The sequence below is a fragment of the Nannobrachium achirus genome (assembly GCF_963921795.1).
Source record: "Nannobrachium achirus genome assembly, chromosome: 1".
NCBI classification, from domain to species: Eukaryota; Metazoa; Chordata; class Actinopteri; order Myctophiformes; family Myctophidae; genus Nannobrachium; species Nannobrachium achirus.
The window spans coordinates 60,911,595-60,983,683 of record NC_137810.1 but is presented as its reverse complement, the minus strand read 5'-3'; the positions used below and the strand labels follow the sequence as shown (position 1 = coordinate 60,983,683).

The window sequence follows — 72,089 nt, the reverse complement described above, 5'->3', positions numbered from 1 at the left end:
CTGACCACAGCCTAGGGTCCACAATCACCATCAGAACTCCAGCTTATACATCTGCTCACCTGATTAAAGTTAGGAGACATTGCATGAGAGTAGTTAACGCTGCATTCCTTTAAATCCTGGCATGCCCTTTATCATGAACTAATCACTGGTCATGTACGTCACGTACAGTACATGACATTTCTATTTCCATTGTTCCACATATCTTGCATCAACTGTGTAAGGTCTAAGACATTCTCATCATGATAGAAGATTTCTCATCAAAGGGATTCAGAATCATTACTTTCCCTTTACCTTACCCTGCAAAAGAAAATAGATGTAGGGGAGAGTGGGATAAACTGAGACACTTTAAATTTGCTCGCCTCTAGGAGAACTAAAAGATATATCAGTAAAAAATTACAAATTTCCCATTTCCACCCATGTGTCAAATAATATGACGCATGAGCAGAAAAATATTATAAAAGGGTTTACCAAACTTTTCTCAGTTCTTTTTGTAATTTTTCCTGTAGAATCCATTTCTGCAAAGTATATTGCCTGCCTGCCTGTCTGTCTGCCTGTCTGTCTGTCTGCCTGCCTGCGTGCGTTTGTGTGTGCGTGTGTGTGTTGTGCTGGGAAGTCTCAAAAGCCATTAAGTGTCCAGAATGCTACCAGCCTCCACCTGAGGGGTTCTACTGCTCACAGTAAAACCCACTCACCTGACAAAGCCCTAGATGAAGAGGTGAACGTCTCCCACACTTACCCAGGACCCCAGAGGCTCTGATTTACCGTAGTCAAATGCCGGTATGCTAATTATCTCATTAATTATGCAATACAACAAAATACTTTGCAGAAATGGATTCTACTGGACTCTTCTGTGTTTGTCTGAGTAAAAAAAAAAAAAAAAAAAAAAGATTCTACAGGGAAGAATACATAGGAATCAATTGAGAAAAGTTTGGTACACCCTTTAATCAGGTTTTTACAGCTTTCTCCCTGTCTATAATGTTGGGGTAATGCGTTATATTTCTTTATTCTTTTCTTTTTTGAATGATTTTCTTTGTAGCACGGTACTGTTGTGTTGCATCAGGATAAACATGAAAGTAGTTGTGACATTGCATTCCATGCCATGACAGTCATTTTAACCAGTGTTCAAGTTTCTTCCTCCGATGTTCCATTACTTAACTAGAATGGAATCACAATAATGTTCCAAGCCTTTCTCATCAACAGAATACTTGTCCTTAATGAAAACCACAACTATTAGTTTCCTTGCCAAAAAGAAAACTAGTTTAGCTGGTAGAATCTGATCTCATCCTATCCTCAAGTAACGCTCTCTTCAAAGCCAGCAGTCTCTAGTCTATACTGTGTGGTGTCTCGCTGGGAGGACCACCGCCAGGTAGGCATGTCTCCACAGAGAGAGAGTGGCATGAGGGGAGAGTGAGCCCAGGAGGACCGCACCTCCCGCTAGGCAGCGTCATCGAGGGACGGTACGTGCCCACATTCCTGCTTCATCAACTTGATGGCTACACACCTGCGCGCTCTGGCTAGAATGGAACCACACCTAAAAGGCAGCTCTCTCTCCCTCAGTCACTCTCTGGTGCTCAGCGCAGACAGACGTGCATACTGGCGGTGAGGCGAGCACACCACATTTCCTTTCCATTGTTTCCACTGTAAGCCATGTATTGACACTGCTATCTCTCTCTCATAGGCAACCATGGAGCACCTCTAAATTCCCACAAACGTGGAGGAGAAAATAGGCTGCAGGAGCGCCTTTTGTGAAAAGGAGAGAAACCCTAACAGACCCACCCGAGCTGGGCTGTCCGCTTGTGAAACCAAGCGCTCCCCCCCCCCCCCCCCCCCCTGCTTGACTTACCTGGCACGGCCAAGGAAGATGATTCCCCCTGACCAGAACAGACAAATCCGTTTAAGTGAACATTGAACTTTATTTCCCCCTATTGACAAACATGTTTGGACTTACCTGACAGCCTCCTGCAAGTCTCTAACATTTGTTTTGCCTGAATATAAATAAACGCGCCACTTGGCTTGCATCATTTGCCTGTGTTGTATTTTGGTTTGGATCTAGACACCACAATTGGTGGAGAATACGGGTACGGGTTCTCAGATCCCCTCCAAAACGCACCATGGAGCTAGCCCTGACAGCGCTGCTCCGCAGCCAAAATGAATTACAGAGCGCAGTGAAAGAGCTTGTAAAAAGAATAGAAAAAGAAAATAATGACGGTCGACCTCCTAGCGCAGTACTCACTAAGTTAACCCCCGAAGATGACATTGAATCTTATTTAGAGCTCTTTGAACGTACCGCGGCCCGTGAGAGATGGCCGGTGGCCGAATGGGGGAATATTATTGCTCCATTTCTCAGCGGCGAGGCCCAGCGGGTGTGCCGGGACCTCCCGCTCGCCGAGGCCCGCGATTTCCGACGCCTCAGAGAGGCCATACTAGCCAGCCTAGGATACAGCCTGCCCGCCCGGGCACAACGGTACCATAACTGGAGTTTCCACCCATCCCTGCCACCCAGACAACAGGTCGCCGCTCTACTACGCTTGGCCCACAGCTGGCTTGCTACGGGAGGAGATCCTCCATGTATTGATAGAATCGTTATTGACCGATGCATACGGTCGTTGCCGCCAGATGCACGCAAATACGCCGCCCAAGTAAGTCCTACCACGGTGGACGCGCTGGTAGCGTTGCTTGAGAACCACCAGGTTAGTACCGAAATGATGCGGGGCTCTAGGAGTGAGCCGCTGAGAGGAATCACCGAGAATCGGTCGGGGAGAGACCGTACCCGCCTCCAGGCGCCACCGCACTCCCCGCCCCGCTCCCGCTCCACCGTTCCAGAGAGGAGCAGCCGGCCCGCAAGGAAATGCTACGTCTGCGGGAAGTTAGATCACATCTCGTGGTCTTGTCCGGACCGGGACCGAGATGTGCACATGGCCAGCGCCGCCACCTCCGAGGGTGCCCGTGCCTGCCTTCTCACTGGCCCCGGCCCCCGTCAACACACAAGAGTGCCGGTTAAGATTGGAGCAATCGACACCCATGCACTACTGGATTCGGGCAGCGCCGTTTCCCTCATCCACGCTGAGCTGGCGGGCCCACTCTCTACTGACACCGTCCCGGTCACCTGCGTCCACGGGGACCTCCGCCACTATCCAGTGACCAGACTGAGGGTCCGGACCCCTAGGGGAGAAGCCGTGCTGCCAATGGGTGTCGTACCAAATCTACCGGTGCCCATGATCATTGGTGCCGACAACACATTATTCACCAAGTATTGGAACCCCGGTTTGACGGCCGGTCCGCGGGCCCGAAGACGCCGCCCCAGGACCCGTACCCGGCCCTCGACAGCATTCGAGGCGTGCCCGGTATTTGGCCCCCCCAGCGAGGCCAGCCCTAGCGAGAGCTCCCCCGGAGAAGAGCGCCGCCGAGGTGGGAACCGGAGTGAGGATGAAGTCTCCCCCGTTCCCGGTGCCAGCCCCTCTGAGACGAGAACAGCCGAGGACACCTTCGCTGAATTACACATCAACGACAATAGCCCCAGTCCACGGCGTGGAGAGTTCGCAAGCCAGCAGTGGACTGATCCAAACCTCGAGATGGCTCGCCGACAAGTGACGACGGTGAATGGAAAGCTCTGTGACGGGGTGAGTCAACTTTTGTCCCCTCATTTCGCTGTTAAAAATGGCCTGTTGTACAGGGGTGTCGTTGATAGAGGAGGGGAGATACTTGAGCAGCTCCTGGTTCCAAAATCATATGTTTCACGGGTGTTGCACTTAGCTCATACTCACCGGTTGGGGGCCCACCTAGGCGTGCAGAAGACTTACGAGCGCATCCTTGCACGTTTCTATTGGCCGGGGATTAAAAGAGCCGTGGAGGATTTTTGCCGTGCCTGCGACGCCTGTCAAAAATGCGCTCCGCGGCCCATTCAGAGGAATCCGCTTATCCCCCTTCCAATAATTGAAACACCATTTTCACGCATAGCCATGGATATCGCAGGCCCGCTCCCCAAGTCTGCCCGGGGCCACCGGTACATTTTGGTGATAATAGATTATGCCACACGGTTTCCCGAAGCTATCCCCCTCCGCGCTGCCACCGCCAAGGCAGTTGCCCACGAACTCTTTATGCTGTTCTCCCGTGTGGGCATAGTGGACGAAATCATTTCGGATCAGGGCACTTGTTTCATGTCACGGGTTCTCGTGCAACTCTACAAATGGCTAAAAATAAAAAGGATACGTACCTCCGTCTTTCACCCGCAGACTGACGGTCTCGCGGAGAGGGCGATAAAGACCATCAAGAGCGTGACAAAGAAATTAATTGACACCGATGGCCGCGATTGGGACCAAATTCTCCCTTATATCCTCTTTGCCATACGTGAAGTCCCGCAAGCCTCCACCGGCTTCTCACCATTCGAACTCCTCTATGGGAGAAGGCCGCGCGGCCTCCTCGACATAGCCAAGGAGGCCTGGGAAGAGCAGCCCTCGGTCCACCGTAGTGTCATTGAACACATTGAACAGCTACAGGCCCGGGCGAAGAAAATCTGGCCGCTGGTTCGGGAGCATTTGGAGAAGGCCCAAAAAGAACAGGCACGCCTATACAATCGCAACGCCGTAATACGGGAATTTAAGCTGGGGGAAAAAGTGCTCGTTTTAGTTCCAAGTAATGAATGCAAATTTCTGGCAAAGTGGCAAGGACCCTTTGAAATTATCGAGCGCACGGGCCCAGTGAATTACCGGGTGCGAAGGCCGGGGAGGAGGAAGGGAGAGCAAATTTACCATGTAAACCTACTGAAGAAATGGCACACTGCTGACGCTCCTCCGCTACCCGCGCTGTTCACTGGCCCTCCCTCACATGTTTTGCCACCTGTGCCCCTAGGAGAAATGCTTTCCCCCGCACAGAGACAGGACCTGAAGGAACTCCTGGGAAGGAACTTGGACCGCTTCTCCGACACGCCCGGACGCACCACTGCAGTGACGCATGAGATCCATACGACGCCCGGTAAAGTGATCCGCCAGCGGCCGTACCGCATCCCGGAGGCTCGCAGACAGGCAATCAAAATAGAGGTACAAGAAATGCTGCAGTTGGGGGTTATTGAGGAGTCTTATAGCCCCTGGTCCAGTCCGATAGTAATAGTGCCCAAGCCCGATGGCAGTCTTCGCTTTTGCAATGATTTCAGAAAGCTAAATGAAATATCGGAGTTTGACGCATATCCCATGCCACGCGTGGATGAATTAATAGAGAGACTGGGGCCTGCGCGCTTTGTAAGCACGTTTGACCTAACTAAAGGATATTGGCAGGTGCCCCTCTCAGACCAAGCAAAGCCGAAGACAGCTTTCTCCACGCCTGAGGGCTTATTCCAGTACACTGTGTTGCCGTTTGGGGTACACGGCGCACCGGCTACGTTTCAGCGCATGATGGACAAAGTGTTAAGGCCCCATAGAGAATACGCAGCGGCCTACCTGGACGATATTGTCGTACATAGCGCCTCCTGGTCCACACATTTACTGCATCTCGATGCTGTGCTTGGGGCGCTGAGGAGTGCAGGCTTAACCGCTAAGGCTAAAAAGTGCCGACTAGGTTTGGATGAAACGGACTACCTGGGCTTTACCATTGGTCGGGGCTGCGTAAAGCCGCAAGCACGAAAGGTGGAAAGGATAAAAGATTGGCCTCAGCCAGTTACGAAGAAACAATTAAAATCGTTCCTAGGGCTCATATCCTATTATCAAAAGTTCATAAATAACTTTTCCACTGTGGCAGCCCCTCTCTATGACCTCACCAGGCAGAAGCTTCCCCATCATCTACAGTGGACACCCCAAGCGGAGCAGGCGTTCCGCGCGCTGAAACTGGCGCTCTGTGAGGAACCGGTGTTGAAGGCGCCCGACTTCTCCAAGCCATTCATTCTCCAGACTGACGCGTCGGGGACAGGTTTGGGCGCAGTTTTAGCGCAGCTTTGGGATAATGACGAACACCCCGTGTTGTACACTAGTAGGAAATTACTAAAGCATGAACGGAATTATTCAGTTATAGAAAGAGAAGCGCTTGCCGTTAAATGGGCGATTCATCATCTTCGTTATTATTTGTGGGGCCGTCAATTCACCCTGGTGACAGATCACGCCCCACTAAAATGGATGTCGAAGAACAAAGATAAGAATGACCGCATAACCCGTTGGTTTCTTGAATTGCAGAACTACCGTTACACAGTGGAACACAGGCCGGGAAAGGAAATCCCGCACGCCGATGCGCTCTCCCGGCTGTATGAGGACCAACAGGAGGATCGCGAAGCTTGCGCCCCGACCCCGAGCCGCAATCTTTGGAGGGAGGTATGTGGTGTCTCGCTGGGAGGACCACCGCCAGGTAGGCATGTCTCCACAGAGAGAGAGTGGCATGAGGGGAGAGTGAGCCCAGGAGGACCGCACCTCCCGCTAGGCAGCGTCATCGAGGGACGGTACGTGCCCACATTCCTGCTTCATCAACTTGATGGCTACACACCTGCGCGCTCTGGCTAGAATGGAACCACACCTAAAAGGCAGCTCTCTCTCCCTCAGTCACTCTCTGGTGCTCAGCGCAGACAGACGTGCATACTGGCGGTGAGGCGAGCACACCACATTTCCTTTCCATTGTTTCCACTGTAAGCCATGTATTGACACTGCTATCTCTCTCTCATAGGCAACCATGGAGCACCTCTAAATTCCCACAAACGTGGAGGAGAAAATAGGCTGCAGGAGCGCCTTTTGTGAAAAGGAGAGAAACCCTAACAGACCCACCCGAGCTGGGCTGTCCGCTTGTGAAACCAAGCGCTCCCCCCCCCCCCCCCCTGCTTGACTTACCTGGCACGGCCAAGGAAGATGATTCCCCCTGACCAGAACAGACAAATCCGTTTAAGTGAACATTGAACTTTATTTCCCCCTATTGACAAACATGTTTGGACTTACCTGACAGCCTCCTGCAAGTCTCTAACATTTGTTTTGCCTGAATATAAATAAACGCGCCACTTGGCTTGCATCATTTGCCTGTGTTGTATTTTGGTTTGGATCTAGACACCACAACTGTCACCCTGAAAATAATTGTGCTAAATGTCACTAACGCTAAAGGTTGTGTTTTATTCATCTTATTTCAAATAACACAACACAACGCTAGAAAAAATTGATTGTGTGTGGTGGGTCTTTGAAGGGAGAATAAGCAGCTTCCTTCTTTATTTGATAGATTTTATTTTTCATTTCCAAAGTTACAGCAGTCAGCAGTATGGAGACAGAAATGGTGTACTTGTCATTAAAATATAAATAAATAAATAAATACAATAATAAAAAAGCAATACTGTGGGTTTCTGGTAACCTTTAGGTTTCTTGGGTCACCCAGGCAAAGACCTCCCCTATCGGTACTCCCAGGTCCATTTCTGGAACAGGTGTGTGTGTGTGTGTGTGTGTGTGTGTGTGTGTGTGTGTGTGTGTGTGTGTGTGTGTGTGTGTGTGTGTGTGTGCGTGCGTGCGTGCGTGTGTGTGCGCGCGCGTACGTGTGTGCGTGCCTGCCTGCCTGCTTGTCTGTCTGTCTGCCTGCCTGCCTGCCTGTGTGCATTTGTGTGTGCGTGCGTGTGTGTTGTGCTGGGAAGTCTCAGAAGCCACTAAGTGTCCAGAATCTACCAGCCTCCACCTGAGGGGTTCTACTGCTCACAGTAAAACCCACTCACCTGACACAAAGTCCTGGATGAAGAGGTGAACAGAGGCTCTGATTTAGTCAATATGCTAGTTATCTCATTAATTATGCACAACAATATACTTTGCAGATTCTGCAGGGAAAAATACATAGGAATCAATTGAGAGAAGTTTGGTAAACCTTTTAATCAGGTTTGTACAACTTTCTCCTGGTCTATCATGTTGGGGTAATGTGAGATAGTGTCTCACTTTACCCCGAAGCAATTGTCTCACTTTACCCCATAGCCACATTTTGGGGAAAAGGACATCTCTTATCAATTCAGGGTAATGTTTAGCCAACATCTATCACATGGATTTATAAGTTGGTAGTTCATCAACATGTATGATATAAAATGTTCTCCCCGATTCAATTTGCTGACACAACAGCTGATTATGTTGACAGCAAGAAAGTTTGCTTTTACATGCAAAAAAACATATTTTTGTGAAAAAAGCATGTTTTCAACAGCACTATACGGTCCTCTCCTTCATGGCAAGGGGAAAATTCAAGGGTCTTGTAAATATAATGGTCACATGACCACAAATGTGTTTCAATGCCTAGATCCAGGGGGTGTCTCAGTTTACCCGTTGTCTCAGTTTACCCCGCTCTCCCCTACAACAACACAATCTGTTTAGCCAGCTCCTTTTAGAACAGTATCCAATTAATTGGAAAAAGGTCTCCAATCATCCAAACGTGTCTCCGTCCATACAGACCATCCCCCATCCCAAATACAACCCTAACCTTGAACCAAGTGACCCTTGCTGGAGTAACTATGACGTGGCTCTGCTCAAGCTGTCCTTTCCTGCCCGCTACACAGTCAGGGTGTCCCCTGTGTGTCTGTCCCCCTCCAACCTGACCCTCCCCTCCAGGACACGCTATGTCACCACGGGATGGGGACTAACCAAATCGGACGGACGGACGGACGGACGGACGGACGGACGGACGGACGGACGGACGGACGGACGGACTTTATTTGAGTCCACATTTATAAAATACATTACAAGGGACACAAATATTTTTTCAGTTGCTTCTGATGTCCCACATACTTGAAACAACATGTCAGTGCCCAAATCCAAGCAAGTCCAGACTGTACAGAATCAACACATGAGCTCATTCACAGTCAATACTGGTCATACATTTCAGTCTGCTATATTAACACCACACATGAATAATTATGGGTACAAATAGGATACTGAATCTGCTCCTCAACGAAGGCGGTCGTTTGACGGCCCTGAATTGTTGCGCAGGTTCTCCAAGATAGCGCCGCCCATGGCTGCTGTGGTGACTACGTGTTGCGTCGGAAAAAATGATTTGAATGCAAAAATGTAGTATGCCAAAGCAAATTCCTATGTGTATTACACAATGGTTAATAAAGTAATCTGAATCTGAATCTAGCACCTTCTCCTCCAAATGGATCGACTGCCTGTAATGGAGGAGATAACCTCAAAATCCTCAGGCCCCTGACCACTAGCCTGTGGACATGGCCCAGGCTGCCAAATATAAATACAATGAGCTGACACTTGTATCCTATAGGTGTATAATGGCCTGTACTAGTAAGGAAAGCTTCCTCCAAACTTGAATCAAAAGTACAGCCAACTTCCAATAGGAAAACCTCTTTGCTGTTCTCATCAATCACAATGACGTCTAGTGTATTTGCCGTTATATGTGCAAATACATGGGGGTCATTGTTTTGAAACATTTCTGGTTTCACACAAGAATGTTTGTAAAACACAACAGAGGAATCAAACATAGGTGACACATTTTTTGTAATAATGTCAACAATTCTGTCATGCCTGGCAATGTAAAGTCCTTTGTAAACATTACAGCCATTTAATATATGAGACATAGACTCTATGATTTGATGCTGTCCGTGGTGTAATTGTAAACAGTAAGAGTCATGCGTATTTGGATACCAAATGGACAGGTTCAGTTTGGTAGCACTTGGAGTCGTGCTTTTACTGTGAAGATGAGAATATCCTCATCAATAGCTGCATTTTTAAGAATGGATCAGCTGACTGCAGGCAAGCAAGCTTACCTTGCAGTCGCAGTCCTGTCCAGCGCTGCTTCCTTTGCTGCGCTCTGAGCGCTAGAAGGTGCGCGCGCGCGCCGGTGGGAGGGAGCGCCAGCGACGTAGGAGACGGGGGGGTCGCGTACGTTTTGTCCCCCGTGGGCCGCGGACCACCAGTTGGGCTGCCGCGACGCTGAATTCCAAAAAGGAGAGGAAAAAAGCCTCAAATGGGGCCGGCACTAGGACCACGCGAACGCTAGAAGAGGCTGCGGTCAGCCCGTAGGCTGGTCGTGTCATGTAATTAATTCTAATTAAGTCCATTACTTCCTGTAAGTAGACTTAAAAATAAAACCAGTTATACGGGAGTAGCCTCTTATTTTGAAATCTACCATTTTGAGAGGAAGTGAAGTGCTTCTGCTTGTTAGTTATTGGTTACTTGACACAGCCTATCTGCAGCTCAATGTAAACAGAACTCAGAACAACTCACGTGTGGACCAGTGTGGATTGTACAAGCTTTTGACTAAACTAAAGTTCATATTATGATATGAAAACAATGCTCATTTGACTTAAACAATGTACACCCTTTGAAAGTTTATTAAACTTTGCACATCCGCAGCAGATTAGGTAAGGAGCTGGTTAATTACCTTCTGCTGGTTCTTGTTGTGCCTCGGTGATAACTGATAAGAGCATAGATTGTAGAAAATAATTATGTTGAGAGGCATAGAGCTGTTGCTTTGGTGCTTCGACCGTCTCTTTCTCTTTATAGTTGTTTATTTTGTCTCATCTCTCTGTGATACAGTAGTAGTTGTGCTCCGTGTGTACAATCATATACAGGAGTGTTATCAATTAAAACAAGCATGCATGTCGTCACTCGTCATGCCGTCATGTAATTAACGGTTCATTGCTTTTAAATGTTCTAATGATATTTTGTATGGCTCTGTTGCACTGCACTGTTATGTGCTCTAAATCAGTGCTGAAGTTTCTCCTCCATTCTGTTTTTGCACAGTTGAAATTGGCTTAAAAATCCACATTCAAAGACGTATTTGACATGTATTTAATGGCTGGGTGGCTGGGCTGGGCTATGAAAATTGATGCTGTGTTGGGGCAGTTTGAGCTGGGCCAGAAAATTTAAATGTGTCCATAAAAACCCTACACGCGCATCACTAGTGTAGTGCATGTGTGTAGTGTGCACGTATGTACATGCTGCGCTGTGTGGTATAACTCATTTTTACACACCAGAACCGACCTGGAAATGCACACAGAAACCCAAACCAAACCGAATTTTCGGCCGATCCGAACCGACCCGAACCGCAATTTTTCGGCCGGCGCCTAATGGCGCCGGCGAATCATACTGGACTAGGCTGTGGGCTGGGCCGGTCCAAATAGGACCCCCCCACCTGGGAACCTAACGGTACGCCTATGGGGAGCGCGCTTGATGTTCCATCGTGGCTCGCTGTTCCATCGTGGCTCGCTGTTGCGCACACGTTGATTGACAGCTCGGTGATCACAGCTTCAGAGACGCACACAGACTCGTCGTCTCTTTTCCACTCCAGGGAAACACCACTCCAGTTACACAGATCGTTCAGATCGGGCCATTCAGAGTTTACTCCAAAACCAGTTGCGTTGGTATCCAATTTACCGCTGGGCTTCTTTTTAAACCCAAGGAAGCTGAGTGGGTCGCTCGTTTTGGGGACCTTGCGTCGCTCCAGGTCTAGAATGAGTGAGGCTCTGGCGAGCTCTCTGACCGCCCGGTCGTCACAATTTAACATGTTCAATAGGTGTGAAAGGCGTGTGGATATATTATGTCCATTCAATGTCCGGTACCCCCAGCCCTCCCTCTCTCTTACTGTGGAATATGAAGTCACGGGTTGTGTGCGTACTCAGGCCCAACCATTCTCTCACTCGCTGTACCGTTTTGTTGTTTAAGTCATACAGTACTTTCTTTGGTATATGGACGTTGGCGAAGAGATGGTGTATTTTGGACAGAGCTACTTGTCCGATTGCCTCCAGTTTCATTACCAGAGGGAGAGGAGAGGAGCTTATTAGGTCTAGCCTGGCCGTGTACTCTGCAACAAGCTCGTTCACTTGCGCTGTCCACTCCCCGGCGATATTAAACTTATGGCAGAGGTAGCTGTAGGGGCGTGCAAAGACTTTGATTGGTACATTATTTATTGTAAAGGTTGGGATTGTGTCTGATTTGGCATGATACCAGCGATTGCCCCCGCTCCTCCTCTCGTAAAAGACAGCACATTTAGATTGTTTCACCTGTAGTCCAGACCACTCAAGAAATGAGTCAGTCCTGGAAAGCATGTATTTTATTACTCCCTCGTGTCAGGAGGGAAATGCATGTTCATTCATTCCTTGCCTCTCTATGTAGGCTTTCTGTTTTGTGGACAGAATATTATTTTCCACAAGCCACGGCAGTATGCGAGAGAGGAGGCATTTCATAAACACCTTATCCACGAGTTTCCAACGCCCCATAGTGCATTGCGCAGACGCTGTACCGAGCTTCCGGCGCCGCAGCCGAGGGTGGATCAGGCGGCGCCTTTCTGATACGGCGACGTGAGGCGGGACTACGGCTGCTATGACGTAATCGCCGTTGCGGTCCAAACCGTTAAGCTCACAGCCGGCGGCGACGGAACCAACCATACACAACGCCACCGCCTGGCGGTGGTAAAACACCCCTTCCACTGACAGCTGTGGTTCTCATGGTGACGTGTCTGTCTATGCCACACGTGTCGAACATAAATACGGACAGAAACAAAGACAACACTCCATCGCGCATCAGCCTTAACGAGCCGGTGAAAAAGATGCCTGCTGATCGCATATACAGTGTGTGTGCGTGTGCGCTATGATGATGCCTGTGTCAGTGGCACACACAGCTCTGGTCCAGAGCGTCAGCTCCCTGACAGGCGGCGGCCTCTAAGACTAGACCAGGATGTCTGTACCCCTACGAGGGCTCAACTTCAATCAAAATAAACTAAACTACTTCACTACTCACCGAACCAGCGGTAGTTTTGCGTTGTTGAAAGTCTATTCTCCGCGCTGGGCAACCTCTCAGCACCCCACCCACTCTGTAAAATACATTATTTTTGGCATGAAATAAAATGCATCCAACTCAACCGCCGCTTATTCCCGGGTTGTGTCTGCGGTGGTTCGAGGTGGGTGAGTTTTATTTCATGACAAAAATTATATATTTTACAGAGTGGGTTTGGTGCTGAGAGGTTGCCCACCGCGGAGAATAGACGTTCAACAACGAAAAGCGACCTTTGGATAGGTGAGTAGCGAAGTAGTTTAGTTTATTGTGACTGAAGTTGATGCCTCGTAGGGGCTGAGAAATCCTGTTCTAGTCTTTGAGTCAGCCGACTGAGCTAGATGGGGACAGCTCGTGGCAGAGCTTATTCAACATGCTGTGTGGAAAAGTGTAGCCTATCTTACTTTCGCACAGTTAGTGGACTGTTCACTGAATTCATTTATCCCAGATAATAAGGCCTAACAATAATACTAATAATAATAACACACTTTATTTATATAGCAGCACCTTTCATACAGAGACTGCAGCTCAAAGTGCTTCACATGTAAAGAACAAACATCACGATTGCTTCACAAAAAAGGAGAAAAGCAGTAATAACAATACAGTGTAATTATAACCCGAGTTCATGCAAAAAATGCGTCCACAGTAGTAAAATCAATCAGCTGATCTCGACGTTGTGAGCGCTACGTGAAGAGGTGCCTTCTGCCGTTGTAGAACTGACTGCTACGGCAACGAGGTTTATATATCGAGCACCGATTCATGTCCGGTCGCCGTAGCCGTCGTCCACAACGTCTCTGCTTAAATAGCCTATTGACAAACCTGCACCTTGACATGAACCCAGAGATATTACACACATTTATCCATAGACCAGTGCAATTATAAAAGTAATTAAAGCCCTCCTTTTAATTTTTCCTTCTTAAAAATGCTAAATACAATGCACAAGTAGGTAGTATCGATCCTTTGCACTGCCGATTCGGTACGATACAAAATAAAACTATACGATTCGATTTTAGCTGTTTTAATTTCGATATACTTCGATTTTCTAAGTTAAAAACGATATTTCGATACAGTTACTATATCGTTACACCCTATACTATAGTGTTGCCACAATAGCAGTGAAAATAGCAGATCTACAAGCTCACTGCTGCATGGACCTCATACCTACTGTACGTTGCACCACCAATCCAATTGATGTTGTGCTCGAAATTATTAATATATATATATATATATATATATATATATATATATATATATATATATATATATATATATATATATATATAAAGTATATATATAAATTATATATATACCCCCACAATGTATAATGGGCATTGTCTCCACACCAAACTATCTTATGTCTATCTGTTCCTATTATCCCAACTAACTAACTTATCTATGTCCTTTTACATGGATTATAGTCATTTATAATAACAACTTCCTCCCCCTCCTCCCACACTTCCACCACTATATACTCCTGTTCTATACCTTTTTCTAGTATCCTATATTTGGCTATATTTTGTTTAACAAATATTGCACACCCTCCACAAGCCCCTTCATCATCACTCCTATCTCGTCTTATTACTACATACCCATATACCACAACATCTAATATTGGTTTAAAAAGGTCTCTTGAATACATATTACATCAGGATTTTCTTTCATTTCTCTTATAGTGCTTGAACTCTTGCCCATTTGCCACCATGCTTCAAGCATTCCACTGGAGAATGATCACCATAATTAAAGGGGGCCTGTCACCTAAAGGGTTACTGTCAGTTTAAGAATCATCTTAAAAAACAAGTTAATATTTTTATGATGTCATTGTGGGGATGCACAATTATAAGCCAATCAAATGAATTGTCTGTATAGCCTGACTGTATTTACTGGTCAGCTGTTGTTGGGCAGATTACACTGAGACAGTTTCAGACTGTTTCAGGATCCACACTGGAGAGAGACCGCATGACCTACTGTATCATACCATTATAATTTCGGGGCTGACAGCGGACCTTTGCGTTTTAAGTTTTCCTTGCTGGGTCCTGGCTACTACTCTGCCTATTAATATCAGCTTCTATTTCCTCCCATTTTAAACCTTCCATTTCCAAATGATCTGTTGCTGCTTTTACTATGATCTGTATACTAGTGGTCCTTGACGTGGAGCCACATGTGGAATTAATTGCTGCTACAATAAAAAAACACCCAAATTGTTAGAATTGCTGCCGCCTCCCCAGGCTGGAATTGGTAGTGGAATTCATCCCCCAACCGCTCCCTGTATCCTTTTGTCTTGCTTCTGTCTAACCGCCTTCACTGCTTCTGCATACGATAATTTATCCAACACTTTGATCTTCTGTACTTCCACCTCCTTTTTCATTGCTACACAACCTCCAAAAGTGACACTATGCTCCCCACTGCAAGTTCTGCAACTGCAACACTTTGGTTTTATTCTCCATATTCATGAGCGCCAGTAGCCTACACCTAGCGCACCGCCTCATTTCCTTACACAATTTTGCAATATGCCCAAAGTTTGAGAGGCAGCCATCTTTCTCCTCGCTGTTACTGCAAAGTTTTAACATTTGTAACACCTCATCGGCTTTGGTATATACGCCCTCACAAAGATGAAACCATAGAATACTCCGGTATTTTGGTACCTTCAAACTCCACCAACAGAGTTTCACAGTTGTCCCTTCTCCATTCTCAGGGTTAAGTACATTTACCCCCATTGATTCTCACCCAAATGCATTTGGGTCCCCATTCAGGGCCTTTATTTGGGTCCCTGTCCAGGCCCATGCATTTGGGTCCCCATTCAGAATCAAAGGGGGGTAAATTTACTATAATACATTTTTTGTCTTAGGAATGCAAATAAATACAAAAAAATATTATTGAGTGAACTACTCCTTTAAATCATAACTTCAGACGTGTGCATACATTTCTATGTTGATTTGTTGTTTAAGTGAGAAAGCAATGTTGCACATTAAGCAAATCATCTTGGGTACCAACCCCCCACCTGCACCTCCTCACTTTGAGAACCACTAGAAAGCACGCCTCCAGCTCAGACAGACCTCTTTCCACTTCGAGACACAGACAGAATCTGACCACATACTACAGAAGCCGCACAGAAAGGTAAGCATATAATTATTTATTTTGTGAGAGGCGTCATTTCAGAAAGAAATAGGGGGTGGCAAAAAAAAAAGTTACCATAGCCCCATTTCTAAAATATCAAAAACAGTGGTTCTACAAGCTCGCAACACATCGCTTGGTGACACGTTGAGGACTTGTATGTAGATAAACAATTGTCACTATTGTTTGGGGGCGAAAAGAGAAAATGTTGGAAAATGTTAGCCTATAATTCCCAAAATAGGGATGCCACATTGAAAGGTTGAGAGATTAATAAATTAATGGTTGCATACAATAAAAGCCTTGTCTAATTTATAACATGTGTCACATGTATATGGACGAGCAACAGATTAATCTGCTAAAACAATTAAGATTTGGGGACAATATGCATGAAATGACTGAATTTAAATGTTAAATGTGGGGCTAGGGGTGGCAATTGCCATCCCCTGATGCCCCAAATGATGCGTGCGTGCATGCGTGTGTGTGTGTGTGCGTCCTCACCACTGCACCAATATTGTAAATGTAGAAACACTTACTGGGTAGAAGTCCAGATTTCAAAATTGACTTGAGTAAAAGTACAAAACTATTGGTATCAAAATGTACTTGAAGTGCCAAAAGTAAAAGTACTCATTATGCAGAACATGTATAGGCCTAACATTTATCAAAATCTTTTGAAAATAGCAGATCTACAAGCTCACAATGCATCGCATCTACAGTAAATCTACAAAGTAACTATAGTAACTAAAGTTTTCAAATAATTGTAATGGAGTAAAAGTACAATGTTTGCCTCTGAGATGTTGTGGAGTAGAAGTAAACAGGTTGTAGTGGTTGACAAAGACTGACGGTGCAGGATACGACCAAGTACTGCTAAGGGTCAAACTTTAATTCTAAATGCTTTTCAATGGGAACAGAGCGGTTTGTTGCAATTTGCGGATTTTTGCAAAGAAACACTTTGTTCCAATGGCAGAATTCTCCCGCAAAGGCACAATTAAAGTTTGGTGTGACCGCAACCTAACTGCACCCCAAGGAACAAACATTAAGATTTATTTTGAGCAAAAGGCAAAAATCTCACCAACGTCGATCGTCAGTCACACTTTCTGTAAATACAGCCATGGGTTATGTTACAATCGTGTCCGCTATTACGTCATTATGTCATTTAGTCTAGGACCTGACTAAGATATGTATGCATTTAATTTAGGAGAGAATATCTCATCTCTTCTTGGCTAATATGACCCCAAGGAACAACTTAAGAACTGTGAGAAATTCTCTATCCGGGACAAAATACCTGAAAATTACCACAACTTCCAACATGGCTCTATCTTCTAAACCGGAGCTACACATTTCACAAGTTAAATATTTTATGACAAAACAACTAAAAATGGTCAACTTATTATTGTCCAGGGCATGCTCTAATCATTTCGGAAGGGTGCCCTCTTCAGGATCATCATTGTGGCCAAATCCAATATGGCCACCATCTCAAAATAGTTTTGGCTACAACTATTGAACCAGATCAGCTACAAATGTTGTATGTCCCTGAGCAAGATACTCACCCCCCAACTGCCCTCAAAAACAGAAATCTATGGAATGCCCCTCCACAGGTCTTGAGAGCTGCATCCTTCTCTCTACATTTTTAAGAACCACTTAAAAACAATACCTTTAACCCTTAAGTTCTGTTCGGGTCATTTTGACCCGTTTTACATTTTCATTTGAAAAAAAAAGGTAGAAGTTTAAATTGTTTCCACCTGAAACTCACTGGCCTTAAAGATTCTTCTGAGATGAACGTGTAAAAAAAATATTTTTGCACTACACCCATGCTACACCCCCCTCATATTTTTTGAACCTTAAGTGCTGTTCGGGTCATTTTGACCCGGAAGCACATCATTATGCACAGAAATACACAGTATTGTGCCAAAACACAGACACACAGCCCCCCCCCCCCCCCTTCTAACACCCCCCTTCCGAAGCCCCCCTGTCTGATTTTAATTATTTCCTATAAGCATGAGCAATATTGCCCAGTATTAAATAAAGTCGTTTTTTATATGAATTCCAGCTAAATCAGTAAAAACGCCTAGCTCGTTCAGTGTTTAATGTGATATAGCAAAGCAGAAATGCAAACATTTACCATATATATCATATGAATTGTTTGGTATTGAATCAAAGTCAATGTATCATGATGATTTGTTAAGTTAAAATTTATATTAGTGTTGTTTTTTTTAAACCAAATATCCCCCGGGTCAAAATGACCCGAACAGAACGAAGGTGTAGTGAATCTGAACAGAACTTAAGGGTTAAACAAGCATTTGTGGAATGTCTTAAATGTAGTTGTTGGCTTGTGAGCCCGCCTGGGAAGCCTAAGGTTCGAAGTGGCCCCGAGCAAAATATTATGTAAAAGCACTTTCTCTCTGAGAGGTGCCATACAAATGAAATGTACATACATACTTACTTCACCACACTATACACATTCATAAAAGTCGTTGAACAAGCATAGCAGATTCCTTATGAAGGTGAACTCTGAACTGGTTGGTCCACTGACCATTCCATGCTCCAGCAATGGGTCGTGTCACATGTTGCCCCTTGAGAAAATACCTTTGGACATGTGAAGTGAAGGTATAGCTTTTCAGGTAGTAGAGACCATACAGTACCATCAGATGGAGAAGGCAGTCATCTCATGTTCAGACTATGTATGACAGCAATTGCAATCTGATCCATGGCTGTCATCAGGTCCTGTGCACCAGAAAGCCCACTTTCAGCTAATAGTAAACCTTTACTGTATACAAATTATCAACTTATCAATTATCTAACCCTAACCCTATCATTTGTGAATTGTGGTTGTAATCTGTAGCCTACAGCAATTAATTGATACTATTTATAGCTGTAACGATTTAACAATGATGCTACTTTATTCAGCTGACCATGTTTATTAATTTTGGTGGAATAATTGTGTTCTATAGTTGTATTTATTTAATTGGGTTAAAGTACTCTGCCAATTCCCAATAAAGAGTTAATATTCATTCACATGCCACATGTATTAATACATCTTGGAGAAAGTAAATGTTGGTTTTGATTGAGTATTTTGTGCATGTAATCTCATAACCCTATTTTTGTGGGAAAGATAGATGGCCTGAAAGGTTTAATATGCAACCATCTGAAAGGAAATATGCTACAGTTTCACTAATAAAGATTGTAGAAAGCAGATTTGATTTGAAGCTCGAGAAGCATATATATATATATATATATATATATATATATATATACTACCAAGGTACAGTTGAAAAGAAAGAGAAAGAAAATACATTTCAGATACACGCCATCTTTGAAATATGCAAGGTAGAGGTTGAGATACACCCAGTCATAAAGAAATAAGCATTCCAACATGTTTCTAGTGGTCAAAGAACATGAAATAGACACCAAGTTTGCATTTGTGGTTCATCTGGTTCAATAGTTATAGCCAAAACTGTTTTGAGATAGTGGCCATATTGGATTTCTCTGACAACCCCGAAGAGTCGCTGTTAATCTTTCTGGGTCAAATAAACATAGCCAATAGCAACAGTTAAAGTATTGCTACTTAGTTGGGACTGAAAATGAATTTAATGTAAAGGAGCAGTAGGCTGTAGACAACAAACATATACAGCTTCATCTTGCATAAGGGAATGTCATATGGTGATGCGCATTGAAAATATCAGAGCTACAAGCTTTTATGTCCATACATGGAAATCCCTGTCTATAGTATACTGTTTCTGTTAGTGTGGTATGTGGCCGATGTGGCCTCCATATATGGGCATTCCCATATGAAGTCCTATTAGATATGGGCTTAATATTTATGACATCAGGGAACTCCATAGGGCATAAAGGGGATTCTGTTAGTGTGACATCACAGTGAAGCCAGAGCATGATGTCAGAGCGACAAACCCATAGAACTACAGTGTCAGGCGTTATAGACAGAGATACACACTGTACTGTACAGTACATACATACGGACAAGCTGTGACGGTTCACATACTATTATACTAGCCTCACAGGCTTAACTCATCTGCCAAGAGAAAAGCCTGGTGACAATATCAGGCAGAGACTGTTCAACTTCCGCCGTGAGAATTTCAACGGAAGACTACAATGCATGACGTAACTTCCGTTAAACACAGCACTTCCGCCACTTCCGCTAGAACCAACCGGAAGTCATATTGTGGCTAGGGTGCTATTATACTATTATAATACTTAACAACAATGGTGTCGTGTGTCATCGTAGGAGGAGGAGAGAAGGAGAGCGAGAGGGATTTGGACGTTCTAGTGCGACACGAATGAAGAGAGAATGAGACGCCATGAAGAGGGGAGTCACTCTGAGACAATAGAGATGATCCCACCTCAACAAGATGGTGGAAGCACCGAGGACGGACTCAACATTGGCAACACAGCTGCATCTAAACAGGTGATGGGTTATTTAATGATGACTTTATTATTAAACTTCATGAAGACCTATAACCAAGAACCAAAACATCTGCGTCTGTCTAGACGGGAAGCGGACACACAAATGATGACCCTTACAGGGATATCTTCACTTTCTAACACTATTTTAAAAAATATACATTTATTTGAAATGTTCTAAAGTGTACTTTGTAGTTTAGGATTACTTATTTACTTGAGTATACGTATATTTTGTCTTTATATAGATAATATTAACATCTGTGTCAAATATGTTTTCAGAGATGGAGGCAAGAAGACTTCAAGAACAGAGAGTGCAAAACCTTTATAGAAGATTCTTCCAGGTAAAAAAAACCTTAGTGCTAAACATTATAGAAATACTGTTCCTATGAAACAGTGTGGGCCCACATGGAACACCATATTACTTCTGAGACTCCTACATTCAATCCCGTATCTGAGGGATTGAATGGGTCTCTCTTCCTCTCTCTCTCCAGACTCATTTCCCATTAGAAATACACTGGGTGCTTAAAGTTAAATATTTCAAAAACTAGGAAGTCTAGTTCAGTGATTCTAAAACAGTTTCATACCATGACCTCCATGTTGATGTCAGGAGATATCAGGAGATCTAATCAATAACCTCTGAACCGCAGTCACTATGCCATATACTGTTAATCTGTTTTGATATGTGTGAACTTGAACTAGCTGTGTGAGACAAAGTTGCCTGTATTTACAACTCTTAACTGCGCTGGTGACCTCTATTGCTGTTGTCCATCAGTAGCATGTGAATTATCATTTTCTCTGTCCATGGGGCTGGACTGGTACTCTTTTTTGATGTGTCTGAGGACCCCCATCTGAAAATATGTAGATAGACAACATTTGTCATTATGTCCCATTACAAAATAGCAGAACAATTAAACAGGCTTCAAGTGTTTTAGATCTTTCCAGGGACCCCCCAGATCCTCCTGGGTCCTCAGAGCCAAATTTGAGAAGCAGTGATGTATTGTCCTGTTGTGTCATCAGGGATGGACAATGTCAGTGCGGACGTCCCAGAGACACACATCCAACACATGTTGTCACAGCTGGAAGGTTTAGACAGCAGGGAGCCACACGGAACTTTACACCTGTAAGCGTCTGACTGACAATGTGACCAATGTCTTCCATCATCTACAGTATTTAACATTATTCAGTCAAGAGGATGTTGTTATTGCTTTAAGGTCCCTGAGGATGATGTCATTGAATCATCAATCATCAAAATAGTATATCGTCTCTGTCTGTCCAAAACCTCTTAACTCCATTTTTGAGTTTTTTTGATTGTTTGGCATAAATCAGGGATATTGAACACCCTTTGCGTCTGTGTGTTGGTTAAAATAATATTGAACCAATGGAAAGTATTAAAAAGTGCTTGGGACAAAACCTCCTAACTCCACACTTTCTGCCAAACCAGCTAACTCCACCCGATTGGCCCTCTCTTTTTTTTCATAAATATGTGCTATTGAACACCCATTTACGTCTGTGTGTTGTTAAAATAATATTGAACCAAAGAAAAGTAGTAAAAAGCCCTTCAGTCAAAACCTCTTAACTCCACTTGAGCTCATTTTCCAGAAAATGAACATTTTGGAGTTAGGAGGTTTCAGCCCAACAGCAGAGATATACAGTATCAACTTTATTTGTATAGCACTGTTTATGTTTGACAAGAAAGAGGCCAAACTGCCACGATGCAGAGGTTTTATTTGATAAGAGCAACCAGCATTTTGACTAAGACAGTCATCCTCAATGAGGAAGCACTGTTTATGACATCAAATATCAGACCGACAGCAGAAATTAATGTGTAATATAAACCCTCTCGATATGAAAGTTGAGTGTGTATTTAGGTTCATCATGTCTATGATAGTCATCTTCTGATGTGTCTCTTTGATCACCTAGTTCCTGCGTCTGCCATCAGACACTGAACCCTCCACTGTCTACGAAATGATGACAAGGAAGACTGTAGATGACGGGTGGGGTTTGGGCCAACCCAACTTGGTGGTGTCTCTGGTGGGAGGAGAAGGCAGTGCAGAGGTCAAACCCTGGGTTCAGAAGGTCATCAGGCAGGGACTGGTCAAGGCCTTGGAGAAAGCAGGTGTGTGTGTGTGTGTGTGTGTGTGTGTGTGTGTGTGTGTGTGTGTGTGTGTGTGTGTGTGTGTGTGTGTGTGTGTGTGTGTGTGTGTGTGTGTGTGTGTGTGGGGGGGGGGGGGGGGGGGGGGCTTGCAAAGCTATATTTGTGGGGACCTCATGTCCCCACAAAGATAGTACAATTCAGGGGAAAAAACGCGTGGGGACAAATTAATACGTCCCCACAAGGTCTTTAGGGGTTAGGTTAAGGGTTAGGGTTAGAGTTAGGGTTTAGGGTTAGGGTTAAAATGAATGGAATGTCCCCACACAGATAGTAGACTATGTGTAATGTCCCCACAAAGTAGCAATTGCAAACCTGTGTGTGTGTGTGTGTGTGTGTGTGTGTGTGTGTGTGTGTGTGTGTGTGTGTGTGTGTGTGTGTGTGTGTGTGTGTGTGTGTGTGTGTGTGTGTGTGTGTGTGCAAAAATAGCAGAACTACAAGCTCAATCGAGCTTGTAGATCGGCTATTTTTGCTACTCTTCTGGAGATGAGAGGTCTTTGCTCGACTGTAACAATATGCAATGTGGCCCACTGGAGGTGGTGTGGAAATATAGTGGCCCTCTCCATCATCAAAGTTGCCCACCCCTGCTCTATAGCAATGATTACTATCACAATATAGACATAATAGATATTTTAATTATGTTTATTTGAGGTCTGTGTATTTGTTTGGTTACTGATGTTGTAAATCGTGCAATGAAGGTATTTTTAAAATAAAATAAAAATCTCTCTCTCTCTCTCTCTCACTCACACTCACACTCACACACACACACACACACACACACACACACACACACACACACACACACACACACACACACACACAGGAAAAGTCTGGATACTGACAGAAGGCTTTGATGAAGGCGTAGGGAGATGTGTAGGAGAGGAGTTGAGGGACAACTGGGTCTCTGCGTTTGGAGAGGAGGTGACGGACAACTGCATCTCTGCGTTTGGCATCAGTCCGTGGGAATTTGTGCACAACAGAGACCACTTGGATTCTCTGGTATTGACTCACAAACACTGTTTACACATGGGCCTTTTCCAACAGCAAAGAACCGGTTCTGGTTCTTTCTCCTGCCTATGGGATGAACCAGAGGTGAGCTTTTCCACCGAGAACCGGAGTTGGTTCTGAACCGTAAGAGTTGGTTCCAAACGGGAACCACAAAATCCTTGGTTCCTGTGGTTCAATCATGGTTCAATCTGGTGGAAACTCGAGCCGGTTCGCAAGGTTCCAAGAAAGTTGAACCGGTACTGGTTCTGGAACCAAGGTTCTTTTGGTGGAAAAGGCCCCTATAGTGTTTTCCTCCACCTAATTAATCATTGTCATAAAAGTATCATTCTTAATCTTGCATATACCCTCCACTATATTTACGTCACATTCTTAACTGTACCATAATGTACTGTATGTACTGATATTAAATGCCCTGTTAATTATTTTACTCTCTAATACATACTGAGATCACAACAATGTGATATCATTGTTTTTGATGTGAATTTTGATGTGACAATAATCAGGACCCCACCCCCCATCTAAGACTCACCAGAAGCACATGGATAACAAAAAGTAAGATGTCATTCCCGTTTTATTCCATCTCAGGACAGCACCTATTCCACCCCTGCTCAGTACTCTGTATCTTCCATTCCGTACCCAACCAGTGACTCCTGTTGTCTGGCCAAGAACCATTCAGGCTTCCTGCTGGTGGATAATGGAAGTGAAGTTCGCAGAGGAGGAGAGATGATGTTCAGGGTCAAATTCGAGGAACATCTCTCCACACAACACATCAGGGGTACAAGAGATGATGGACGTTAATGCTTTGTTTGTTACTGAACTTTAATCATGGTATTATCTGCCACGACCCGGTCAAAAGCTGACTTAGAAGTAGTAAAACAACATAATAGTTTAACTGTTACAAGAAACTAGGCAACAGTTATTGATTATGTATGACTTTTTTGATCAAACAAAATGTAATTAATCAAAATAGTCCAAATTTGATCAATGAAAAAAAGTTATTATTATTTAATAATCAAGGGGAGTTTTTCACTTTGTAGAATCACAAGCCCTGAAACTTAGTAAAGATAATATTAATGTTTCAACTTCAAGTGAGAACCAGGTTCCACTGTGCACGTCCTCTTGATGCCAGATTAACGATTAAGGTCAAATGTACACCTGCAAAACCTAATAAAAACTACAGAACTGGAAATATATTCACATACAGTATGAGATAGAAATGGCATACATCAGTGTGCTATAGCTATAAATGAACTGTAACTGTATAGACTATAGAGCAATGAGAAAGGAGATAATTTCCCAGTTGCGTTATGATTGCATTCAACTCACATTTTATTTTCTTACAGACAGCAGCATTACCATTTCTGCCCTCTGCATGCTCATATCAGGAGAGGCATCCATGCTGGAGGTACAATCACGGCTTCTTAATACAATATTCATTCATCCAATATTTACATTTCAATGATTGTATACAGTATAAATTGACTTTTATGAGCCCAGAGCATTATGAGTCTATATTATTTTCATTATACCTGATATTCTGTGTCCTAATAATATACGTACAAAAGAAAGAGACGCATCAGCCAAGTGGAATGTGAGATACACACATACTGTAAACGTACGCATACTCGATATAGTCAAGATCACAGCTGAAATCACACGGCACGAAGCTAAACCTAGACTAGTATAACAACGTACATCAACTAGAAAGATTACATTCTGGGGAATTGCAAGTGTGGTTGCCTATTTATAGTCTGGATAGCCAAAATGTCATGTGAAGCTTGACCAATCCTCAAGTTTGCACCACTCCTCCATTGAACTCAATGGACTTTTGGGGTTTTGGGGTTTACTCTATAAAGCAGGGGTCTTCAACAAGGGGGCCCCGAAATTGTTGGGGGGAAAAAAGTAATTTGTCTTTAAATATATATATATATATATATATATATATATATATATATATATATATATATATAAACATGATTCTGTCTCTTTTGAATAGCTTGTATACATGATTATAGTGCAATTGACAGATTGTGATAGATTGATAGTATTGACATTGGTTCTCAGTTAATAACATATGTTTATAAATGACAGTGGTACGGCCACTTGTACATCCATGTTTAAAATAGAAGCATGTTTTAATAGCATAGTATTGAATGCAAAATAAAATGATATATTTTTATACACATGATACTTTTATACAACAATTTTATACATACAGTAAATATACAATACATATTGAAGCCCCAACCCCACCCTACCAGGTAGGAGGTACCTGCTCCATTTCCCCTTCTGTTTGGGGGTCCCTGGCCTGAAAACGTTGAAGACTCCTGCTATGAAGTGTTAGGCCTACTCTGTAAAGTTGAAGAAGAACAATAGTGAGTTGTCCTATAGGCATTGGCAATCACATTAATAAAACCTACAAGGACCTGTGCTTTTGTATACAGAAATTTGATTTTATTCAGATTTTATTTATTTATACATGTCCTATGTATATGTTAAGAAATAAGAGCCAGGCTGTAAAAAGTAGAGGAAGAAGCAATGTTGAAATAATTTGTAAATGTCTGTCTGTCTGTCTGTCTGTCTGTCTGTCTGTCTGTCTGTCTGTCTGTCTGTCTGTCTGTCTCTCTCTCTCTCTCTCTCTCTCTCTCTCTCTCTCTCTCTCTCTCTCTCTCTCTCTCTCTCTCTCTCTCTCATCTTCATCAGAGGGTGGATCTGTCTCTGAAGAACTCCACACCCTTGTTGGTGCTGGCAGGTTCAGGAGGTGTGGCTGACCTCTTGAGTGACATCTTGGAGAACCAATCACTTGCCTCTACTGATGTTGATGTTGATAGAGTGACAGAAATGGTCAAGAAACACTTCCCTTCTGAAGCTCAAGATCAGCTTGTTGAACAGGTAAGAGCAGTGATTGGTGCATATAGGAGAATCTTATTTATTTTTTTGGTCTGCTTTCTGGTTAATAATAATCTAGTCATGTTAGACTAGGATAGACTTGGCCCGACAATGGCCAAAATGATTGCGACCGTCAGGTCGCATTTATCAAAACCTCCACCGGCTGTCTGTCAGTAGTCCACTGTGTAGTGCCAAACAGAGCGGAAAATACATTAAAGTTTATATTAAACTAAATATAGGGTGACCATACGTCCTCTTTTGCCCGGACATGTCCTCTTTTAGAGGGCTGTCCGGGCTGTCCGGGGGGGTTTTATAAATTCCTTCAAATGTCCGGGGTTTTGCGCATATGACAGTTAAAGCATGGGCATTTACAATGCACATTCAATGGTTCGTTTGGAAACACACTGTGAGAGGCGGATTTCCACCCCTAACCCTGGAACCTGTATTATTCATACTACTCTCTGCCTGAGCTGCGATCGCTCCCTCAGCCTGTCTCATTCAGATCAGAGGCAGAGCAGAGCTCTGCAGCAGCTCGCGCTGCTGTTTCACTGATGAAATGCGCGAAAAGTGCCAGTGACCAACAATGAGAAGCAGAGCGTTCTGTCAGCAAAGCTGGTAGCCTACTTCTGTGTCCATTTACAAATAAAGGCTGCTTCAAGCCCATATCAACACTGTAGTGTAAAGTAGCCTACAAGACAGTCTGTGCGAGGTGAGAGCTCTTCTGCTAACTAAATTGACAGAATCTTTTGTACAACCTTGTAAAGCAGAACGGCGGTTTGAATAATGGACTACCTCTCTTTTATTTAGTTACAAAGCTGAACGTTCATACAGGAGTCAAAAGGCATAGTCTACTTTAAATCAGTGGATCTCTCTAGCCTATAGATCTGTAAAGGGTCCAATTGGTACCCCCTCAAAAATAAATACATAACTAATAATAGGCTATTAGTGGTATAGGGCATAATTGAGCTGTAAATTTAGGAGTAGCCTACGTAATAGAAATTATTATTATTATTTTTTTTGGGGGGGATATATATATATATATATATATATATATATATATATATATATATATATATATATATATATATACGGGTAGAGTGTCCTCTTTTTGGGTTTTCAGAATATGGTCACCCTAACTAAATACCATCAGAATATCACAAGTTCCTGTTTGCAATTGGTGGATGCCCATCCTGTGACCTTTGACCTTGACCCTCAGGTTCAGAGCATTTGCCAGAACAGGAAGCTGATAACATTCTACCATGAAGACCAGGAGAGACCAGAAGACTTTGATACAGTCATGATCAAAGCCCTGATGCCAGGTATAATATATAACTCTCACTAACAAATCAGAATGCGTACCAGCCAAATACAGTAGTGTGTCTGTGTGTCTGTGCATCTGCTCGCCATTCTACTAACTCCAGCAGTTGGATCACTGCTGAAATGTAGCTGTAGCGATCTCTAGATGTGAGAGGCCCGAAGTGCCGCGAACTTGTGGTTAATATTATTAATAGTCCTTACTAATGAGAGGTGAAAAACACTGTGGGCTACAGGACATTATGATGTTTATTTAACATTGTCTCTCTCTGTGTGTGTGTGTGTGTGTGTGTGTGTGTGTGTGCGTGTGTGTGTGTGTGTGTGTGTGCGTGTGCGTGTGCGTGCGCGCACGCGCCCGCATGTGTTTCAGCCAGTAAGCAATGTGCTTCAGGTAATACCTTCCCTTACGGCAGGGAGCTGTTTCTAGCAATAAGATGGGACAGATTGGACTTTGCCAGCAGTCATGACATCAACATCAACTGGAAGGTGAGAATTACAACATCACAACATAGGCCTATCTGAATGTTGAAGTAACACATATAATTGCTGCATGTAAATTACTGATACCTAGTGGTACAGAAGTATTACTATTGAGTTAGAGTTGAGTAGAGTTAACTAACACTACATTCTTTTGTACATTCTGTGAGGGAGAGCGAGTGCATTCTCTGGCAGCAGCTGCGGCTGCAACTGCCAGACCATTGTTTCCGACGTCCGATTAGTCTGACGGTAACTCTTACCTCAGTAAAACTATGCCTAAACCTAAACTTAACCCTAACCCTAACCTCATTAAAACTATGCCTAAACCTAACCCTAAACCTAACCACCGTCGGACTATCGAGATTTGGGCCTCCGTCGCGGTAAACTTTCCACTGCCGGTCCGTGCGGTGGTGCCTGCCACGGCGGCAGTTGTCAGCAGTTAACGGCGCTGCCAGAGAATGCACTTGCTCCTTCTGTATTCTGTAACCAATTTAGCAAAGAACATAAATAACTATACAAATGTTTTACATGCACACAGAAATGGTCACAAAATCTACATTGTTTAATAAAGTGATCATCTTTCAAAGCCTACACAGTATTAAGACTATTGGGAATTACACCGAAATCTCATTATTGTCTACATTATGTTTCCTTTTAATTTCCTGGTCTACACCTTAAAGGAGAAGACCACCCATTTTCAATATTGAACTATGTCATTAACTCTCCCACCGCTTTGAACGTTCACGTTCGCCCGATTGCGCAAGACCTCTCCGCCAATACGGCGCTCGTTCGGTTCGTTCGTCTGATGACTGTAAGCTGATGAGGGGTCGCGCGGCCGTCTACTGTAAACACATTTTCCGCGGTGATGGTGTAAAAAATCCTTTATGCGTTAGATCAACGGAGAACAATTCACTTCCTTGTTGATTTCCTCCGGCTGTAAGGCTCTATGGCCAGTGACTGGTCTTCTTCTTCTTCAACACATAACAGGCAAATTCACATTCATTCTCGCATGACGCCGCCCTCTGCTGCCTGGCAGACCAAAGTGCACTATTGCACAACCCAAAAAAATAAAAATAAATAAATAAATGTCTGTCTGTCTATCTACTATAACGTCGCAAAGGTAAGCCGCTTTTTGATGGCACCAGACCCAATAAATAAATAAATAATCTGGCAGTAGGAAAGTTAAGGTATATTATGTCATTAATATACCTTAGAGGAGTTGTGTTGCCTAGAACTGGAGGATTGATTTTGGGGTTTGTATTGTAAAGTACAACAGTGTGATGTCATCAAGTTGTGATTTGCAATACAAACCCCAAAATCAATCCTCCAGTTCTAGGCAACACAGAAGAGGGGAACTTTTTTTTTTTTTTATTTCCACACAACTCCTCTAAGGTATATTAATGACATAGTTCAATATTGAAAATGGGTGGTCTTCCCCTTTAAAAACAGTTAAATAACCTGTCTCTAATTTCTTCACTGTGTCCAATAGGATGAAGCTTTAAAAGCCTTCATGATGTTTGCACTGGTCAATAACAAGCCCCAGTTTGTACGTCTGTTCACTGAGAAGAACTTCAACATCCCTGAATTCATGACTTATGGCCTCCTGGAGAAGCTCTACAGGAAAGTGGGTGAAGACACACTGGTCTACAAGCTGCTACTGGATCGCCTGAAGGAGAGACTGCAGAGAACCTCAAACACTGTGGAAGCGATCAGCCTGTTTGAGGTGTTTAGACCATAGGCCGTAACAATTATATATATATATATATATATATATATATATATATATATATATATATATATATATATATATATACATATTGCTAAAAACTAGGGATGCACCGATATATCGGCCACACCATCGGCATCGGCCGATATTTGCCATATCGGTCAATATCGGTATCGGCAAATAAAGCTGACATTAACCGATGGCAGTAGCCGATATTTATCCGTTGTTGATAAGCACACATTTTGCGCTGGTTATGTTTGTGTGTTGGTTATTTGCAGCCAACCAAGCTGTATTTCTGAACAGTTACTTCTTATAATGAAGATGTATTTGTTTCCCTTGCACAAAATGGGGAAATTATAACACTTGAAACAAAATAAACAAACATCGGTATTGGTGTCAGCTATCGGCTAAATTGTTATTTTAAACATCGGTATCGGTATCGGACAAGAATTTCCTTATCGGTGCATCACTACTAAAAACAATATACTGTACGAATTATACTTTTGGAAGCAATAGTACAAAGCCACTTAATGGAGGAAATCTCAAAACAATGTTGCACATTAAGTTCATCATCTGGGACCCCCCCCCCCCCCCCCCCCTCCTGACCAACAGGTTGAGAACCACTGCAGTAGGCAACAGCGGCCATCAAAACACAAAACGTACAGTAATTGAGAGTGGAAATTCTGTTCCTCCTCTGAGTCACGGACTAAACAACAATCCTACTTGCTTCTGTAGCCTACAACTCTTTTTCTTTTGTAATTGGGCGGCGGGCCTACCAAAGAAATCAGATATTAGTTTCAGAGCCATGCTGTAAAAAACTACCGATAACAGTCCTAAACAGACGGCAGGTCTCACTCACAGCTCATTCTTCATATACCGCTAAATGTAAACAGGAAACAGCTGGCCTCAAGCAACTGTTCTGATTGGGCACTCGTCAAGAGCGGCAATAGAGCATCGTAGCGGAAGTGGTTTACTGGTGCCACTTAAAAATCGTCATTCATTCGACTTTTACAAAAATATTTATAACAATTATGTTAAGCCTAGAACCAAGCCATCCAGGATGGCAGTGAATCATGACCTACAACCTTTGTTTCTATGAAAAGAACATTTTGAAAATCGCTAAACAAAGGGTAGTTAATAATGTATTATATCAAATAATGTAATATTAAAATATATTTTCATAGGATCAAAGGTTTTATGGTCATGATTCACTGCCATCCTGGATGGCTTGGTTCTAGGCTTAACATAATTGTTATAGGCCTAAATATTTTTGTAAAAGTCTATGGGAAAAATGAATGACGATTTTTAAGTGGCACCAGTAAACCACTTCCGCTGCGATGCTCTCTAGAGTGTACTCTCAATCCCGTGGGCATTTTATTTTTTATTTTTTTACCCCCGGAGCAGTGGCGGGCCCCTCCTCCCCGGGCCCTAATGCGACTGCATTGGCTGCTTTGACTATAGTAGCTAGCTAGGGTACGGTCACACTGTGGACGCTTCGGCTCGAAACTCCCATTCACTCCCATTATAATGGACATGGCGTACTCCGCGCCGGCCGCAGCACGTTCAAGCCGTTTCCAGGTCGGGTGGACGAGCCACACGCTGGTGGTTCCTGGTTCAGCACTGCTGTACTCTCACCCGGCAGTGATGCAACTTTTCGGCTAATTTACACAGGAACCACTTTATGTATCTCATATAACATTGAAAGAGACGGAAATAACAGTACTTTGCATGGGGAGTTGTCGGTAACAAAAGGGGAAAAAATAAAAAAGCAGTCCTAAAAAAATAAAATAAACAGGGGTAACAGAAATAATAGCAATAAAGAGAAATAGGAGATATTTACAAAAGGAAAGGGGCTTAGTTTCAGGTGGTGCACTAATGTTTTCATATTTGCTGTGGAATTCATATTATTTATATTGCACATGCATGTTTTCATGTTGAGTAGTGTGGGGTAGGCTACATTCCTTGATCTGTCCTTCTGCAAATCGCGCTAGTCAAAAGAACTACACGTCGTTCTGACCAGCGCCATGTTGACTCTCCCATAATGCAGCTCGGGGCTCACAGGAACAGCCGGGGATGATAGGGTATGGAATTACAGCTGGCGCAATATAGCGCCGGCTCTTGAGTTTCGCGAGCACTGTGCGACCGTACCCTTATCCACAACTTTCCAACATCCCATCATGCATTGCGCAGAATGTGCAGGCAGCTTCCGGCGCCGCAGCCGAGAGTGATCGACAAGCTCACAACGGTTGCATCTGCGACGCGACGTGAGCTTGTATGTCTGCTGTTAACCGGAAGTGTCCCGCAAATAATGCTACAGTAAATTCCCTCGGAAACAGGTGGATAGGCAAAGCGTAGCGCCCCTGGAGGAAATGCGTCTCCTGTGAAAGGATTTTCTTATTTCCTCTTCTTTGCCTCTCCAGGTGTCAGGTGTCTTGCAGAAGTTCATGGGTGATGTGAAGCCGTTCTACTTCACTGTTCTGGGTCTAAAAGACGTCACCCCTGGCAAGAAGGCTCTGGAGGTATTCTTCTGCGTTACACTTCTGACCATTCCAAAACATTCCAAAACAATCCTGTATTGGTAATGTAATCTCCCATTTCCTCTTCATAGCTCTGTTCTTCTCTCCTCAGCGTGTCAGAAAGTTGCTGCAGGAAGACTGTGCATACAGGAACCAGCCCTGCGAATCCCCCTGGACTGATCTCTTTATCTGGGCTGTCCTACAGAACCACAGTGACATGGCTGACATCTTCTGGGAGAAGGTAAAACACCTGATGCTCCGAGTATAGGCTGAAGGATTTATTTTGTATTTACATTATGTGCTATAGCGTGTCTGTAACCAGCCCTCTGTCTGTGTTCAGTATCTGTCCCGTAGTCCATCTGTCCCGTTTCCCTGTCCCTCTGTCTCTATGTCCATCTGTCTGCCTGTCTCTCTGTCCCTCTGTCTCTGTTTGTCTCTGTCCATCTGTCCCTTTGTCTCTCTATATGTCCCTTCTGTCTGTCCATCTGTCCCTCTGTCTCTATATGTCCCTTCTGTCTGTCCATCTGTCCCTTCTGTATGTCCATCTGTCCCTCTGTCCATCAGTCCATCTGTACATCAGTCCATCTGTACATCAATCCCTCTGTATCTCGGTCCATCTGTCTCTATGTCCCTCTGTCTCTCTGTCGCGCTGTCCAACTGTCTCTCTGTACATCTGTCGCTCTGTCTCTCTGTCTATCTGTCCATCTCTCAGGCAGAGGAGCCAGTGCTGAATGCTCTGAGTGCCTGTAAGATGCTTAGAGAGATGTCAACCATGGAACGTAAAACAGAGACCAAAACTTCCATGGAAAAGCTGTCACTGAAGTTTGAGAAACTGGCACATGGTGAGACATTAAAAGTTCCAGTGTTCTCAAGCTCACAATCCAGAAATATGATGTCACACAATCTCATTGGCTAGAGGGCCACTAAATTTCCACATTCACTCCAGAGGGCCACAATGCATACAGTCAAAATAGCCGATCTACAAGCTCAAAATGCGTCGCAATTTTGAATTGGAATCCTACAGTATATCATGTTGAGCAGCTTGTAAAACGCTTAAACCTGTTTTTATCCTGGGATTTTTGAGCAATTTGCATGAAACATTCTACACGCAATCTAACAACCTTTATCTAACATGCCTATGAAGTGCACACAAGAAAAAAAATTATAATAATATTAAATATAGCTGCAAGCAGCGATAAAGTGGCCAAAAACTCCTTAAATCATGAACACAGCCTGCGATGTGCGTGACATTTTGCACATACATTCCCACTAGGTCAAGGAACAGATGCCAGCCACCCTTCTCACATAGGCCTGTTATAGCTTCACCAGCGGGTCAACTTTTGCATAACACATTTTTGGAACAAAATGCCTCAAATCACGCATTCAGCGTCCGATTGCCGTGAAAGGCCCAAGAAGACGTGGCACCCTTTTCACATTGGCCTATTATAGCACCACCAGGAGGCCAAAAAACCTACCTGACCTGCCGGAGACCTGTTCTTGGAAGAACACTGCTTCTAGTTTTTCTTTGATTTCTTTTCCCACTTTTCTAGCTTTTCCTGATTTTTTCCGCTGCTTTTTTCCTTTCCTACCTTTTCCTGGCTTGGCCACTTTATTGCTGCTTGTAGCTATTTTTATTTTTATTTAATTGTCCATACCGTTAAGTTCATGTAATAACACTGCTTGTCTGCATTGTAGTTCGATTACCATTTTATGTCAGTAACGTCAAAGAGAGCACTGCCTGCGATCTTGACTTTTTGTACTTTTTTGGCTTGAAGCGAGCCACAATTGTTTCAAAGGAACAATATTTTCCAAATTTTCCAATTTTATTATTATACATTTTGTTCAGTTTCTTAGCACATTTATTATATTATGGTATTACTCTCTGTAATAATAACCCTTTCATTGTGTGGTATGTTTCACCTCAGATGTGTTGGGTTCATGTTACCAGAGCGATGAGGATAACTCCTTCAATCTGCTCAACAAAGAGTCTCCAGTCTGGGGAACAAACTGTGTCCAGATGGCCATGGCTGCTGAATCACTCCTCTTCTTCAACCATGATGGATTAGAGGTTGGTGCATCTCTGACTGTTTGGTTCAGCTGGTCACTGTCTGAGTTATGTTACTGAGTTATAACTTATGGTACATTTACAGCACAGAACGGTCAGCCAGGCCGGTTTTGAGCTCAGATAAGATACAATAATTTGTGTTTTCTCTCTAGCCAAATGAATAGTTCCTGTTAGCATCATGACTGTGAGCTGTGAGTAAGATTGGCAACTGGAAAAGATAAAAGTTGAACATTGAAGTGATTAAACCATCCTCTAACCCCCTCTATGTATTTCTGTGCCCTACTAGCAGCCTGCAAGTTTGACACTAATCAACAGTGTTGGGTTACTGTAACACAATTACTTATTGTGGTAACAAGTTACTTAACTAGTTCATTTACATGGCTCCATGGTCCCACTGATCTGGTTTCCCCAGCAGGATCTATCTATCTATACTATAAAATCCAACTTTCCAGCAATTTACTCTCATAGTAACAAGAGCCAAAACACAGTAGCACAGTAGGATGATCTTTCTCTGACTGAGAATATGTTTAGGCATGAGGAGTGATGATTGGTTAACGTAGAGTGCAGAGTTGGGCAGGTCTTGCCTTTGTGGGGTGCAACAATACTGAACCGAACCGGTATACTGAACCGAATGGCCCTGTCCCGAACCGAACAGCCCATACCGAATGAACCGAATTTCTTTCTTTTCTTTTTTTTAGGTGTGGCCACATAAAAACATAATTTTAACTCTTTCTGTACACTTTTTTGGAGAAAATCTTCCTCCTAGTATAATCATAATACCTGATTATTATGTTTTGGGGGGAAACAAATGATAGCACCCCAACTTAAATATATATATATTGCACCCCTAGCCCCTGAATCGTTGCACCCCTAGCCTTTTGGGGAACCCACACGTGTGCGTGCACACGCACGCATGCACACGCGCGCACACACACACACACACACACACACACACACACACACACACACACACACACACACACACACACACACACACACACTTATATATACAGTATATACTGTATAGACTGCTATTCTGTTGTAGAGCCAAGCTGTATACCCAGGGGGCAAACCAGCCTTTTTTTAGGAAACCTGCATTTCCCCCGACATACAAAGTTGTCCACCAGAAATATTATCTATGACCCAGTAGGATCACAACCTATATGGACAACCCGGTCAATTTGTACAACAAAGTCCAATATGGCCGCCTTTAGTTTTAATGGGGGGTGAATAGGGCAAAATTTTAAACTGAGGGATATTTCCACGAAACTTCACAGGTTGATCAATGGTATACATATGAACATCTTTTGTATTGCAAGTTTCCATGAAATCCAATATGGCCGCCACAATATGGCCGCCATAATGTAAGGACCCAGAAAATAGGTTTTGCCTCTAACTTCTGAACCAGATGAGCTAGAAACGCAAACTTGGTGTCTATTTCATGGTGTCTGACCATGGGAGACTCAATGGAATAGCTAATTTCATTATTGGGTGTGTCTGGACCTTTATTGTGCATATTTGCAAGATGGTGGACTCCCAAAATAGAGCTTTAACATAATTTCTACCATGATTGTTGACTGCTTTTGCAAATACAAGCAATATGAATCCATTTGCTAAGATTTATGGCACAGAAGGGACTTATACCTGTATTATTCTTGAGTTTGCATGTTGTCAAAATGGCTGTAAACGAGATATTATATTTCCTGTCCGATTCTACTGTATGTAGTTGTAGCAATTACTTCAGATCAGTGTTGTTTTTGTTGACGAGACGTTAAGGAAAAAGATTTCGTTGACGCCCCTTTTTTTCACGACGATGACGTGACGTTAACGTGACGAGCTAAACATAAGTCTGACGAAAATATGACGAGACGAATGTGTGTTTTCGTTGACGTAACGAAGACGAGACGAACATCTGGTTTTCGGACGACGTTAAATAAACATACATGAAAGCCAGACAATATTATTGTAGTTGTTTCAATGGAGGAGTAGTGGCCAATCATATGGAACGTTTAATATCACGCTTCTAGGACGCATATAGCAAAAGGCTCTGTGATTGGCTGGGATGTCGGCAGGAACACACGTGTTGTTTGTTGTTGTGGTCAGAAGTTGCACACATTACAGCTGGGAATGTTCCTAAGTTTCTATTTGCAAATGAAAGCTAATCATCTGATTGAGTAAAGACCCTGTATCTGCATCGCGGCAGCAGCGTCAACATCAATTAATAGATTCTGTCGTCGGAAAAGAAGACACGATATGGATCTATTTTACAATCCAGTAAATAATGCAGGCTTACTTACAGTACCACGGAGCGCTGCTATTCCAATCCGGTAAGCTGACGGCACAAGCCTTTTAACAAATCATAATCATTTGCTTTGCTGAGAAGAGAAGAGAAGTTGATTTCCTTTCCCATTGACAACTGGACCCGCCGTGGTCACTTTCCTACTAATCCCTCATCCTCAACGTTTTCTGGCGCTAAGCTTCAGGCTAATGTTGGCTTGTTTAAGCAGACGTAAATTAATTGGATTGTTTGTTTTAAAGCATGCAAACTTTTTTCCCCGCTGGATGCGGAGAACGGTACGCGATAGTGAACGGTGCTATTCTCAAAGGCTACGTTAGTGACGTAGGGGTTGTTTGTTTCCTGTCATCGGCGGCCGACGTCGCGTATGACTGTGACGTCATGTGTAAATCCTTGGAACCCAACAGTACCGTGTGTGTGTGTGTGTGTGTGTGTGTGTGTGTGTGTGTGTGTGTGTGTGTGTGTGTGTGTGTGTGTGTGTGTGTGTGTGTGTGACTACAGTACAGACAGCACAAGCAAGTGCAAGTGGCCATGGATACTGTATTCTTATATTATATTACAATTGCCTCCTGTGTGAACTGTGCATATAAATAGGATGGGGCAGGTGTAATATACACTTGTCATTAGCCTATACGTTATGAATTCAATTGCACCTGTCATCTTTGATTCCAATGTCTAATACTTAATTTATTTATTTAAAGACACATTTTTCTTTTTGACTAAAACTATTGACTAAAACTGGACTAAAACCTTTGTGAGGGTTCGTCGACTAAAACTTGACTAAAACCTTTCGAGTTCTAGTCGACTAAAACTAGACTAAAACTATCAAGGATATAAATGACTAAAATCTGACTAAAACTAATAAGCATTTCGTCAAAAAGACTAAGACTAAGACTAAATCCAAAATGCCCGCCAAAAACAACACTGCTTCAGATAAAATCAGAGACCAAAACAATGTATCTTAGAAATTTTTTTTTAATTAAAAAAAAAAAGAAAAAAAGAGAGATTATCTCAATGAAATGAATGCAACTGCCTTTTTGGGTCTTTCACACATAGACATGCACATGCTTTCCAACAACTTCAGCTTCAGGGAAATTATAATGAACACATGATTAAAACAGGCTGCATTATAATGCAAATAATTGCTAGTCACTATCACTGTCATGTGTACCTATCCTGCTGCATCTTGTCTCCAGTCCTTGGCAACGAATGCAACGCAGTTGCATTCATTTCATTGAGATAATCTCTCTCTTTTTTTCTTTTTTTTTAATTAAAAAATAATTTCTAAGATAGATTGTTTTGGTCTCTGATTTTATCTGAAGTCATTGCTACAATACAGTAGAATCGGACAGGAAATATAATATCTCGTTGACAACATGCAAACTCAAGAATAATACAGGTATAAGTCCCTTCTGTGCCTTAAATCTTAGCAAATGGATTCATATTGCTTGTATTTGCAAAAGCAGTCAACAATCATGGTAGAAATTATGTTAAAGCTTTATTTTGGGAGTCCACCATCTTGCAAATATGCACAATAAAGGTCCAGACACACCCAATAATAAAATTAGCTATTCCATTGAGTCTCCCATGGTCAGACACCATGAAATAGACACCAAGTTTGCGTTTCTAGCTCATCTGGTTCAGAAGTTAGAGGCAAAACCTATTTTCTGGGTCCTTACATTATGGCGGCCATATTGTGGCGGCCATATTGGATTTCATGCAAACTTGCAATACAAGAAATGTTCATATGTATACCATTGATCAACCTATGAAGTTTCGTGGAAATATCCCTCAGTTTAATATTTTGCCCTATTCACCCCCCATTAAAACTAAAGGCGGCCATATTGGACTTTGTTGTACAAATTGACCGGGTTGTCCATATAGGTTGTGATCCTACTGGGTCATAGATAATATTTCTGGTGGACAACTTTGTATGTCGGGGCAAATGCAGCACACCTTCCTTTGCCCCCTGGGTAGTAAGAAAACAATTCTGTGTAGTGAAGGCAAAATATTTTAAGAAAATATCATCTCATGTAAATCAAGTGACATACAGTAATTCACACATCTGTGTATTACATTAACACAGAGAAATGACTAAAAACAGACTTTTCTGCCTCTCAGTCTTCGCTGTCTAGGGTGTGGTGGGGCCGCATGGAGAGAGACACACCATTGTGGAAGTTCCTTCTCACCTTTTTCTGCCCCCTGCTGCTCTGCATCAACCTCATCACCTTCAAGGACAGGTTAGCACCCAGCCTTACATGTTTAACATGATACATAATACACTTGTTAAAACCCACACAACCCATCACATTGTTGACCCATATTTGGTAATGCCTGTTGTGACATTACATTGTTGACCCATATTTGGCAATGCTCATATTTGACAGTGCCCATATATGGACGCTCCCAGATGATGCTCTGTTAGGGGAACCACACTAACAGAATCCCTTATATGCCCATATATGGAGAACCCTGATGTCATCAATATTAAGCCCATATCTGGGAATGCCAATTGTGTCAGTCTAACCAGTGTGGCTGACCCGACACGAGTCACACTTGCTAATTAATTCCGTCCTTGTCCCTTGTATGCCCATATATGGAGATGCCTGATGTCATCAATATTAGGCCCATAGCTTGGAATACCAATATATGGACATATTCTGTGAGTCTCATGTGGTCTATAACACAAGACATCTATGACGTCAGACCCTCAGTCATATCCATATTTGGGAAAACATTTTGTCCCCATTCTGTCCAACTTTGTCCAACCGCAACTCGAATCACACTTGCAAATGAATTCCGTCCTGTGCGAATTCCGTCCTGCACGACCTCAGGGCGTCTTACTCGTATAATTATTACCCAAACTATAAATGAAATTCAACATTTTGTTTAAGGCTAATTTAACGGGTTAATCATGTTTTTCCACCTCACAGTCATACAGACGTCCCAGGATGGAAGACGTGTTTGCATCACTGGGTTTCTTTCTGGAGAGCTCCCATCTCTAGATTCACGAGCAATGCAGTGATGTACCTCCTCTTCCTCTTCCTGTTTGCCTACGTGCTGCTGATGGACTTTAAGCCACCGCCCCCTAGTGGGCCGTCCATCCCTGAATGCGTGCTGTACTTCTGGGTGTTCACCTTCTTATGTGAGGAGATCTATGAGGTGAGGAATTTAATTTAGCTTTTTGCTTAAAGGGGCACTCCACCACTTTTCAACCTATCTTCATATAATAGGTCCTCACTAATGTTCATGAAAAAAAAAATTCTACTCAGTTTGGGTCTCATAGGAGAGCTGTGGGTGGGTCAAATCCTTACTACCGGTGACATCATCAATGGGAAATGCAAGCTAATAGAAACTGCAGGCTTTCTATTCCTGAAAAAGTTGCAATGTTAAAGTGGAAGCCATTGTTCTCGTGATAATACAAATCTAATTTTTATTTTTCAAAAATATTATTTAATTTTATTTTTGTCAAACGATGATGTCACCGGTAATAGGATTTGACAGCTCTCCTATGAGACCCAGACTGAATAGAAAAAAAATTTGCCATTTTATTATGAACATTAGTGAGGACCTATTATATGAAGACAGGTTGAAAAGTGGTGAACTACTCCTTTAATTGTTGAGGAGGCTCCAAATAAAATAATTTCAGCGCAATGCAATGTTGCCTTACAGGCTACAGCTGATTGTCTATCAAATGTAATCTATAAACTTAACTTAGGTTTGATTGACGTGTTTAATTACTTTCAGACTACTGTGGGCTACGGGTATATGACTTTCTGTCAGAAGATGAGGCTGTACTGGAAGGATTTCTGGAACAAGTGTGACCTCATTGCCATCATTCTGTTCACAATTGGTCTCATCTGCAGGTTGGTGCACAGAAATTTTTCTTTAAGAAAATAGAAAGCTATGATAAATGCAAAAACTTGATTATAATCCTCAAATCATAAAAATAGGAGTTTGATTAAAACTAATTACATTAGATAAAATGTGTTGTCTTGCTCGTATGCTTCAGGATGTTTGAGTGGTCCTATCAATTTGGACATGGTGTCCTGTGTATCGACTACATGGTCTTCACACTCCGTCTCATTCACATCTCTGCCATTCACAAGGAGATGGGACCAAAGATCATCATAGTTTGCAAAATGGTAAGATAATAAGACAAATATTAACGCTCTTTAAGCACGCTGTGAAGGATGCATTGGTCACTGATATTATAATGAATACAAAATGTATTTGTTTCTGTCTGTTCAGATGAAAGATGTCGCCTTCTTCCTCTTCTTCCTGGGGGTGTGGCTTATGGCATATGGAGTAGCCAGTCAGGCACTGCTGTATTCCTACGATTCCGACCTAAGTCGCCTCTTCCGTCGAGTGTTCTACAGACCTTACCTCTACATCTTTGGAGATATGAATCTTGAGGAAATAGATGGTGTGTGTGTGTGTGTGTGTGTGTGTGTGTGTGTGTGTGTGTGTGTGTGTGTGTGTGTGTGTGTGTGTGTGTGTGTGTGTGTGTGTGTGTGCGTGTCTGCGTGCGTGCGTGCGTGCGTGCGTGCGTGCGTGCGTGCGTGTGTGTGTGTGTGAGAGAGAGAGAGAGAGAGAGAGAGAGATAGTGGGTCAAGCACCACAGATGTGTAGGCACTAGGGTGCTTAATCTTCATCACTACTGTTATACAATGTGAATCAACACAATGCACATAATTTAGCTTTACATTTCAGTTCAAATCTATTTATTGTTGAACTGTATGTTAGTAGGCTCCGCATCTGTCAAGTTTCTGCTGGATATTGTATTCATTTAATTACCAATTATTTGCTAAAACATATTGGTTGTCATCTTAAAATTGCATCCTGGAACGGTATGCCATTCCCAACAACCGTATCGATATACAGGAATACATTTGGAGCTCACCATCTCTCCCAGTGTGATTAGCAGAGAGAGAAAGCTGCTATAGTGACAGACAGGGATCTTTATATACTTAAAGACTACTTCCCCCATTGGTTCTCGAAATGAAGCTGAATTAAAACTGACACTAGAGTCGGCCACTTTGTCAACTATTTGTTCAATCAAAGTATTTTACATGATTTTTTTTAATCAAAGTGTCTCGTAATATAATTCTGATCTCTGGGGTGGAATAAGGGCATGATAAATGTAGGATTATGAAGTTGCCATGATGATTAATTTGTGTTTATGTTTGTATAAAAGTGACAAAACAGTGGGACATGGACCAGCATTGCAGCACCAACAAAACACTGATAGATGACGGTTATGAGCCATGCAGGAATGAGTATAACAACTGGCTGGTGGTGATCCTGCTGGGGGTTTTCCTGCTGGTCACCAACATACTGCTCATCAACCTGCTCATCGCCATCCTCAGGTAGAGAACCAGCCATCTGTCTGTTACTCTCTGTCTCTCTTCTTGGTTTCCTAAACTCAGCCCTTATTTCCTCTCATCACCTCACCTCCTACAGTACACGTACCTTACCTTCCCAACACGTACCGTATTAGTGCTGTAATAGGCAACACATTATTGTTCTAAGTCCAAGAACCTTTATACCAGCTAAAGTAACCTGTTTTTTGTTTAGTTATCTGGGTTGTAAGGCCAGATATCTCGGACAATATAATGTCCAATCAGGATTAGTCATGCTTCACAATAAATAATATACTGTAAATAGTAAGACGGAATTCATTTCCCAGTGGATTACTAGCAACTCACCAGCTTTCTAGTTCCCATCAAAGTGAACCTGTGTTTTGTAAACTTTTTGAGTAATGTTATCCGAGCGGCTTATCCGGATTGGGCGGCTGAAGTGAAGCTTTTCCCAGTATTGCATCTTTCTAGTTTATATGTTCTTGTTTGATTTTTTTTTTCTTGTGCCTTCAACCCTCCATGCAGCAACACCTTCAACAAGGTGGAGGGGAAGAGCGAAATCTACTGGAGGTTCCAGCACTACAACCTTGTGGTGGAGTACAATTCCCGTCCTGCTTTGGCTCCTCCGTTCATCATCTTCTCCCTCGTCGTCTTTTGGATGTTCCCTAAGTGTGACGTTGACGACCCTTGTGGGGGTCTGTAGATGCTTTATGAATCATAGACGTAGACGTACATCCTTGGTATATACAAATTATTACACATGTTGACACATACTGTGGTCAGTATTTGATTGTATTAAATCTAAATGAACACAACACATACTTACTTTAGGTTACATAGTGTGATTTGACCACATGCGTGAAGTCTTGAACAACTTGAGAATCATTTGATAACTGTCCATCGTATTGTCTGTGCCTGCATGAATGAATCTACTAATGATTATGAATGAATAATATTGGGGGTGTAACGATACATTTCAACAGCGATATGATACGCATAACGATACATGGTTAACAATACGATACATGGACGTTATTGGTTCATTCATGGCGATACGATACAATTCGATTCAATGATTTAAAATCGATATAGTAACTATTTAGGAAAATGAAATCTGTGTAAAACGTGTAAAAACACTATGATTATCTAGCAAATACAGATATTATATCTCAACACATATGGACAAACCCACCTTGACATGAACACAGAGATTAAACACATTTAGCGATTGACCAAGAGTAGCTATATGGAATGGAAAGGCAATTAGACCCCTCTTTTTCATTTTGCCTCTTAAAATTGCCGAATACAAGGCACAAATACTTAGTTTCCATACAATTGATTATTTGCATTGCAAAACAATTCGATAGTGATTACCGGATTTTAAAACGATACGATACAAAGACAAAGCGGTACGATATTTTGCATTTGCAAACGATATAGTAGATCATTGCAAATTAAAATCGATTTTTCGATTCAGTTACTATATCGTTACACCCAGGGCAGTTCCGTAGAAATGCGGGGCCCTGTGCGAAGTCCTGTGCGAGGCCCCCCCAACCCCCCCCCCCCCCCCCCCCCCCCCCCCCCCCCCCCCCCGCGCCACGGGTGTGATTGTTTGCGTATATGTGTGCGCACACGATTTTCAGCCGCTGCGCATCTATAAATGCAATGGAATTATGCAGCTACTCTACCTCTAAAACGGTAAGACAGTAGCATGTTTATTCTGCTGCTTTTATTGTCCACAACGGATAAAGTCATTATGAGGACACACACACACACACACACACACACACACACACACACACACACACACACACACACACACACACACACACACACCACCGCTCACTTATAGCATAATGAATCAATAGCGTGGTCTCAGTTGTTATATGAGATACATAAAGGTTTCCTGTGCAAATAAGCCGAAAAGCTTACTCGGATCTCCTTTTAGTTGACCTTGTACCAGTGAACTGTACTGTCATGAACCTTTTCCTATGCAAACCTCTCAAGTCTTCAATCAATCAATCAACCAACCAATCAATCAGGGATAGATAGCACCGTAACTCTGAGGCTGCATGGAGGCACTCCAACACAATAGTGCACCAGTTATTTAACCACTAATGTTTCTTCAAAACCCTTAAGTGTATCCAGTCATTACAGACAGCAACGTTAGCTTAACTTAGCTTAGCTCATTTGAATATCTTTTGTTTACAGTTGATCCTCTGGTGCCCCCCTGGTGCCCCCACATCAAGCTATTATAAATCCGGCCCTGGCTATCAATCAGACACCAATCTGGGAACCCATCGTCAAAGAAGAAAGGGCGACACCTATCGGTCTGTAGCGTTCTCTGAGGCTATCTCGAGAGATTAATCAGACACTGACAAGATCGTCAGATAAGTCAGATGAGGGGATTCCTCATAACTTTGTAGAATATTACCCTGGCCTTACCTCACGCAGATATGATTCTCTCTCTCTCTCTCTCTCTCTCTCTCTCTCTCTCTCTCTCTCTCTCTCTCTCTCTCTCTCTCTCATAAGTAACGGAAGGGAAGGGAACGCTGAATCGAGTTGATCCCGGTACGTGTCTCAAGACTAGATACATTAAATCCCATAGCCCGAAGGGACAGTCAGCGTTTCACTGGTTGTTGCTGGTTGTCAGGGAGATATCACAGCCAATCGGTTGACAGGCTCTGTCTCCGTCCTTCAGATTGCGGTGTTTGTGTGAAGATTTAATATGAAAACAAAACTAAATCAATTAACCAAGCCTAGCGCGGGGCCCTTGCAGGGGCGGGGCCCTGAGCGACCGCACCGTTCGCTCTACCTTTGGCTCGGCCCTGGTTACACCCCTAATGGATATGAATGCATAAATGCACAGGTTATAATGACGGGAGTCGTTCCTGGGACATTCTTAACAAACTGATCTCATCTGTACTGAATAATGTGTAACCTTGCTTTTAGTTTCTACCAATCATTACATTGATTATGATGGTAACCAATGTAATGATTTGATTGTCTGGGCCAACCTCAGCTCAGCTGCTTAGATATGGTGTATACCAGGGTTCCCCAATAGGCGGCCCGCGGGCCATTTGCGGCCCGCGGGGGGCTACTGTCTGGCCCACACCAACCCCAGTAATAATGGTGGTATAAGAGCAGCAACAACACTAGTATATCGTCGTTGTCGGGTGGAAATCTCGTATCCCCAAATTTGTACGTTCTTTCACAAATCATACAAGGCTGTTGCACCAAAGTAGTGAAAACAGCAGATCTACAAGCACGTTGTGTGCTTGTAGATCGGCTTGTAGATCGTCTGTTTTCACTAGTTTAAATCATTTTGGAAATACAAGATTTTCACCCGACAACGACGACATCACTGGAGTAGTGGGAACGCCACTGTCGCCCCCTGCAATGTTGTGGCCCTCGGCTTGGTACCCTAGACATAATTCGGCCCTTGGGGAAAACTAATTGGGGAACCCTGGTGTATACTGTTCATGGTGCATGGCAATAATTTAACCTTTCCCCCAAGGGTTGGACGTGGACGGAGATCACACAGATCTTCCAGAAGTCAAGAAATGGGAGAGAAATCAGAAGCTGGACTTCCTGAAAGCCCAGAGGGAGATGGAGAGAAGCAGTGACTCTGAGAGGATTAAGCAGATTGCTGACAAGTAAGATTATAAATACTTTATTGCAGGGACGTGCTGGGCCCCTGATTCAGCCCGGGAAAAAGAGTTGGAGAGGCCCTCATTTCGCGCTATAGAGAGAGATCTCTCTCTATAGCGCTGCTGCTACTCAAAGATTTGCCATTTCAAGATCATGACAAGTGACAAGCCAGTGGGCCAATTACTGTACATGAGTTATATTTCGTCTTTTTCGGGTGGAAACCTTGTATGTCCAAAAACGTTTGTTATATTTATCATTTTAAAAATGATTTAAATTAGTGAAAACAGCCGATCTACAAGCACACAACGCCTCGCACCGCGAGGCGTTGTGTGCTTGTAGATCTGCTGTTTTCACTACTTCTGTGCAACGGCCTTGTATGATGAAGCAGGGCTTTGCTTTGCGAAAAATGTTATACATTTGAAACTTGGAGATACAAGGTTTCTGCCCGACAGTGACGATTTACTTTGTTGGCCGCCCAGCCCCCAAAATGGAACGAAGGCCGACATTTTTTTTAATTTATTTTCCTAATGGCCGGCCTGGACCGGCCAGGAATGAACTGGCCGTTCGGGAGTTGTCCCGCTTTTCCCAATGGCCAGCACGTCCCTGCTTTATTGGATTTAACTTTATGTCAATCACTAAATGTCCTGACTCCTGACTGATAGACAGCATCAGACAGGCCACTTGTTCACATTATACACGTCTCTATGTATATTAATCTGCTGCTCAATTAGTAATCATTAGTGTGGTTACCCCTGCAAGGCAACCAGACTATAGTACTTGTCCAACTTTATTCCTTCCATCCATCTTCCATCCCTTCCTATATAAACTTTATTCTTGCTGAGCTACTCCTCCCACAGTGTTGGTGGCACGCACTTGGGTCATATGTCAAATTGACTGGCTTCATCAGGAATCGATTACTTGCATTTTGCTAAGAGATGCGTTATTTTTAGTTTAATTTATATAACTTTTTTTTTAATTCATTTTCTCCATTGACTTTAATTAAGATTTTAACTTTTCCCAAATATGGAGATGTCTGACATCATAGACCAAAGGAGACTGACACAGTATGTCAATATATGGGCTTTATATTGATGACATCAGCGATCTCCATATATGGGCATGAAAGGGACAAAGACTGATACTGAGATCTCCATATATGGCCATTCATTTATTAGTGAATAAAATGTTCCCATTCACTTGAATGGGGGAAATTCAAATGGTAAGACGAAATGTGTTTGCAAGTGTGCCCTGCGTCACGGCAACCACACTTGCAATTTCCAATTGCATCTTTCTAGTTTAAATGAGGGACTTACAGTACCAGCAGCACGCATGCACATCCTCACATCAGCTACATTCTCTACCTAGTTGTGAAGGGTGAGTTATGAAATAACGTGTGTTTTGACAGGGTGGACAGAGTGTCAGGTGCCACAGTCAACATTGACCAGAGACTGAGAGCTTTGGAGACCAAGGTAACGTCAGTCCAGATGTTCATTTATTGTTCTTCCATCCTCAGGGTCTGTTCTACAGATAACAGGGACATGCTGGACCCTGATTCAGCCCAGGAAAAGAGGCCCTCATTGCGCGCTATAGAGAGAGATCTCTCTCTATAGCGCTGCTGCTATACATTTCAGATCATGACAAGCGACAAGCCAGTGGGCCAATTACATGGGTTATATTTTGTTGTTGTCGGGTGGAAACCTTGTATGTCCAAAACCGTTTGTTTTGTATTTATCATTTTAAAAATGATTTAAACTAGTGAAAACCGCCGATCTACAAGCACACAACGACTCGCACCGCGAGCATGTCCCTGACAGATAACCATTGGTTTGTCTGTTGTTTTTGTGAGGAATCCTCAACAACTGTTTAATGCAAATGTTGGTCTCCATTCTGTCAAGGAGTTTTATCATTTAAATGTTGACATTCATGCCCATATGCTGTTTTTACTGTTTGTGTCCACTAGATGGAGAAATGCTCTGACTCTCTTGGCCAAATCCTGGATCTTTTGACCAAACACCGCCCACCACCACCACAAAGCCTTGTTTGAATGCTTGATTCTGATTTCAATCTCTTATTTCAGTAGTCTGTTATTGATGAATATATCAAAGACTCAGAGCTGATTGGCTCAGATCAAATACATACATTAACCACTTCAGCCCGATATACATTTTGGCCGTTTGAAAAAGCCAATCTACAAGCTCATAATGTGTAGCAATGCGGCGCATTGTGAGCTTGTAGATATGCTATGTTCAAAGGATTTTTATACACATATCTTTATATATTTGAAAAACATGTGAAATGGGACCCTCTGCATAATGACTACTTTCTACTTTGGTACTTAAAGTACATTTTGATACCAAATGTTTTTTGAAACTGGAGGTTTTATTTTGAAAGATGGTTATTTGAAGAGATTTTATGGGAAATCTTAATGTGTGGATCTTATATCTAGAAAAACAGGATTAGCTACTTTTATTTGAAAAAACAATATATTGGGCTTTTATTTTGGAGAGCTATTATATCGGAGGGATTTTATATTAGGAGACTCTTGGTGCGCTTTTATTCTTGACAAATGATATTTGATGATTGTTAGAAATGTGTGTGACTTAACTTTTTTCACTTGAGTTTGGGTCTTTTATTTTGAAAGAATTGTGGCTTTTATTGTGAAACATAATGCATGGAGATTTTACTTTTTTACTTGAAAAAAAAATATGTGAGGGGGTTATATTTTTACTTTGTGTGGAGCTTATATTTAGAAAAAAGTGAATTTGTAACTTTTACTTTTGAAAAACAATATCTCAGGCTATCATTTTGGAGAAATAAAATATTATATCTTAGGGATTTTATTAAAAAAATAAACTTTGCATGAGCTTTTCTTTTTGACAAATTATATTTGGTCAAGCAAAATAGCTGTTTGAGGTGGTGCCATAGTTTTGTACTTTTTCTGTTTTGTATGTGTCTATGGAGTTAACATTACTCTAATAGACCACCGGGTGGGGTTATAATGTGCAAATTTGCCTTCCCTGTGTATCAAAAGTCAAAAGGCCCTTTCGAAATATACTGATTTAATGACATCATAAAATCATCTTCAGCTGGGTCACCAACCACCTGTGTGGCAACATAAAAACATAGTTTTAACACTTTCTGTTAATATACTCCTAGTATAATCATAATACCTGATCATCATGTTTTTTATTAGGCCCACTAGGTGGTGCTGCTGCTGCTGCATGCCACTATGACATTTCTGCTGCCTATCATCTTTTGCTGCTGATGCCTTCCACCATTTTGTAAACCTGTTGGTGAATAAAGAGCACCTTTGTTGCACTCTGAATATGACTCTGTGCTGATTTCCAGCCACTCATTGGGCTAACCTTCACAACCTTCATAAACATCTGTCCTGATTATGCACTGTTTTAATAGGCTATTGCTCTTGTACCATTGATTAATCTCTTCCACATCAAGCTGAATGCCTGAATAGCTAGATTCGGTTTTCAGATGGTGGCCAGCCAGTCCTCAACCAATCAGGATAGAGTATGGCCGTAGTTATGTTATGATGTTTAGTTATGATGGTTAAAATAAAAGTTTTGAGAACCACAGTCGCTCTGAATTAAGAACGTCTGCTAAAATGCCTAGATTGTAAACTACTGAACTCATAAAATGCCACAGTCTCGTAGTAAATCAGTATCATAAATATCCTGAAGCTGGTGACGTAGGCCTACCGATATTCAGTGATTGGGTCTAATGATCAAAACGAGAACATAGTAGTGTAAAAAATCTATAAATAACCAAACATGTCCACGCTGTAAGTTCAGTAAGGGACAGGATGACCCCCGGCCACTTTCATTATCACTGAATGCACCTTTCAACACAAATAATATAATACCTTCAAATCACACACCAAAACAGTTAAAAACACGTTTTGCTATATTACATTTGATGACTTAGATCTTTAATAATGAATAAAACAATCTAGAATATCTACATTTTTGACAGCTGATCTAGAGCTCCATTGATCATCATGGACCAGTGGATCTGTACATATCTTCCCCAGCAGGTGGCAATAAGCGTCAATTCAAAACCAGCATCAGTCTTTTGCAGCCCACTTAGGAGGCTATTTGTAGGCTTTGTGTACATCAATGTCACATAATCTATAATAGTGTATTATAATTATCATAGTAAAACATTCATACTTTATAGTGTATTATAATAATAATTACTTTTACATTGTGAAACTTATGACAGATAATGTGACATCCGTTCAAAAGTGTTGAATCACAGAGAAATGTGTATGCGTTTTGCAAGGAACTGTCCCGACAGCAAGAAGGTCTGTAGCAATTATGAGTTGCTACAAGGTCTAAGATCTGTGAAGATATCATAGCTTTCCATTTAGAATGATCTGATAAACAGAACATTTGAAGAACAGAAGTCATTTTCAATATAATTAGCAGTTTTTAACATGATCGATGCCTTGGGTGTTAGCCTACTTGATCAGTGCAATGACAAAGATTCAGCTTGAAGTGGAAAAAATAAGTTCCTTTAATGTTATTTTCATCCATTGTATTATAATCACATTTAATTTCAGCGTTAATTCATTCTTTAACAGGGTTAACAGCATGCCTCTCATGCTCTGCCTCTGAATATTGCAACATCGTATGATAGTCACTCTCTGCCAACCACTGTACTTTCCTTGCCATGCCAAACTGTGTGTTTGTGTTCTTATTGCGACCGTCAGGTCGCAGTTTAGTATCAAAACCTCCACCGGCCGTCCGTCCGTCCGTCCGTCGGTCGGTCACACGTCACACGTCACACCTTTGCCCTGCTCATATCTCCGCATCAGTATGACATCACACTGCTGACATCAGTATGACATCACACCGTACACAAATGACCCTTATATAAGACTGGCATTATCTACCGACAGATTAGTAACAAGATGTCAAAATCGTCTAGGAAGGATGGTGTGAGTCATGCTGGCACCCTTCGCGGCAGGAGGAAGCTGGTGCAATCGACCCCTTGGCTTGTCGGGACCCCTGCCTACTAACGGGGTGGCAGGCTATCACCTCAGACTAGAACCCGTACGGGGTGGCCGACACCAGCCCATTGACAAGAGAGAGGCCTTGATGTCCCTTTACTCTTTGATGGGTTGGCCAGTTGACTAAGAGTTTCCGTTCGGGCCTTCTCGATATTGTACAGATTTCCACGGGAAATCTGGGGGTGGCTGTTACAAAGACCCTCACTCACCTTCACGTCATGTGGCTAGTCGTTAGGTAGCCATAGTTACACGTTGAAGGTTGAATCTCCAGATATGGAGATAACCAACACATCCCTCCATATATGGAGATAACCGACGAATCTCACTAAGTCTGACCTCACAAGCCCCATATTTGGACACGAACAACATATAACTCCATATATAGAGACATAGCTGCTGACATCAGTATGACATCACACTGCTGACATCAGTATGACATCACACCGTACACAAATGACCCTTATATAAGACCGGCATTATCTACCGACAGATTGTGGAGATAAGCGACCAACGGTCGCTTATCTCCCGATTAGGGAGTCTTACTGGTGGTATGTGTTGTGGTGTTTTTATGGAAGTTTTTATTGGACTTTACTTTTTCGTAAGATTTTTCAGTGTTTTCGTAAGGTTTTTCAGTCTATCGTGCATTTTGTGTGTTTCGTCTTTGAAAATGAAACACTTCGCAGAAAAAAAACTACCTCGCAAAAAGAAAAATAGCATTCGCAGAAAAAATTATAATCTTTGTACGTGTTTGCGTTCACATTTTTTCTACGAAGCATGCCATTTACGTGTTTGTGGATCATTTTTTACAACACCAAGCCATTTTTTTCCTACAAAGCATGCCATTTAACTGCGACGAATAATGTCCCATTTTGACCTCTCCTCTCTTCACAATTACTACTTCGTGCATAATATCCATACCGTTTAGACTTTCACAACTTTACTCTGGAATTTCAAGACTTGGCGTGTATTTTCAAAGTCCTGCGACTAAAAAGACGACCGCAACAGTCTGAGAAGCACAACCAATCTGCTTGCATTGCATTCAGCGCACACGACCACTCATCATACGGACGAAGTCTGAAAAATACGACAACGCATGTTTAGTCATATTGCAGTTATAGTCAGGTTCCTTATCAGGCCGATTTTTTAAAACACATTTTTGGACACTGCTCCTACAGATTTTGCCCTAAAATCACGCAAATCGGTACACAGTATGTCTACACTCATCTCATCAATATGGATCTGTCCCATATAGCGCCACCTTCAGGCCGATTTTTTAAAACACATTTTTGGCCACTGCTCCTACAGATTTTGCCCTAAAATCACGCAAATCGGTACACAGTATGTATACACTCATCTCATCAATATGGATCTGTCCCATATAGCGCCACCTTCAGGCCAATTTTTTAAAACACATTTTTGGCCACTGCTCCTACAGATTTTGCCCTAAAATCACGCAAATCGGTACACAGTATGTCTACACTCATCTCATCAATATGGATCTGTATACTGTGACCTGACGGTCGCTTATCTCCCGATTAGGGAGTCTTACTGGTTTATACTTTTGTCGGATTTTTGTGAGGATTTGCAAAACTATACATTTTTGGAAAGGTTATTATCTAAGGAATCAGAAAATCAATGTTTCCATTTGCTCAGATGTGTTTATGGTGGCCATATTGGAATTCACAAAATGGCCACCATAAAATTACGTTTTGCAATATCTCAGCCTCTAAATAAGCTGGAACATTGATTTTGACTGCTAAACCTACATTTTCAGGGTCAAGGAATCCAATGGCGGAGGTTATAAAGCTCAAATAATTACGACATTAACCCTTAGATGCATGACTGGGTCCAAAACGGCCTGCTGTGGTTGTTTTCTTGCAATATTAGTTTCACTATGTAATTTTGTTAGATGTTTTTGAAGATTTGCAACATTTTTGGAAAGGTTATTATCTAGGGAATCAGAAAAGCAATGTTTCAATTGTGTTTATGGTGGCCATATTGGAATTTATAAAATGGCTGCTGTAAAATGTATGTTTTGTCATATCTTGGCTTCTAAATAAGATGGAACATGATTTTAATGGCTAAACCTATATTTTCAGGGTCAAGGAATCCAAAGGTTCAAGTTATCATTTAATTTTTTTGAATCATCCCATTGAAATACATAACCCACCATATGGGTAAAAAACCGACACAGCCCAGGCAGTCAGTCAGATACGAACTCAGAGTTCTTTTATATCTAACTGTGAACTTTAAATGTTTGTGTAACCATGTTAAACATCATGACATGTGTAATCATAGAGACATAGACAGTCTCATATGCATAATCATTATCATCACTTTCGAGCATCACAGCTTGGGAATCATCATCGTTTCACTTTGCAGGAACATCTGCCAGAAGAACAGTCAGATTTACACTTGCATTGGATCATCTCAAGGATAGCCTTTGGGGCTGGGAGGACCTTTGTGGTCGTTGGTTTTAGCATCCCAATCAAGTGTTTGAAGTAACCATTTAGCAGGGGATCCAGCCGTGGATCCTTCAGAGCAATGGCTACTTGAATCCATGCCCTTGTTTGGACATGGACTCTCAAGATGTTCTGCTTCAGAGCTCCAGGTGTTGGAGGGAGCTTGTCACTTTCTGTCCTATGTTTGCAGAACAGATCCATCGCAGTTCAGGAATGGTCTTGATGTTGTTACTCTAGGATGAGTAAGCTGCACATACAAAGGACTCCAGGGTTGACACTATTCCTTCTGTCACTTCTGCTTCATCCAAAAGCATCTACAGAGCATTGATAAGGTCTTCATCTGTTTTGAGGTAGATCTGCAGTCAGGTTGCCTTTTCTATACAGGAGAACCTCCCTGTGTTGTCGACCCCAGTGAATACATGGAAGGCTGGCAAAGCCTTTGCTTTTTCTTTACCTTGAGCTCGCCACAGTGGTTCAATCTGCACAACACCAGAGGCCATAGAAATGGCTGTGTTCTTCAGCAAGAGGCCGCAGTTTGCTTTGACCTGCACTAAAATGTCCTTATCTGGGTAGGGAAATACCAACTGTGTATTAGGTGGGTTTTTCTGTGAACCAAGCACAGCCTGGTGGATCAGCAGTGTGTCTGCTTCTTCGTGGTTATTTTCTTCAAAGACCAGGTCTTTGTTGCTCCAAATATATTTAGAAGCAGATGTGATGATCAGCCTGGAAGATCCCCTGTTGTATTCTAGAGTTTGGCAGCATGATAGTCAGTCAGATCAGCCTTAGTCTGACACCAACATCAGACACATAACACATATGTGTTTGATGTTGGTGTCATCTGACTTGATACTTAATAGAAGCTTCTCCTTTTTCACCATCTTTCATCATAATCTTGTGTTAATTGCATCAGTCTGTCATTGAAAAAGCCACTCAGATCCTTGACTGTCACTACAGTCGCAATTGTTTTGCTCAGCTTCTGCACAAGCACCATGCCATCCACTAGTGTTGTCTAATGACTATAAGTCCTGTATCTGTTGCATCTTGGTGGGTAGAATTTCCAGTTTGAGGTGACTGGTCTTCATGGGGCATATCTTCTCTTGTCACACAGGGAGGTTCTCCTCTATAGGCAAGGCAACCTAGCTGCAGGGTCTAAATCAAAACAGATGAAGATGTTAACAATGCTCTGCAGACCGGATGATGCTGAAATTATGGGAAAATGCTGTCAACACTGGAGTCCTTTGTATGTGCATCAACATCAAGACAATCCCTGAAATTCCATGGCATCTTTTCTGCAAACATGGGCCAGAAAGTGACAAGCTCCCTCCAACACCTGGAGCTCTGAAGCAGAACATCTTGAGAATCCATGTCCAAAGGGCATGGGCACAAGCAGCCATTGCTCTGAAGGATCCACAGCTGGATCCCCTGCAAAATGGGTACTTGGATGGCATGCTCAAACCAACAACCAGAGAGGTCCTCCAGCCCCAAAGGCCATCCTTGAGATGGTCCAAATACTAGTGTAAATCTGACTGTTCTTCTGGCAGATGTTTCTGCAAAGCTAAGGACTTAGCCTGACTGACTGTACTGTGTCAGTGCAGGAGCCAGTTCCAGAACGATGACGATTCCCAAGCTGTGATGCACGAAAGTGATGATGGTGATGATTATGATGATGCATAGAGACCGTCTATGATTACACTTTAGATTTTGTATCTGACTGACTGACTGAGCTGTGCCATTATTTACCCATATGGTGGATTATGCACTTCAATAGGATGATACAAAAAATGAAATGATAACTTGAACCATTGGATTCCTTGACCCTGGAAATGTAGGTTTAGCCATTCAAATCAATGTTCCATGTTATGTAGGAGTCAAGATATTACAAAACGTACATTTTACAGCAGCCATTTTGTCAATTCCAATATGGCCGCCACAGACATCTGGGCAAATGGGAACATTGATTTTCTGATACTATCCCTGATACTATATTTACAAAAATGTATCGTTTTGCAAATCTTCAAAAACATCCAACAAAATAACATAGTGAAACTAATATAGCAAGAAAACAAACACACCAGGCCGTTTTGGACCCAGTCATGCATCTAAGGGTTAATGTCGTAATTATTTGAGCTTTATAACCTCCGCCATTGGATTCCTTGACCCTGAAAATGTAGGTTTAGCAGTCAAAATCAATGTTCCAGCTTATTTAGAGGCTGAGATATTACAAAACGTAATTTTATGGTGGCCATTTTGTAAATTCCAATATGGCCACCATAAACACATCTGAGCAAATGGAAACATTGATTTTCTGATTCCTTAGATAATAACCTTTCCAAAAATGTATAGTTTTGCAAATCCTCACAAAAATCCGACAAAAGTATAAACCAGTAAGACTCCCTAATCGGGAGATAAGCGACCGTCAGGTCACAGTATACAGATCCATATTGATGAGATGAGTGTAGACATACTGTGTACCGATTTGCGTGATTTTAGGGCAAAATCTGTAGGAGCAGTGGCCAAAAATGTGTTTTAAAAAATCGGCCTGATAAGGAACCTGACTATAACTGCAATATGACTAAACATGCGTCTCGTATTTTTCAGACTTCGTCCGTATGATGAGTGGTCGTGTGCGCTGAATGCAATGCAACAGAGTTCTAGTTATACTCCGAGAGCTATGGGGTCCCTCTAGCGGCGCCAAAGGCGCCGCCGAAAAATAGGGCCCCCATAGTTATGGGGGTGGCCCCCATAGTTATGGGGGCCCTATTTTTCGGGTATAAAGTCGGCTAAAACGAGTATTTTCCTATATTAAATCATATTAAATCAGGTACTTTTCGGTATATAGTCTGGATTTCTTGGTACCAACAGTCAGACAACAAGTGCCAGTTTCATAAAATCATTCAGTTCCCAGAGCTTTTCAGTTAATCTACTTAGTTACTTTACACCACTGTCTACAACAGCAAGCAAACATTTTAGCCCGTGAACCTGTCTACAACAGCAAGTATGATGGTTCCCAAACTTTTTAGCCCGTGAACCAAGAGACATTACTACCTTGTACCAAACAAGTAGTGAAAATAGCAGATGTACAAGCTCACAACGAGTTGCTTCGCACTGTGTTCAGTGCGTTGTGACCCATACAACGTGTCTGCCACATCGGTCCAGACCCCAGTGTTAGGAAACAGCTAGCCTCGGAAACCCAGGCTTCATTGGCGATGGTTCTGGTACACCATAGCCATTAGCCACTAGCTAGCCCAAACGTTAGCCTAGCCAGGCAGCACAGCAGCATAACATAGCATTCATTCATCATTACAAGTCTATAGCCACGAGCCCACGACTCACCAGTGAGGACGCCAGGGCTAGCAGAGGGCGATGTTTAATGTCTTCATAGCCTAGGTTGTGTTGTCTTGGTGTTCTGTATATTCCTTTATGGCCGTATTGTTATAATCCACCGAGTCCATGACGCATCAGTTACGCACGGAGAGACAGACGTTCAGACAAGTTAAAAGGGAAGTCCTTTGAAAGCCATTTCCTCTCTGAACAGTGCCCAGAAGCACATTTCAAAACAAGAGCCTTTCTTTTTTTTTTTGTCTATACAATCGATCATTCAACACATGTTTATTTTGAAATTGTACTGGAAATAGAAGTAGCCAATAGCTCCTACTTCACGCCACTGATGTCAGAGCCTCTACTTGCCGATCGGCAATATTTTCCCCCCAACCCCCCTTTAGGGGGTGCGGTGGGACGTGGGGGAGGGGGTGCGGCCGCACCCCCAGCACCCCTACTTCCCTCGGGTATGGTCTTGCTAAGACAGCGTTGTTTTGTTTGGTTGTTTTGTTGCTCTCCGGCGTGTCCGCCTTCCTTTGCCGTCCGGGCCGTGGCTAGAAGTGCAAAGACTCGATGCAGTGGTTCCTAGCTTAGCCTATGCCCAGGCCATGGCGAGACCACGCAGCTGGGTAGGTCTGCATCCAGCTGGGGGAAAGGTAGGAACCATTGCAGCGAGTGTGTTATAACCCGGACGGTAAAGGAAGACTCACACCCCACATTAAATGCGCCTGATTTATAATAATAAAATTAATAGTAGGATTAAACGGTGTGATGTCATTGTTCAGTCTTACTGTCTAACATGTTTATTTAGTATATCTAGTTAACATAAATAATATAAATTCTTCCAATGGAACATAAAAAAAAAAAAAAAAAAAACGAAAAAAAAAAAAAAAAAAAAAACACACTTAGAAAAAAAGAGACCCCAAAGGGGGTTGTTGACTATGGGGTCCCAGACTTTAACTATGGGAGCTAAGCTCCCACTGGCCCCCGCATAACTCGAACCCTGCAATGCAAGCAGATTGGTTATGTTTCGCAGACTGTTGCGGTCGTCTTTTTAGTCGCAGGACTTTGAAAATACACGCCAAGTCTTGAAATTCCAGAGTAAAGTTGTGAAAGTCTACACAGTATGGATATTATGCACGAAGTAGTAATTGTGAAGAGAGGAGAGGTCAAAATGGGACATTATTCGTCGCAGTTAAATGGCATGCTTTGTAGGAAAAAAATGGCTTGGTGTTGTAAAAAATGATCCACAAACACGTAAATGGCATGCTACGTAGAAAAAATGTGAACGCAAACACGTACAAAGATTATAATTTTTTCTGCGAATGCTATTTTTCTTTTTGCGAGGTCGTTTTTTTTCTGCGAAGTGTTTCATTTTCAAAGACAAAACACACAAAATGCACGATAGACTAAAAAACCTTACGAAAACACTGAAAAATCTTACGAAAAAGTAAAGTCCAATAAAAACTTCCATAGTTGACTGTCTCCCCCTGTAACAATGATGCAAATCCACTAGTAATATGTTCCCTGAATATTCATTAATGACTTCAGAAAGTAGCAAATCTTTTTAAAGTTTTTTCTTCTTTTTTAAAATCAATGTTTTAGGTTGCAATACTGTTGTGGTAACGCACCCTGTTATGCTTAACTATAGAGGAAATTGATCAAAATCACAATTATGAAAATGTGGTTGATAAATATATAAAAACAAATTCTCTGTCTTACTCAGAGGAGTAATTGCCATCTTTAGCATTATGTCCCCGTTATAATTCTAGGAAATTACCAATTAAGCTGATCAATTAAGATCAATTAAATCCTATGTCAACCAAATCTTGAGACGCTTTTTTTTTAGTACTAAAAATTAACATGCATTGTTTCTCTTGTCATTTTTGGACATCTTGTTTGGAGTCATTGTGTCACTTTATTTATATTCTTCTTTTGGCCCTGACAGCCGAATACAAGAAGCCAACTCAGAAAACCCAGAAATGTAAACCTCTTTTAAATCCTGCAAAATATATATATATATATATATATATATATATATATATATATATATATATATATATATATATATATATATATATACTGTATATATATATATATATATATATATATATATATATATATATATATATTTTTTTTTTTTTTTTTTTCTAGCTGAAATGGCACCGAATAGCAGGAATGACCCTTATATGTTTATATTCACTCAATCACTCACTCAGTCTGTATACATCAACAATCAACACTGTACATTTACATCACTCATTCACTCATTTAGAGATCCAGCGCAGATTGGCCAGTAGGCAATAGACCTATTCAATTCAGTCTTTAGGTCCTATCCTTTTATTATTATTATCTTAAAACATAGGCCCACATAAATACATACATATATATACATACATACATGTGTTCATTTGTGTATGTCATTTATGTGATTTTATAGGCTACTTACTGGATTAAACTGAATTATATATACCGGTATGTTTTTGTACAAATAAGATATTACTTGGTTGTTGTAATAATCTGTTATATCCTGACATCTAGGCTTTCCTTTGTTTGCAGACAACTGCAAGTGTAAGTGCTCACAGTTACCACAGGTGGAATTCGCTGAACCTCCAGAAGCAACTAATTGTTGTCAAAGTGACAGCAATTACTGGTACAAGTGTATTGATGGTTACACAAGGGCGGCAGGCACCTCCCACCTCATCAAGTGTGGAAAGGATCAATGGGACAGCACCAATCTCAAATGTAAACGTATGTAACACCCAAGAAATATTATAATGGAGATGCATAAATAGCCTGTCTGTCCATAGCTGAATCAAAGGTTTAGCCCCATGGTTTTAGTTCTAAAACGATTTTAACCCTGAAGGCAAATCTTGTTAATTTACGGCATAATTTTGAGTCCTGTTGTTGATAGTGAGTTTGACTGATTACCTCCATTACACCAAGTTGTACTTCACTCTTCTGCTATATCAGAATGCAGAATTGTCGCCAAATGTAATTTATCTTTATGTCGGACAGTAAAGGTGAAATACAAACGGACATCTATACATTTCATTACTGTATTCTGATCTCTTACATTACCCTTACACTATGCTGATCTTTTTTTGTTTTGTTTATTTATAATTTTTTTCTGTCTGTGAGTAGTTGTATTGCAGTGTATTGTCTGGAATTGTTCCCCAAAACATAATACTGGGTGGTGATCAGTAGGCTGGTTGTATTACATAAAACTCGAGACCTTTCGCTGTCAATCTCAATCATAATTTTTTAGCTTCAACCAGGTCTCTCACATCACATGTATATCCAAATAGTTCTTAAAGGGTGTGAGTGAGGAGAGAATACTGCAATTGCGCTTATCTGACTTTACCATGAGATTGTCTTTCCCGTGATTGGTTTTAGTCATTTCTGTGGCATTTCGGAACTTTGATCTTTTCTGCTACATAACTTCCACTACTACCTTGGCGAATGTGTCTACCAAATCTTGAGATGCTTTTATTTTCGTATACTGAAAATTAACATGCATTGTCTCTTGTTTCTCTTGTTTGGACTTATCTTGTTTGGAGTCATTGTGTCACAATATTTATATTCTTCTTTTGGCCCTGACAGCCAAATACAAGAAGCCAACCCAGAAGCCACATTTCTCAACATCACAGCCTACAGAAAAGGAGGGAATAATACCAACCAGTGTCAGCACCTCAACATCAGCAGCAGAGAAAGAGTCCACTGTTGATAGTGGCTCAGATCCACAAAGCACAGCCACCGTAATCACAGGTGAGGTTGACTGAATACAAATTGAATCATGTTGATCTCGGAGTCCACATGGAAACGACGTGACTGCAATGCAAATCTCAGACTTCATAATGGTCAGCCTGTGACATCAGTCATCATCTATGACATTAGTTGTCTACTCTATGAAATATCTACCTGACGTATGAGTACACATTTGGGCTTGGTTTCATCCCCATTGACTTCCATTATCATGTAAGTTATTCCTCAGCTCCACTTCTGTGCCCAGGATGAGTGCTCTTAGGCGGGTAGGTATAGTGAGGAACGACCACCAGAGACCGAACCTCCTCGCTACTCTTATATGGAAGTGGATCACTTTAATCTATTGTAAAAATAATCTAATACATGAAATAGTGAAAATAGCAGATCTACAAGATGTGTTGTGAGCTGGTAGATAGGATATCCTTCCAACACTGCTGTACAACATAGGGTGACCATACGTCCTCTTTTGCCCGGACATGTCCTCTTTTAGGGGGCTGTCCGGCCTGTCCGGGGGGGTTTTATAAATTCCTTCAAATGTCCGGGGTTTCGCGCATATCACAGTTAAAGCACGAGCATTTACAATGCACGTTCAATGGTTCGTTTGGAAACACACTGTGAGAGGCGAGTTTCCACCCCTAACCCCGGAACGTGTATTATTCATACTACTCTCTGCCTGCGCTGCGATCCCTCCCTCGCGTGTATCAAAACAGCGGCGCAGTTCGGCCAGTGGAGACGCCCCTCTCGTTCCCCACTGGCCGAACTGCGCCGCTGTTTTGATACACGCCCCTCCCTCAGCCTGTCTCGCTTTCAGATCAGAGGCAGAGCAGCGCGAGCTCGGCAGTCGGCAGCATCGCTCTGCTAACGCAATTAATGCTGTTTCACTGATGAAATGCACACAAAGTGCCAGTGACCAACAATGAGAAGCAGAGCGTTCTGCCAGCAAAGCTGGTACTCTTCTGTGTCTATTTAGGCATTTACAAATAAAAATTATTCTGCTTCAAGCCCACATCAACACTGCAAAGTAGTCTACAAGACAACCTTGTAAAGCAGAACGGCGGTTTGGGTTACCTCTCGTTACAAAGCTGAACGTTCATACAGGAGTCAAAAGGCATACTTTATCAGTGGATCTCATTCTCTAGCCTATAGATTTGTAAAGGGTCCAATTGGAACCCCCTCAAAAATGAATACATAACTAATAACATAATTGAGCTGTAAACTAGTACTATAAATTATTTTGGGAAAAAAAGAAAAGAAAAAAAGATATATATATGTGTGTGTGTGTGTGTGTGTGTGTGTGTGTGTGTGTGTGTGTGTGTGCGCGCGTGCGCGCGTGCGTGCGTGCGCGCGTGCGTGTGTCTGTCCTCTATGGATTTTCAGAATATGGTCACCCTAGTACAACAAAGTATAAAATAAGTCTTAAACGGTTTAGTCACTTATCTTGAGTTGATTTGTTGATAATCACATTTGCACACACACCTGATTGGCTACCATTGCCTTCTAAACTTTGTGTCTCCCGATTTAGGGAGTCTTACTGGTAGTTATAAGAACTAAAATACACATAACCCTTTATAAGACCAATTGTTCATGGACACATCATGTTCTTAAATAAGAACATGTCAGCATAATAAATATTATGCTGATTATGCATTTTTGAGTGATTGGGTGTTTTTCTTTTTTCACATTTCTTAATCCAGCCTTATATACTGTTTTGTAACTTATGTATGAGTGAGCAGAAACACCCTATTACATGGGCACATTTCAACTAAGGCAATCCGGTACACTTCCCCTTCTTGAGATTCGAACACCCTTTTCTGTGGAAGTTCTCCTACTTCCCAGTTCCCAGGAGCAACTGCTGTCAGCTACAACTTAGGTCACCACCAGGTCAATGAGTGAACTGTTCATTTTCAAAGACAAAACACACAAAATGCACGATAGACTAAAAAACCTTACGAAAACACTGAAAAATCTTACGAAAAAGTAAAGTCCGATAAAAACTTCCATATGTTTTGGTGTCTATGGCCTTGATAGAAACCGATAGTTACAGCCTGTGGGCTGTGGCTGTGGCTGTTTGCAATGCCTTATTAAAAAAAAAGAGAAAAAAAAGAAAACGCACCTCAAATGAGTGCAACTTTCAATCACTATGTTGACAATCTCTCATTGCGCAACATCATTTTAGCATGCCAACCTCTGAACCTCTGAACCTCATCTGTTTCACAATGAAACAGATGGAGTCAAACTAAATGTAATGCCAACTCCTACAATTCCAAGTTCCAAGCTTGTTCCAAGCTTGTCATGGTGGGGGGTCCCCAGTAGAAATATGATTATTTTGGGGGTCGTGGACTGAAAAGGTTGAGAACCACTGGTTTAGGCGACCATGGTCCCCTATCAAAAATGTGCCCATGGCATGAGCTTATCTGACAATGACAATTGGCTGGTTTTAAAAGGGGGAGGAGCCTATATGGAAAAGGTCCTGCCCCATGGTGCTATATAGTTCTTGTCATTTGTGACAAACAAGAAGAAGTTCTTGAAGAACTGAAAACAGAGGCGACATTTTGGATTCCAGGTAAGAACAACATTTAAAGGGATATTTCACTTTCTTTTATGCCTTTATTGAGAGGACAGGTAGATTGACAGGAAATGGGGAGTGACATGCAGCAAGGTCATCGGGATCAGGATTTGAACCTGTGGCACATTGCAGCCTATAGGGTGCCCGGACCTCCACACCGTGGTGTACTGTAGGTACACCATGCTGTATGTAATGACTCCGCTGCAGTGTTATTAGGTAGTATTTTTAAACATCAATTACATTTAATTAATGTATTTATTAATTCAGTTCTACATATTCATTCCTTATTCACATTCACATTATATCATTTCACCCAAAACATTTATTTTGATCTAGGTTGAAGCCACATTCAACTTATTTGGCCTCTTTTTCATTGCTGTTACTTTAATAAACATGCAGATCCATATTTGTGGAGGTCATTCATTGTCATTTGATTCTTTTTTTGTTCATGTTGATACACCAGCATATTCCTTGAACAATACATGAAGGTTTACTGTGAAACCTTCATGTTGTTAGTTTCACAGTAAACCTTCATGTATTGTTCAAGGAATATGCTGGTGTATCAACATGAACAAAAAAAAGAATCAAATGACAATGAATGACCTCCACACCAACAAAAGCTTATAGTTTAGTTTTTGTTTGTGAATAGGCTACTCCCTATTCACGAACAAAAACTAAACTGGTTACACCCCGCCATACCGACGCCCTGCCACTCCGACCATTGACTTCTATGGGTCGAAATGGCGGGGTGCTCCCTCTTTATATGTACATCGCCTTTCCGACCTAAAACATCTCGATTTAGAAACAACGCTATTTCGAATAAACCTGTCGGAAAGGCGGGGTGTCCCCGTTTTGCTATAGACATCACCATTCCGACCCTAGGAAAGCCCTTCTATTTTTGCAAAAGCAATGCGCGGCCGATGCTTCTATATTATAAGCGAACGATCCAACTGTGCGTAGAGCGGCAGTTCATAGGGGTGAAAAAAAAAGGAATGAGTTTATGTGCGCATCTCCCCCCATCTCTCTTTCTTTCTTTCTCTCTCTCTCTCCCTCTCTCTCTCTCTCTCTCTCTCTCTCTCTCTCTCTCTCTCTCTCTCTCTATCTATCTCTCTCTCTCCCTCTCTCTCTCTTTCTCTCTCCCTCTCCCTCTCCCTCTCTCTCTCTTTCTCTTTCTCTCTCTCTTTCTTTCTCTCTCTCTCAACGCAATCTTGTAACGGGCTAGTATTATTTCTGTACTTCAAGCTTGATGGTTTGATGGAGGGACAATTAAAACATTTATATACACTGAATGAATACAGACACTTCACAGATATACAGTACTTAAAATTTGAAAACTCTGTTGAGAATTGACCGAGCAACAGGGCTTTGTGCGTCCACCGAGGCGGCGCCTACATTATTATGGCGCAGGTTTTGTCCGTGCCTGGTGCGTAAATTGCGTAATAGCCTACTAATGCTGCTCTCATTCTCTCTCCATCTCTCTCTCCCTCTTCTCTCTCTCCATCTCTCTCCCCCCCCCCCCCCCTCTCTCTCTCTCTCTCTTTATTATTGCTATTATTATATCATAAATTATTATTATAATTATTATTATGGCGCAGGTTTTGTCCGTGCCTGGTGCGTAATAGGCTACTAATGACTAATTCCTGCTCTCATTCTCTCTCTCCATCTCTCTCTCCCTCTTCTCTCTCTCCAGACAATTAAAACATGATTTATATACATTGAATGAATACAGACACTTCACAGATATACAGTACTTAAAATTAGAAAAATCCCTTGAGAATTGACCGAGCAATAAGGCTTTGTGCGTCCACCGAGGCAGCGCCGACACCCAGGCAGGCCCGGAGCTTCCTCCGGCCTCCGGGGGTCCCCGGGCCCCGTGGACCACCGCCTGTCACCCCGCCGTTCAGTGGGCACCTGGGCCAGCCTACCAGTCCCACCGGTGCCCCGGGCGGCCGCCTACTGGAGCCTCCAGGATCACGGACAGCAACGACGCGTCATTCCCAATCAATGATTGAATAATATCCTACAGAACAGATGAAATCACGTAGCTGTAATGTAGGCGGGTTCTGGCTGCACGGGGTCTGTCTTGTTATCAATCGTCGGCCCAAAACAGAAGGACATGGAATATAGGCTACTGACAAGGCGCACCTTCGCACGACGCTAATAGGCTCTTATTAATCAGAGCCTCTGATTAATAAGAGGCTATAGCGTCGTGCTCTATATCTCCTCTGATTCAGAGGATATAGAGAAAGGTGTGTGCGTGTGGGGGACTGAACTGGACCCTCCTGTCTATAGGCTACTTTCCTGTGCGTCTTTGACCTATACTGTACCAACCACAGAAGCCTACCACACACTCTCCCTGGGTAGGTCTGTTATTGAGCTGGCCATATAACAGTAACGCATTGTCCTTTTTCTTGGAGTAGGCTATTCGCTTTATTCAATCATACATGCATTTTGCACCAGTGCTTATTACTGCCTATTTTGCTTAGGCCTATTTAATATGCAATGAATTAATTAAACGGGTATAGGGATTAATGGCATCAATGGACTGTTACTGTATCATACAGTATGGACACAGCCTTAAGCGGAGGACACATTTCTTTATGGCTGCTTTTCAACCAGTGGTCCTTGAGGGGATCCCAGGTGGTCCCCAGCTAAAGAGTTGTGGACCACCTTATATCTGTAACTAAAATGAAACCAAAAGGACCCACCCGTTAACTGTAAGCGTAAAATTAATTGACGGTATAGCTGGCACGGAGCGCGACGCGTCTGTCTGTCTGGAGCGCGACGCGTCTGTCTGTCTGTCTGTCTGTCTGTCTGTCTGTCTGTCCGTCCATCACAGCGGCGCTTGCACCCCCCCCCCCCGCTATTTATCTATCCATCCAGAGCGTGCGCGACAGACAGACAGACAGGCAGGCAGCGCGACAGACGGCCAGCGCTTGCCGAGGTTACAACCATTGCTCTACACAGAATAGAGCAAGAGGGGGGTCGAAGTGGGGGGGTGAGGCGAGGTCGAAATGGGGGGGGTCGAAGTGGGAGGGGTCGAAGTGGGGGGGTGAGGCAAGGTCGGAATGGGGGGGGGGGGTCGAAGTGGGGAGGGGTCGAAGTGGGGGGGTTTCGAAGTGGGGGGGGCGAAATGGAAATCTGTCCCTGTGTTGGTGTCATTCATAAATGATGATTATATCTGTTGGTCTCATTCCTGAATTGGCACATTCAGAAGTTGGATCATTTATGCAAACTACGTGACCACTGCTGCGAACACACTACTTGCCTCAAGTCCTCTCAGTAATGTTATGCTTTGCTGAGACAGAGACAATCCTTGTTGGCTGTGTGATGCTTAGTACACACACACACACACACGCGCACACGCACGCACGCACGCGCACGCACGCACACACACACACACACACACACACACACACACACACACACACACACACACACACACACACACACACACACACACACACACACACACACACGCACACACACACACACACACACACACACACACATGTTTCTATTACTATACTTGTGAGTACATCAAATAGGCGGGCGCAGTTATGAAAAAAAAATGCAACAAAACGTTTTTCAACTGTTTTGTGTAGTATTAGGTGTCCTTAATAACATTATGCTCTATTATGATCCAGGTCTTATGCCTTAACTTCTTTGCATTTTTTTTTTTTACTATATATACATATTTTTTTAAATATTTCAAATAGCTGATCTGCAAGCTCACAACGTGCAGATGTAGATCAGCATTTGAAGTATTTAAAAATGTTTTCAGCTGCAGTACCACCTTTGGCCTGAAGGTGGTTTGCCATTTCCCCCAACTAACCCGAAAGCCACGCTCTGAAAGTAGTCTACTAGCTCACAGCGCTTTAACTCTCTCTAACAGATAAAACAAATAAACCCAAATACACACACATCTCCCATGAAGAGACTCTGGACTGACTATCTATTATGGTATAGCAGTTTTACTGATGTTAAAATGCTTTATTTCTTTCACCAGTCTTTAAACGCTTCCTTTAATAACGGAAGGATCTTCCTGAGTTCAAGTTCGCATCTGGACCAAGGCTTTTTCCTGGAAGCTGAGTGTTACCATCTCAACATGGCGTCCAGTCCGTCCACAGACCCTTACAAGTACATCATTGTAAGTACACTGACAACCCTGTTCTATGAGGATATTGGAGATTTGGGCTTAAAGGACACCAAAGGGTTCATATTTTAGATAGGTATTAGAGAATAGAAAAGTGATAAAATGTTTTCATTTACTTATTTCTGTTGTTTTAGTGATTTTAACCATTGTGATTTGCCCTAACCCAAGTGGCTAAATATGCCTTTTTAGACACATTCCCATGATGCACCGCAATCTTCATGGGCAGATGTGACTTATGGGGGCTGGTGTAAATAGTAACAAGGAAATTGCTGGCTTCTGTCTAAAAATATATATTTAGCCACTTGTACGCATGCCCCCACCCACTGAAATCAAACTACTAAAATCACTAAAACAATAGAAAGCAGAAAATGAAAACATTTTAACACTCATCTTTTCTTTTCTCTAATTCTACAATCTAAAATATGAACCCTTGTTGTAAAAAAACAAAGTTGTCCTTTAATTTAGGCTTGAGACTGTTTATCTAAGTTAAGACTGCAAAGTGTTTATGACCTTACCCTGCATATTTTGTACCAGTTGCCGGATCAGGCAGCAATAACTCAAACAAATGATATCTAAAGACTAATTATACTAAATAGTATGACAGTGTCACTCGTCGAAGAGTTATTGTTGGCAAGCAACACCGCCATGCAATGGAGCTAGCCTCTATCATAGTCCAAGGCAGTGGCGGCTCCAGAGAATTGTGACTGGGGGGGCTATGGGGGAGCTGGCTTTTTTAGAGCGGAGGCAAATTCATTTTGGCAACAAACAATAATGAATAGTAGGGGAGAGCGGGGTAAACTGAGACACCGGGTAAACTGAAACACCCACTGGATCTAGGCATTGAAACACATTTGTGGTCATGTGACCATTATATTTTCAAGACCCTTGAATTCTCCCCTTGCCATGAAGGAGAGGAGGACCTGATAGTGCTGTTGAAAACATGCTTTTTTCACAAAAATATGTGTTTTGCATGTAAAAGTACATTTTCTTGCTGTCAACATAATCAGCTGTTGTGTCACAGCAAATTTAATCGGGGAGAACATTTTATATCATACATGTTGATGAAGTACCAACTTATAAATCCATGAGATGCTAGCTAATCATTACCCTGAATTGATCCCAAAATGTGGCTATGGGGTAAAGTGAGACAATTGCTTCAGGGTAAAGTGAGACACTATCTCACATCATTACCCCAACATGATAGACCAGGAGAAAGCTGTACAAACTTGATTAAAGGGTTTACCAAACTTCTCTCAATTGATTCCTATGTATTTTTCCCTGTAGAATCTGCAAAGTATATTGTTGTATTGTGCATAATTAATGAGATAATTAGCATATTTGACTAATTCAGAGCATCTGTTCACCTCTTCATCCAGGACTTTGTGTCAGGTGAGTGGGTTTTACTGTGGGCAGTAGAACCCCTCAGGTGGAGGCTGGTAGCATTCTAGACACTGAAGTGGCTTCTGAGACTTCCCAGCACAACACACACGCACGCACACACAAATGCACACAGGCAGGCAGGCAGGCAGGCAGGCAGGCAGGCACGTGCGTGTGCGCACACACACACACACACACACACACACACACACACACACACACACACACACACACACACACACACACACACACACACACACACACACACACACACACACACGCACGCACAACTGTTCCAGAAATGGACCTGGGAGTACTGATAGGGGAGGTCTTTGCCTGGGTGACACCAGAAACCCACAGCATTGCTTTTTTTTAATTGTATTTATTTATTTATATGTTAATGGCAAGTACACCATCTCTGTCTCCATACTGCTGACTGCTGTAACTTTGAAAACGCTTTTCTAGCGTTGTGTTGTCTTATTTGAAATAAGATGAATGAAACACAACCTTTGGCGTTAGTGACATTTAGCACAATTATTTTCAGAGTGACAGTATAGACTAGAGACTGCTGGCTTTGAAGAGAGGGTTACTTGAGGACAGGAGGAGATCAGATTCAACCAGCTAAACTAGTTTTCTTTTTGGCAAGGAAGCTAATAGTTGTGGTTTTCATAAAGGACAGGTATTCTGTTGATGAGAAAGGCTTGGAACATTATTGTGATTCCATATACCGTAATTAAGTAATGGAACATTGGAGGAAGAAACTTGAACACTGTAAAAACCTGAAAAGGGTTTACCAAACTTTTCTCAATTGATTCCTATGTATTTCTCCCTGCTTATTCTCCCTTCAAAGACCCACCACACACAATCTTTTTTTTTTCTAGCATTGTGTTGTGTTATTTGAAATAAGATGAATAAAACACAGTAACCTTTAGCGTTAGTGACATATAGCACAATTCTTTTCAGAGTGACAGTATAGACTAGTGCTGGGGTCGGCAACTTTGATGATGGAGAGGGCCACTATATTTCCAACTTCACTCCAGAGGGCCACATTGCATATCGCTACGTCCTACTTTGTATAGTATCTCATACAAAAGAAGCAAAAATAGCAGCTATACAAGCTGAAAGAATTGGAGTCCTGAATTATTCTTTTTTATTATTTTTGAATTGAATCCTTTGAATTCATTTCAAACACATTTAGTTATATACTCATGTTAACTTTATGAACTTAAATACAAATAAATACATTGGACGTAAAAAAAACACATTTTAATACTAGTCATTAAGCTACTAATATAGACTGAAGGAATTAAAGCAGGTCATGTTTGGAATTGTAACAGCTGAAATCAATAATATATCGGTATTCCAGTATTAACCTGCGGGCCGCATTAAGTGAAGGTGGGGGCCGCATGTGGCCCCCAGGCCGCCAGTTGCCCGACTAGAGAGTGCTGGCTTTGAAGAGAAGGTTACTTGAGGACAGGAGGAGATCAGACTCCAGCTAAACTAGTTTTCTTTTTGGCAAGGAAAGTAATAGTTGTGGTTTTCATTAAGGACAGGTATTCTGTTGATGAGAAAGGCTTGGAACATTATTGTGATTCCATTCTAGTTAAGTAATGGAACATCGGAGGAAGAAACTTGAACACTGATTAAAATGACTGTCATGGCATGGAATGCAATGTCACAACTACTTTCATGTTTATCCTGATGCAAAACAACAGTATCATGCTACAAAGACAATCATTCAAAAAAGAAAAGAATAAAGAAAGATAACACATTACCCCAACATGATAGACAGGGAGAAAGCTGTAAAAACCTGATTAAAGGGTGTTCCAAACTTTTCTCAGTTGATTCCCTGTAGAATCCATTTCTTTTTTTACTTTTCTTTTTTTTTTTTTTTTTTTCAATTTTTGAACACAGACAAACACAGAGAGAATCCATTTCTGCAAAGTATATTGTTGTATTGCATAATGAATTAGATAATTAGCATATTTGACTAAATCAGAGACTCTGGGGTCCTGGGTAAGTGTGGGAGACGTTCACCTCTTCATCCAGGACTTTGTGTCAGGTGAGTGGGTTTTACTGTGGGCAGTAGAACCCCTCAGGTGGAGGCTGGTAGCATTCTAGACACTGAAGTGGCTTCTGAGACTTCCCAGCACAACACACACGCACGCACACACAAATGCACACAGGCAGGCAGGCAGGCAGGCAGGCAGGCACGTGCGTGTGCGTGTGCGCACACACACACACACACACACACACACACACACACACACACACACACACACACACACACACACACACACACACACACACACACACACACTCACACACACACACACACACACACACACACGCACAACTGTTCCAGAAATGGACCTGGGAGTACTGATAGGGGAGGTCTTTGCCTGGGTGACACCAGAAACCCACAGCATTGCTTTTTTTTAATTGTATTTATTTATTTATATGTTAATGGCAAGTACACCATCTCTGTCTCCATACTGCTGACTGCTGTAACTTTGAAAACGCTTTTCTAGCGTTGTGTTGTCTTATTTGAAATAAGATGAATGAAACACAACCTTTGGCGTTAGTGACATTTAGCACAATTATTTTCAGAGTGACAGTATAGACTAGAGACTGCTGGCTTTGAAGAGAGGGTTACTTGAGGACAGGAGGAGATCAGATTCAACCAGCTAAACTAGTTTTCTTTTTGGCAAGGAAGCTAATAGTTGTGGTTTTCATAAAGGACAGGTATTCTGTTGATGAGAAAGGCTTGGAACATTATTGTGATTCCATATACCGTAATTAAGTAATGGAACATTGGAGGAAGAAACTTGAACACTGTAAAAACCTGAAAAGGGTTTACCAAACTTTTCTCAATTGATTCCTATGTATTTCTCCCTGCTTATTCTCCCTTCAAAGACCCACCACACACAATCTTTTTTTTTTTCTAGCATTGTGTTGTGTTATTTGAAATAAGATGAATAAAACACAGTAACCTTTAGCGTTAGTGACATATAGCACAATTCTTTTCAGAGTGACAGTATAGACTAGTGCCGGGGTCGGCAACTTTGATGATGGAGAGGGCCACTATATTTCCAACTTCACTCCAGAGGGCCACATTGCATATCGCTACGTCCTACTTTGTATAGTATCTCATACAAAAGAAGCAAAAATAGCAGCTATACAAGCTGAAAGAATTGGAGTCCTGAATTATTCTTTTTTATTATTTTTGAATTGAATCCTTTGAATTCATTTCAAACACATTTAGTTATATACTCATGTTAACTTTATGAACTTAAATACAAATAAATACATTGGACGTAAAAAAAACACATTTTAATACTAGTCATTAAGCTACTAATATAGACTGAAGGAATTAAAGCAGGTCATGTTTGGAATTGTAACAGCTGAAATCAATAATATATCGGTATTCCAGTATTAACCTGCGGGCCGCATTAAGTGAAGGTGGGGGCCGCATGTGGCCCCCAGGCCGCCAGTTGCCCGACTAGAGAGTGCTGGCTTTGAAGAGAAGGTTACTTGAGGACAGGAGGAGATCAGACTCCAGCTAAACTAGTTTTCTTTTTGGCAAGGAAAGTAATAGTTGTGGTTTTCATTAAGGACAGGTATTCTGTTGATGAGAAAGGCTTGGAACATTATTGTGATTCCATTCTAGTTAAGTAATGGAACATCGGAGGAAGAAACTTGAACACTGATTAAAATGACTGTCATGGCATGGAATGCAA

The 72,089-nt window shown here is 42.3% G+C and overlaps 2 protein-coding genes across 2 annotated transcripts in view; both read left to right on the top strand.

Moving 5' to 3' along the window:
- Window positions 1-20,157: 20,157 nt before the first annotated feature.
- On the top strand, window positions 20,158-62,143 carry LOC308289164 (transient receptor potential cation channel subfamily M member 5-like; the record flags this gene model as incomplete). Its single annotated transcript, XM_080730768.1, has 22 exons — window positions 20,158-20,232; window positions 22,149-22,344; window positions 23,243-23,376; window positions 23,971-24,160; window positions 26,138-26,277; window positions 27,491-27,593; window positions 27,980-28,074; window positions 29,555-29,788; window positions 32,212-32,310; window positions 32,420-32,548; window positions 33,020-33,149; window positions 34,233-34,375; window positions 38,790-38,908; window positions 39,602-39,830; window positions 40,416-40,534; window positions 40,681-40,813; window positions 40,920-41,094; window positions 41,866-42,037; window positions 42,554-42,717; window positions 45,546-45,684; window positions 47,085-47,148; window positions 62,087-62,143. The coding sequence occupies 22 exons, from the start codon at window positions 20,158-20,160 to the stop codon at window positions 62,141-62,143; spliced, it is 3,039 nt and encodes a 1,012-aa protein (XP_080586894.1).
- A 2,966-nt stretch (window positions 62,144-65,109) lies between these two features.
- LOC308289156 (cytosolic phospholipase A2-like) overlaps window positions 65,110-72,089 on the top strand; it is a gene marked incomplete at its 3' end in the record, with an annotated part of 39,000 nt that continues 32,020 nt past the window's right edge. The window contains exons 1-2 of the mRNA XM_080730755.1: window positions 65,110-65,176; window positions 66,826-66,966. Of these exons, the coding sequence (XP_080586881.1) occupies window positions 66,925-66,966 (42 nt within the window). The 5' untranslated portion in view covers window positions 65,110-65,176; window positions 66,826-66,924. The remainder of the gene's footprint in view (window positions 65,177-66,825; window positions 66,967-72,089) is intronic.